Here is a 71,663-nt window from a genome sequence, read left to right as displayed (position 1 = left end):
CATGGGAGATAATTGAAAGAGTGGAATTGACCCCAACCCTGACTGGTAGAGCCCTCACCTAGTTTATTGAAAAACTGATGAAGGATGCCCATGAGGTCACCCAGGGTAAGGCCAAAGTCAGCCACCACTCCCTCAATCTGGTGAAACTCTGCCAAGTGGGTGGCATCCAGAGTTTCATTACGGAATACTCTGTCGATGGAGAAGTACTTGACAGGGGTGAACTTTTCCTGGTAGAAAGAAAGGAACATTTGAAATGGTTACAGAGGAGTTGCTCAATTGCTGCACAGTTAGAATGTAACATCATGCAATTGATTTCTAATTAATTTGAGTAAATACTAAGACAGCATGAACCAATGTAGATAGTGGGTTACCTGCTGAGCGAGTTTATACAGCATGCGAGCGCTGACTGCTGTGGTGTGAGTACGGAGGATGTTCTTCTGAGCCTCCTCAATCTTCCAGTCATACTTGTACCTGTCAAACACAGACATCGTTAAAAATAGAACATGTCGGGCCTCCCGAGTGGCGCAGTGGTCTAAGGCACTAGAGATCCTGGTTCGAGTCCAGGCTCTGTTGCAGCCGGTCACGACCGGGAGACCCATGGGGTGGCGCACAATTAGGGTTAGAGGAGGGTTTGGCCGGCAGGGATATTCTTGTCCCATCATGCACTAGCGACTCCTGTGGCGGGACGGGCACAATGCACGCTGACACGGTCGCCAGGTGTAGTGTTTCCTCCGACACATTGGTGCGGCTGGCTTCCGGATTAAGTGGGCATTGTGTCAAGAATCAGTGCAGCTTGGTTGTGTTTCAGAGGACCCATGGCTCTCGACCTTCACTTCTCCTGAGTCTGTACGGGAGTTGCAGCGATGGGACAACGATGGGATACCACAGAATTGGGGAGAAAGAGGGGGTCATATTTTATTTTAATTAAAATAAAACATGGTTGTGGTCATGGTGAGTGTGTGTAAATCCATGCGTAATGCATTTGTGTGGAAGATTAGCTCTCACCCCTGTGATCCAAAGCCTCCCTCTGAATGGACCTTCCTCACTCTCTCCAGGTAGTCCTGGGGAAACTCATGGGCCTGAGCTGGGTCTGAGACATATAATAATAGGAGGGGACACAGTTACCGGTAAGTTAAACGGAAATAATACTGATGGTACATGATGAAAACAGAGGAGTATATCTAATGGAAATCTAGAGTGTTTTAGCTAGGGAAATCAGATTTCCCTTTCAGCGCATCACCAATAATGCACCATTTTATCCTATCTGGGCATCAAGTCCAGACACACAGAGACACCCAGTCGCTCACCAGACAGGAAGAAGGTGTCGTGTTGGTCCCTGGCTGGGTGCTGCTGGGGCTGAAACAGGGAGTCAAAGTTCCAGAAGGAGCTCTCAATGAAGTTGTTGGTGGGCATCTCAGTGAAGCTGAAGGAGACAGGAGGAGTGAGTACACACAGGTCTTAGAACTTAGTCTTACCATACATTAGTTATATAGGGTATACTGATGGTGTCCTGCAAGGGCAGAATAGAGGATAGGCGACTGACCCCATCTCCAGGAAGATCTGTCTGAACTGCGTGCGGACCTTCATGAGCGGATGCAGGTGGCCACAGTCTGGGGCCACACCCAAGGCCTCAAAGTTATAAGGCTTGAACTTCTTCTCCTTCCAGCTCCCACTGTCACAGACCAGAGATAGGTCAATTTGGAGGAGAACATCAAATATGTTCTAGAGAACATCAAATTAATTTGTGTATATGGCCAAACACAAACAAAGTCTGTGTGCAGATAAAACATGGAGGCAAATAAACAAAAACACTCATTTAATTTTTGGGACACCTGAATACAGTTCTGTGCCAAATCCCCTCATGTGATAATGCAGACCAAGTGCATTTTCATTCATCTATTTTGGACTACGAGAACCAACAAATTGTTTCAGACAATCACATGAAAACCAGGCTTGGTCAAGAGATCACCTGCATTTTCCAGGTAAAGACCAAACTTATTGGATCATGCGCGGTACCTAATGAACACAATGCCAATTTGACTACAACATTCAGTGATATGAATAGAAATGACACAGACATCACTGTGAGAGAATGAACCACTTAATACATTTGCCATAGGATGGGGTCCTCAGCAGCAGCATGCAGGTTAGAGATACAGAATGAGGAATCCTTCATCCATCTTAGCAATCATAGAGCGACCATGTCAAAGTTGACAGTTAAAGCAGAGCAGGATTCACCTAGCGATCATCTCTGGGGTGAGCTCCGTCTCCTGCTTGGTGATGGTGGTGCTGAAACAGCTGCCCTTTGTGATCCAATAGGACTTGACCGTCCTAATATTCACAGAAATAAACACAATCATTCTCATTCAAACTGCATAAATGAAAGTGTTATATCACATGAGTCACAAAGGCCACATCATCTTGGGGAACATTGGAGATTGGGAACATGTGGTGGTGAGTGCCTGGGACACTATTTAGCAAATAGGAAGTAGAAAATTAACAATCTGTTGCTAAATGCGTCTAAACTCTGGACACGTGGAACGTCACAGGGTTGAGTTCTCATACTGCTGTTCATTTATGATATTAAAACCGAACAAAGCCTGGGGCTGGAAGCATGCCATTTACGGCAGACAGAGACAAACGAGAAACAGAGAGAGCTACCTGGGGGAACAATGGCCTGAGCTAGCGACGCAGCCAACATTCTCACCAGGTACAGTATTAACCTCACCACTGGGATCCTGACTGACTGGACCCAGAAAAGTACTTGTGGTCCTTTAGCTGGTGCATTCATTTAGTAATAATGTATATAAACACAATGTTAGGGTATTCATATCATTGGGTGAACTAGACATCTCGACTCAGACAAGGCGACAACATTGACTCACATCTGATCTGGGAATATTATGCAAGTAGGATGTAACTATGATATGACAATTTATATTCTAATCCAAACCTGCATTTCTCAGCTGTTATTCAACGAAAGACTTAGGGGTCAACAAGTCAGAGAACATCATCAGCATGAGACTATGCTGAGGCTAGTTGTGACTGGGGCATCCTGAACATGCCTGGATGCCAGATGATTGAACACTGTTGTACTGCTGAATGGCATCTATTGCCATCTACTGGTAGATATCAGTTAGGCATATACTTAACATTTCACAAACATTTTCACAGTAGTCAAATATTATCAACCGGTCTGATTCTTACACTTCAGAGAGCAGTTTGCGTTTCTTCAGCTCATTCTTCTCCTTCTCCTCCAGTTGAGACGCCTGGCCTTTCTGTACCAGGAGCAACTTGTCCCTCACCAAGTCTTCTAAGCGCTCCACCTGGGTACACACACACAAAATTGATGCTTGTGTGTCATACTTATTTTCCCCATTATAAAAGCAACACTCACACTCAATCACAAAGCACACCAAGTCAGATGTGAAGATGAACTCACAGTCTTGAAGATCCTGGGGCCGCCCTCGTGGCCCTTGTCCAGACGGATCCACTTGTTGGACATGGCCTTGCTGAAACCCACCTTCCCAAAGGCTAGTTTCTACACAGAAATAGAGACAAAACTATCTGTAAACACTGCCCCAATGTCCCAAGTAGGGAGCATATACTGTATATTGCTATGACCCAAAATCACAATGTAAAGACCAACTTTAATTAAATTATTTATTTTTCAGCCAGATGTTTTTCATCCAAATAAACATAACATTACGGTACATATTACTTGTCCAGGCACCCTGCAGGTCCTCTCACCATGAGCTGACTCTGAGGCATCCCTTCCTCTGGGATGGAGCTGACGACTCTGGCCTCATGGCTGCCCTGCTCGGCTATCTCACAGCCTTCCCCAGTCAGCTCCCAGTGCTTTGAGGAGCGCTGCTCAGCTGAGATCACCTGTGCAGGAAAACAAACAACCATGATCAAAATCATAATGGAGGCTTGAGGCAGAGGACCACCAATTTGGTCATCTTCTCAAGGTCTGATTGGTGTACACATCATGAATTAGCTATCACTGCACATTATATGTTTACCATGGGCTCATTTTTAGATCCAGTGACAATAACAGCTCCCAATTTATTGACTCGGTGTAATTTCTCAAAGTTGACGTATTTTCGTATTTTATTAGGATCCCCATTAGCTGTTGCAAAAGCAGCAGTTACTCTTCCTGGGGTCAACACAAAACATGAAACATAATAGAGAATGACATTATACAGAACATCAATAGACAAGAAAAGAACTACATACATTTTTTTAAAGGCACACGTAGCCTACATATCAACGCATACACACAAACTATCTAGGTCAAATAGGGGAGAGGCGTTACTTTATCTGTTTTTTGAAACCAGGTTTGCTGTTTATTTGAGCAATGAGATGGAAGTTCCATGCAATAAGGGCTCTATATAATACTATACGCTTTCTTGAATTTGTTCTGGATTTGGGGACTGTGAAATGACCCTTGGTGGCAAGTCTGGTGATATAAGTGTGTGTGTCAGAGCTGTGTGTAAATTGACTATGCAAACAATTTGGGATTTTCAACACATTCATGTTTTTTATAAAAAGAAGTGATGCAGTCAGTCGCTCCTGAACTCTTAGCCAAGAGAGACTGGCATGCATAGTATTTATATCAGCCCACTGATTACAATTAAGAGCAAAATGTGCCGCTATGTTCTGGGCCAAATGCAGCATAACTTGGCCTTTCCTTACTGCACTGGACCACACAACTGGACAATAATCAAGATTAGACTAAACTAAAGCCTGCAGAACTTGCTTTTTTGGAGTGTGGTGTCAAAAAAGCAGAGCATCTCTTTATTACGTCTAGACTTCTCCCCATCTTTACAACATTGAATCTAGAGGTCGACGAATTAATCGGAATGGCCGATTAATTAGGGCCGATTTCAAGTTTTCATTAACAATCAGAAATCGGTATTTTTGGACACCGTTTTTTTTTACACCTTTATTTAACTAGGCAAGTCAGTTAAGAACACATTCCTATTTTCAATGACGGCCTAGGAACAGTGGGTTAACTGCCTTGTTCAGGGGCAGAACGACAGATTTGTACCTTGTCAGCTCGGGGGATTCAATCTTGCAACCTTACGGTTAACTAGTCCAACACTCTAACCACCTGCCTCATGAGGAGCCTGCCTGTTACACGAATGCAGTAAGAAGCCAAGGTAAGTTGCTAGCTAGCATTAAACTTATCTTATAAAAAACAATCAATCAACAAATCATAATCACTATTTATAACTACACATGGTTGATGATATTACTAGTTTATCTAGCATGTCCTGCGTTGCATATAATCGATGTGGTGCGCATTCGCGAAAAAGGACTGTTGTGTGTACCTAACCATAAACATCAATACCTTTCTTAAAATCAATACACAGAAGTATATATTTTTAAACCTGCATATTTAGCTAAAGGAAATCCAGGTTAGCAGGCAATATTAACCAGGTTAAATTGTGTCACTTCTCTTGCGTTCATTGCATATAGAGTCAGAGTATATGCAACAGTTTGGGCCAACTGGCTCTTTGCGAACTAATTTGCCAGATTTTTACGTAATTATGACGTAACATTGAAAGTTGTGCAATGTAACAGGAATATTTAGACTTATGGATGCCACACGTTAGATGAAATACGGAACGGTTCTGTATTTCACTGAAAGAATAAACGTTTTGTTTTCGAGAAGATAGTTTCCGGATTCGACCATATTAATGACCTAAGGCTCATATTTCTGTGTGTTATTATGTTATAATTAAGTCTATGACTTGATATACAGCACTTTTGTGCGTTTTGCAAGCAGCTCTTTGCAATGCTTCAAGCATTGCGCTGTTTATGACTTCAAGCCTATCAACTCCCAAGATTAGGCTGGTGTAACCGATGTGAAATGGCTAGATAGTTAGCAGGGTGCGTTACTAATAGCGTTTCAAACGTCACTCGCTCTGAGACTTGGAGTAGTTGTTCCCCTTGCTCTGCATGGGTAACACTGCTTCGAGGGTGGCTGTTGTCGATGTGTTCCTGGTTCAAGCCCAGGTATGAGCGATGAGAGGGATGGAAGCTAATCTGTTACACTGGCAATAATAAAGTGCCTATAAGAACATCCAAAAGTCAAAGGTATATGAAATACAAATCATATAGAGATAAATAGTCCTATAATTCCTATAATAACTACAACCTAAAACTTCTTACCTGGGAATATTGAAGACTCATGTTAAAAGGGACCACCAGCTTTCATATGTTTTCATGTTCTGAGCAAGGAACTTAAACGTTAGCTTTCTTACATGACACATATTGCACTTTTACTTTCTTCTCCAACACTTTGTTTTCGCATTATTTAAACCAAATTGAACATGTTTCATTATTTATTTGAGGCTAAATTGATTTTATTGATTTCTTAAGTTTAAAAAAGTGTTCATTCAGTATTGTTGTAATTGTCATTATTACAAATACATGTATTTATTTATATATTTTTTTTAAATCGGCCGATTAAAATCGGTAGCGGCTTTTTTTGTGGGGTCCTCCAATAATCGGTATCGGTTGTTGAAAGATCATAATCGGTCGACCTCTAATTGAATCTACGTGTTTTGACCATGCCAGTTCACAATCTAAGGTAACGCCAAGTAATTTAGTCTCCTCAACTTGTTCAAAAGCCACACCATTCATTAACAGATTCAGCTGAGGTCTAGCACTTAAGGAATGATTTGTACCAAATACAATGCTCTTAGTTTTAGAGATATTCAGGACCAGTTTATTACTGGCCACCCATTCCAAAACAGACTGCAACTCTTTGTTAGGGCTCCAGTGACTTCATTAGCTGTGGTTGCTGATGTGTATATGATTGAATCATCAGCATACATGGACACACATGCTTTGTTTAATGCCAGTGGCAGGTCATTGGCAAAAATAGAAAAGAGAGGGCCTGGAGAGCTGCCCTGCAGTACAACACACTTTACATGTTTGACATTAGAGAAGCTTCCATTAATTACCATCATATACAAGTAGTAGCCAGCTAGGTGTATCAAACGTTGGTAGATTGCCTTAATGACGATTCAATAAAAGCTCATATTGAAAATGTCTAACAGTTTTTAGTCAAATTAGCGGATTAGCAGTGCAGCTGAACATTCAGTCTGAACAGTCACCATTGCCTTGGATTGTAGTCCACACTGCATTGTTGGATTGTTCTGTGTCTTGACAGGGATGCACGTCTGTAATAGCATTGTCACTGTATTCAATAAGAGTAGCTAAATTATGTATTTATTCATGGTCTACAATTATTTAGTCTTCACAATAGAAGGTTGCTCCCTGGTTGGCTAACATGATCCCGTTTACGTCCCTATTGCATCACTTTCCTATCCAATCGCCCATCATCATAGAATGAACAGAAAAATGCACGCTTGACGCCCAAAACGATATTTAATTACATAATTTATTAAAATTAGGTTAGGGTTAAGGTAATGGTCAGTTTTAGGTTTTTCCTAGTCGGTTTAAGCATCAGCTGTGTCCTTAAATTCTCCGCCGAATGAACAAGTGGACGGTCGCTTAACTTCCGCTTCAACACGGGCAGGTAAACTCACATCACCAAGTGCCTGTAGGCTCTTCACAGCCCCGACGATAGCTTGGTGGTCCACACCAAGACTGGTTGCAACATCCTGACTGTCGAGACCACCGTCCACCTTTTCCACCCGCCGAAGAAGCGTTTCTACAAGACCAGTGTCAGCCATGCTTGTCACAGCGAAGCAGAAAAGAGACCGGTAGTGAGCTCAGTATTGAATATGTCGAAGGTACTGGAATACAAGAGCCCGTATTTTGAAATACCGTAAACTCCTCAGAACAAGCGAAAATTAATACCTGAATTGATTTCTTGAATAATTTTTAAAAATCCACTGCACACTTGATTTATCCCTTGCATTGTATGCAATGTACTGACAGTGACTGAATTGCTACTGAGGATGATAATGGATATAGTTGAATGGCTGAACTGATATATCTTGGAAATATTGTGCTTGTTGTAGGTAGGTGAAGTTTAAATGTATGTAAGATCAAACAGTTGCAATTATGTTTTTCTGAATGGCTCTCAACACCAGGATTGTCGCAAGAAAGGGGGGGGGGGCTATGACGTGTTTGCCTATAACTGGAACGAATATTTCAATAGAAATATAATACAATTTTACTTTACACAAAAGCAAATTACTACACATATTCCTTGTTGAGAGATTCAAAAAGGACTAATGGAAACAGACACGGAAATCCAGATGGATAGCTGTACCAAATATAAAATAATGTAAATGTCAATTGTTGGTCCCGTGTTTCATGAGCTGAAATTAAAGTTCCCAGAAATGTTCCATACAGAGAAAAAGCTTATTTCGCTCAAATTTTGTACACAAACTTGTTTACATCCCTGTTAGTGAGCATTTTTCCTTTGCCAAGCTAATCCATTTACCTGACAGGTGTGGCATATCAAGAAGCTGATTAAAATGCATGATCATTACACAGGTGCACCTTGTGCGGGGACAATGATGGGCCACTCTAAGATGTGCAATCTTGTCACACAACATAATGCCACAGATGTCTCAACTTTTGAGGGACCGTGCAATTGGCTTGCCGAGTGCAGGAATGTCCACCAGAGCTGTTAACAGGGTGTTCATTTCTCTACCATAAGCCGCCTCCGTCATTTTGGAAAATTTGGCAGTACGTCCAAACGGCCACACAACTGCAGCCCAACACCTTCCAGCTTCTTCACCTGCAGGATTGTGTGAGACCAGCCACCCGGACAGCTGATGAAACTGTGGGTTTGCGCGACTGATAAGGTAAGCTCATCAGGTAAGCTCATCTGCGTACTCATCATCCTCAACAGGGTCTTGACCTGACTGCAGTTTGGTGTCGTAACTGACTTCAGTGGGCAAATGCTGACCTTCGATGGCCAACTGGCTCTTCACGGATGAATCCCAGTTTCAACTGTACCGGGCAGATAGCAGATAGCGTCATGTGGGCAGGCAGTTTGCTGATGTCAACGTTGTGAACAGAGTGCCCCATGGTCGCAGTGGGGCTATAATATGGGCAGGCATAAGCTATGTAGAATGAACACAATTGATGGCAATTTGAATGCAAAGAGACATCGTGGTGAGATCCCGAGGCCCATTTTCATGCCATTCATCTTCCGCCATCACCTAATGTGTCAGCATGATATTGCACAGCTCCATGTTGCAAGAATCTGTACATAATTCCCGGAAGCTAAAAATGTCCCAGTTCTTCATGGCCTGCACACTCACCAGACACTTTTTCCCATTGAACATGTTTTGGATGCTCTGTTTCGACGTGTAAGACAGCATGTTCCAGTTCCCACCAATATCCAGTAATTTCACACAGCCAGCCATTCAAAAGGAGTGGGACAACATTCCACAGGCCTGATCAACTCTATGTGAAGGAGATGTGTCATACTGTATGAGGCAAATGTTGGTCACAGCAGATACTGAATAGTTTTCTAATCCACGCCCCTACTTTTTCTTTTGTTGGCATCTGTGACCAACAGATGCATATCTTTATTCTCAGTCATGTGAAATCCATATATTTAGGGCCTAATAAATGCATTTCAATTGTCTGAATTCCTTATATGAACTGTAACTCAGTAAAATCTTTGAAATGGTTGCATGTTGCATTTATATTTTTGTTCAGTGTATATTTGGCTCAATTGCCTGTAATACACCTATGCAGAAAGAAAGCTGTGCGTTCATCACTCAAAGCAGTATATACAGTGCAGGTCCTGAGCACTCTGGAGCAGGTTTTCATCAACGCTTTCTCTGTACTTTGCTCCATTCATCTTTGCCTCGTTTCTAACTAGTCTCCCAGTCCCTGCCGTTGAAAAACATCCCCATAGCATTATTCTGCCACCACTATGCTTCACCGTAGGGATGGTGCCAGGTTTCCTCCAGACGTTACACTTGGCATTCAGGCCAAATAGTTCAATCTTAGTTTCGTCAGACCAGAGAATCTTGTTTCTCATGGTCAGAGTCTTTTCGGTGCCTTTTGGCAAACTGTCATGTTCCTTACTGTAAGGCAAACATCTAGCAAACCAAAGGTTCCAAATTAGAATCTTATCACAGAATAACATTAGCATTTGAGCTACTTTGTAACTATTTAGCACGTTAGCTAACCCTTCAACAATAGAAAACATTTGCGAACGCTGTTAGCTTGATGTTGACTGTGAACGTTTGCTAACGTTAGCTAACAGTTTGAAAAGGTATTCTCACGGACTCATCTCCAAGCTCATCAAAAGCAACTGCTAGTAGGGGAAGCAGTGCTTCAATAAGATGGGGACCAAAATACAAAAATCCACAATTGCTCTAGCTGCAGCAAGCACAGCTGCTCTTCTTGCCGCATCCATATCAAACATAGTTAGCCGCGAGGGTTTGCAAACGGAAGCCTTGTTGAATGCACCTCTAGGTTTCCATACCTACAGCTGAGAAGATCGTCCAAAACATGCTCAGGAAGCTAGAACACCTGTTTGGCACTACTAAACTCCTGACTGACAAACTAAGCACAGGTGACACACACCTGCTCAACACCATTACTGCTGAGATCACTGCTAAAGTTAAGAATGTATTTAAGGGTCCCAGCAGTCTCAATGTAACAGTCAGCACTACCCTCACTACCCTGCTGGTTCACTCAGACACTGTGAGGTTCAATGTCTCTCTCTTGCACATTCAGATATACAATGACACCAAAAAAAACAAAATCATAGACTTGCATGATTGGCAGCTCATTGATTGTGTTGTGAGCAAGCTAGATTTATTTTAAGGAGTCACAGTGTTGAAAATGATGGCCAACCTCTGTCTTGAGGGGAAACAGACTAGTCCTTCAATATATGTTTTTAGTGAGTCCAGATATTGGTATTAACTACGAGTTTGTCCTCAAATACATATTCTGCAGATTTTTAGGGAGGATCTACCCTGAAGCACAGATCACAGATCAAAGCTTTTCACTCTGTAACAAGCTGTAGTTGAACACCTGCTTACCTTGGTTCTGGGCTTCGTGTCAAGAGCTCATATGAGCAGAGCATTTGTGAGATCTGACAAAACTGTATCACCAGATTCATTGCACAAATGACAAGAAGCCTGGCATGCTGTACGACAATTATACAAAGTTGTTTCGCCCAGAAAATAGCCCGAAAATTGAGACCTTCATAGCAGACATAGAACAGTGTTTGGTGGTGGCAGACATGATCACCCTGGCTCACCCTGACAGTCCAGCATTTTTTCCAAGCTGCCTCTGACTCCATTGAAAGACATCAAGACTGAGTAGATAATTCCTGATCTGGTGATGGTACCAGAGCCCGTCTCCACTCCACCATCTGTAGGTACAAACACCTAGCTGGCATCCCACTGTAGCTTCTCGAGACTGACAGTCAGTGCTGAAGCAGAACGAGAGGGGCAGAGAGAAACATCCAGATCAGCTCAAATTGGGGTAAGCAGAGTATGCTGACCGCAAATGGAAAGGCCTTTTGGTTAAGCTGTAAATGGTATTAATCAAATCAAACATTTTGACATGTAAAATGCCATTGCTTTTCTGCTTTCAGTAGGCTGTGGCACAAACAAGTTCCACAGACAACTCTAATGAGGAATCAGTTGATAAACTATGTCTTTCCTTTTTGTATCCTACACATTTTAACACTTCATCAAGTACCCGATACATAGATTCATCCAATCTGTTTGACACTTAATGTAATGTCATTTGTAGGAGTTGGTCGCAAACCAAAAATTTGGATCATATGCTGCTGTCCCAGCGTTGTAAGGGCAATGAGCTGTTGTTATCCCGGATTCTGATTAAACTGTCAGAGCATGACACTTCATCACAATTCACCACGTTCACCTCATTCAGCTACATCTGAACAGGGTTGGGGAGTAACGGATTATATGTAATCCTTTATATGTAAGAGATGGTAACAAAAACGGTAACTGTAATCCGTTACGTAACCAGCAAAAATATTAGATACTTTTTAAAAACTAGATGATTACATCGAGGATTACTTTTACATTCAGAAAGGATGCACTTCTCTGTTTTCTCAATGACATTTAAGTCAAATTTAAGTTTGTTTCACCAAAGCGAGTCTGACCACAAATCAGAGAGGACTATGATGACACACTAAATGTGTTTAATGGATTGCGGGAAAAGAGCAGGAATTGGCTTTTGTAGGCTACAGTACAAGCTATGTCTTCCAATGGTGTGACTGCTGTCGGCATCCAAAGATTATCCAATTTGAATAAACGCATGGAGGTAAGGATAACAGCAGTGGTGTAGTCTAGGGGGGTACAGGTATCTACATAGCTCATTGATGTAAATCACACTGCTGCGCTCTCATTTATCTATTTGCGCCTTACGGATTGTGGTTGCTGTGGATGGGTGTTCACAAATGTAAGTGTATTTGAACCCAATAATGGTTGAATTCAAATGGTCAAGCTGCCTATCAATCAAAGCTTTTATTGCTCAATCTAATGCATGCAGATAAAACATATATTTTTTAAATCCATAGGCCTAACGGACATGCTCAAACTTGCCCACTTTTGATAGCCCTTTTTAAGCCTGTCTGTAGTTGCAACATGCATTTCTTATATATGTATATATATAATTTGGTTAATTCTAGACCTGACTGCCCTTGACCAGTGTAACAGTATAATTTTAAACCGTCCCCTCGCCCATACCCGGGCGCGAACCAGGGACCTTCTGCACACATCAACAACAGTCACCCTCGAAGCGTCGTTACCCATCGCTCCACAAAAGCCGCGGCCCTTGCAGAGCAAGGGGAAACACTACTTCAAGGTCTCAGAGCAAGTGACGTAACCGATTGAAACGCTATTTAGCGCACACCGCTAACTAAGCTAGCCGTTTCACATCCGTTACACCAGCACAAAAACACCCCGCGGTGTACTGCATTAGCATCAAATAGCCCCGGTGATATGCAACTTTTCAGGGAAGTTAGGAACCAATATACACAAGCAGTTAGGAAAGCTAAGGCTAGCTTTTTCAAACAGAAATTTGCATTCTGTAGCACAAACTCAAAAGTTCTGGGACACTAAAGTCCATGGAGAATAAGAGCACCTCCTCCCAGCTGGCTATCCCTACCCCGCTCAACTGCCCTGCACCCCCCACAGCAACTCGCCCAAGCCTCCCCATTTCTCCTTCACCCAAATCGATATAGCTGATGTTCTGACAGAGCTGCAGAATCTGGACCCCTACAAATCAGCCGGGCTAGACAATCTGGACCTTCTCTTTCTAAAATGATCTGCCGAAATTGTTGCAACCCCTATTACTAGCCTGTCCAAACTCTCTTTCGTATCGTCTAAGATCCCCAAAGATTGAAAAGCTGCCGCGGTATCTATGCATTTTTAAGGTCTTCGGAAACAAAGTTAACAAACAGATCACCGACCAATTCAAATCGCACCGTACATTCTCTGCTATGCAATCTGGTTCCGAGCTGGTCATGGGTGCACCACAGCCATGCTCAAGGTCCTAAACGATATAATACCTGCCTTCAATAAAAGACAATACTGTGCAGCCGTATTCATCGACTTGGCCAAGGATTTCGACTCTGTCAATCACCGCATTCTTATCAGCAGACTGAACAGCCTTGGTTTCTCAAATGACTGCCTCACCTGGTTCACCAACTACTTCTCTGATAAAGGTCAGTGTGTCAAATCTGAGGGCCTGTTGTCCGGATCTCTATCAGTCTCTATGGGGGTGCCACAGGGTTCAATTCTCGGGACGACTCTTTTCTTTGTATATATCAATGATGTCGCTCTTGCTGCTGGTGATTCTCTGATCCACCTCTACGCAGACGACACCATTCTGTATACTTCTGGCACTTCTTTGGACACTGTCTTAACAAACCTCCAGACAAGCGTCAATGCCATACAGCACTCCTTCCGTGGACTCCAACTGCTCTTAAATGCAAGTAAAACTAAATGCATGCTCTTCTGGACGGTTCTGACCTAGAATATGTGGACAACTACAAATACCTAGGTGTCTGGCTAGACTTTAAACTCTCCTTCCAGACCCACATTAAATATCTCCAATCTAAAATAAAATCTAGAATGGTCTTCCTATTTCACAACAAAGCATCCTTCACTCATGCTGCCAAACATACCCTCGTAAAACTGACTATCCTACCGATCCTCGACTTCGGCGATGCCATCTACAAAATAGCCTTGAACACTCTACTCAGTGCCATCCGTTTTGTCACCAAAGCCCCACATACTACCCACCACTGCGACCTGTACTCTCTCATTGGCTGGCCCTCGCTTCATACTCATCGCCAAACCCACTCGCTCCAGGTCATCAACAAATCTTTTCTCAGTTCACTGGTCACCATAGCAACACGCGCTCCAGCAGGTATATTTCACTGGTCACCCCCAAAGCCAATTCCTACTTTGGCCGCCTTTCCTTCCAGTTCTCTCCTGCCAATGACTGGAACGAACTGCAAAAATCACTGAAGCTGGAGACTCATATCTCCCTCACTAAGCACCAGCTGCCAGAGCAGCTCACAGATCATTGTACCTGTACATAGCCCATCTAACTACCTCATCCCCATATTGTATTTATTTATTTAGCTCCTTTGCACCCCATTATCTCTACTTGCACATTCATCTTCTGCACATATATCACTGTGTTTAATTGCATTTACATTACATTTAATTGCTATATCATAATTACCTTGCCAGTATGGCCTATTTTATTGCCTTATCTCCCTTATCTTAACTCATTTGCACACACTGTATATAGACATTTTCTACTGTATTTATATCATTGATTCTTGAAGAATATAACAAAAGCCTCATGAGCCTAGTTCAACTGTCACACTCCATGAGAAACCAAAATATGCACTTGTTTTTCTCCAGTTTGTAAACATTGTAAATCTGAACAAACACCATGGTTAAAACAATAATTTTGGTATCATGGATGGTCAGTCCTTGCATCAATAGCGGCCTATTAATCTCACTGGTTACATTTCTCCAGGCCCACCCCTCAGCTTTTTACCAAAACAGAGGCGGCGTCTGTATTGTTTTTATCTGTGGATTTGCCCTTTAAACAGCTGCATATTATCAAAATAAAGTGTCACCAACAAAAAGGTAAACAATAGGCCTATAGCATTCATTTTTCACATGTAAATAGTACTTTTCAGTAGTGACCAATGCATGCCACTCCATGAGCTCACCATTTATTCTTTCAATTAGCCCAAACAAAATCATAAACCGAGTAGTCCTGGCTAATACATCCTTAGTTTTGGGTTATGCTCCGGTAAAACAATTTGGCTAATCTATACTTCAATATTTCCAAGTCCTATTCTTGAAGATCAAGGGGTATGACCTTTATTAGAATAACTGGAATTCTGACTTTGGTTTTTAATGTAAGGATATAATCCTATTATATTTAGTAGAAAGTGATGGGTTAGATTAGAAGCATACATAGCCAACCCATAAAGTACAATTGAACATCCATATGGCCAGCTATGTAAATGTAAACTAACATGGATTTATGCTACAATAGATGTGGTTCATTTGGAAACATACATTTGTCTTCCAATACCTTTTATGGGGAAAGGAATCTAAGTACTGAATGTAATCAGAAGAAATTAGAGTTTGGGTAATCCAAAAATTGTTATGGATTATAATTTTGGACAGCTAACTCATTTTGCTGTAGCTAGCAAGGTTTGACAAATACCTTGAAGAATGTATTATGACAGATGTGGCTGTCCCACCTAGTCATTTTAAGATGAATGTAGTAAATCACTCTGGATCGGAGCATCTCCAAAAGGACAAATGTAACATTTCATTGCACAATATTGACTTCAAAATGTATTTTCTGATATCTGGGAGGGACCGTAAGGTTAGTAGAGAGCCTCTCATGAAGTGAAATGCTTGGTCGACACAAGTTGCTTTCCTCCAAAATAAAAGTACTTTATTGATACAAACACCACACTTTCTTATACACGGTTCTGAGAAAAAATAAAATCCCAACCACCAAATCTACTTTGACCAGAAATGTAATTGACATTTAAAAATGTCTTCCTAGTCATTTCCAAAATTATTTGTTGGAGTTAAAACTACAGAAATACATCAACTAAAACATTGAAAAATAAATGTCTAAAATTACAAGCAAATACGTCAACAAGCAAGCAGTTCTCCAGGCCCATTGTATTGTAAAAGGAAAATTTAAAACGAGTCCTCAGTTAACTGTTTGTGTATGAACAGAAATAAAATAATAGCTGGGGTAAAAAAGAAAAGTGGTGTGTCATTCCCTCTTTTTGGGTGGTAGTGGTGGTGATATGGGGAGGGGAAATTGGTGGAGTGCATACAAAGAAAATACAAGCTTGAACACTGACCAACCTGATGAAATAGACCATTTGATACAGCCGTGGGGAGCTGCCAACTAATAAGTCCAGTTTATTACTTTAAATTTAAAAAAAAAAAAAAACAAATGCACATAGCCATGGATCACAGGACAGCCACCATTGCTTCTTTGGAGAACGCTTGTGACAGGGTTGTGGGGCTCAGTTGGGGGTGTGCAGAGGGCGGATTCAGTCTATCTGTACTGGTAGTTCACGGTGGGGTCTCCCCTGCCGTATCCTACTGGGTTGTGGTATGGCGCTGGATTTGCACCATAGCTCTGGTTGGCTCCTGCCTGTGCGTTGTAATTTGACTGATTTCCGTAACCTATGGAAGAGGAAGTTGATTAGTGAAGCTGTTTTATCAAGAGTTTAGGTTACGTTGAACTTGTGATTCCCTGTGCCGAAAATCCATCTTACCGTCGTAACTGTAGTCTTGGCTGGCAACAGTGCTGCCCGTCACCTGGCTGGGGTAGGCAGTGCTGTAAGGATAAACTCCTGCTCCTGCCTGGTTTTGATTGAAGGTCTTATTGCCTTGCCCATAGCCCTGGCCATACTGGTTATAGGCACTCTGGCCAGGGGTGGTCTGGTAGGCCCCTTGGGCCCCCCCACCAACGCCTGGCGGTCCAGGGAAGGTAGACTTGGCCTCCTTTTTGACAGGGGCTTTGGGAGCTGGTGATGGGGTGGAGTAGCCCCCATCATTCTGGTAGTATGAACCATAGGTTCCTGTAGCTGTCACGCCTGTAGTGCTGGCCGCAGCGACTTCAGTAACGGTGCCAGCAGCCGCAGCTCCACCATTTGCTCCACTATTGTAATAATCTAAAAGGAAGAGGCATGAAATTAAGAGGGGGTTTTGTAGAGTTCTACTGTTGTCACACCCATGCTTGTGAAGATTAATACATTACATTTTCAAGAAAGTGAAGCGTTTCACTAAAATTGTAGTACCACATTATTGTATGGGATATCACATTTATTTTTTAAAAACATACAAGACTATTTTTACTTCACAATCAGAATGCAGAATGTCAAAATCAGTCTTGCGTAAGTATCAACAACGCTGTGGTTCTTTCATGCCTAAAGGTGAGGGGCATTGTGAACATTATCATTTTCAAAGTAAGACTAGCATGTAACCACCATGCATCAATAGCCACAATTTAGCAATTCTGACATTTTAATAAAAAGGCTGCTTTGAATATTTGCAGTTTATGTTCTCATAACAAAATGCTAAATAAAATAAAAACATTGACAATGAAGTGATTGATAATACATTTTCAGACAACAAAATGAAATAAGACCGTTCACATCATAAGAAATAACTTGTGTAGACATTCAAGACAGATGGCCACAATGGGATCAATCTCCCCAGTCTGACACACTCCAATGTGCATGTCATCACAGTGGGCCATTATCCATCAGCCAACCATAATGCTCTGGTCTCAATTCCACTAAGGAAGGCAGTCTATTGGGAAAGTGTGCCTGTGGCTTTTGGCATATCCAGGTGTCCAGGTACGTCCCAGGGTTGGCAGAGGGTATGGAAGGTGACCAAAGGCAACAAGCACTCACTGGCCTCCCATCTCTCTAGGCGTTGGGACATGAGTCGTAGCGGTTAAGCAAAGGGAGTTTTTTCCCAGGGGAGTGATTGGAGTTCATGTTGCAGGAACACTATAGTTTGCTCCTCTTTCTCTACATTTTGTTTTGATTTAAAAGATTGGGATGATCTATGTTGCAAACTCGTGGTAGCCATAGCAGTCTGAGACAAAGTCACCTAAAGAATGAGACAGAGCAGAGAAGGAAAAATTGAATTAGATTGGTTTGTTTTTTTTTGCCATAAAAAGTGGCATGTGTCAATGACTTGGTCAAATTGTTTTCAAAACTGCTTTTTGTTTGTTGGGACTTTTAGATTTCTCTGCTCCTGTCACGCTCAAGGTGTTTCCTCAGAACAGGCTGCTGGTAGGAGGGGGGGGGTTGTCAAAGTGATATAGATTGAGTCCTGTGGCTTAACAAAGCAGAGAAATGTAAAATCATAATCGAACCAGAAATAAGCGCACTCAAGTTCCTTCTTTGGTAGTTTGTTTAGATGACATTCAATGGCATACTCTCCAAAACAAAAATATACTTTGATTATAGATTTTTAAATAACATTTCCAGGTCTTGTATTGCTGGAAACCTCCAGATGTATGCCACTAACTCTCCACCAAGATGGCTGAGCATGTTGTGCTCTGATCAAACCACACTGAACTTCTGCTTATCTTACAATGCGAGTAGAGTGAGAAACCCTCTTGTAGTGTCCTCATGATAAAGGTGGACATATCAAAAGAAAACCAGACTGATTCGCAAGACTATTCCAGGGATTGGAAGATGAGGAAAAAGGGAAAATCAATACTCACTATAGCCGCCAGAGTTTCCATTGTTCCCATATCCATAACTTCCATAGCCACCTGAAGAGTTAAGCAAACCAACCATTACATTTCTCAGCTGACGTGAGATGGTGCATACCATTTCATGTGAGATGGTGCCTACCATTTCATGTTGAAAAACAGTATTTACAGCATAAAGTCAATTCAGGGACAGAATACACAATAATTGCATGCAGTGCCTTCAGTAAGTAGTCATACCCCATGACTTACTCCACAGTTTATTGTATTAGAGCCCGAATTAAAAATCTGTTTTTCTGACCCGACAGTCTACACACAATCACCCATAATGACAAAGGAAAAACATGTTCATGGACCCCCCCCCCCCCCAAAAAATATATATATATACCAATTTAAATAAATATTCACACCCCTGGGTCAATACATGTATGAATCACCTTTGGCAGCAATTACAGCTGAGTCTTTCTGGGTAAGTCTAAGAGCTTTTACACACCTGGATTGTACAATATTTGCACATTTAATTGTTTTTTTTTATTCACGCTCCGTCTGTCAAGTTTGTTGTTGGTCATTTGTTAGAAAGCAATTTTCAAATCTTGCCGAAGATTTGCAAGCTGATTTAAGTCAAATCTGTAACTAGGCAACTCCGGAACATTCAATATCTTCTTGATAAGCAACTCCTGTGCTTAACTGGCCTTGTGTTCGGTTATTGTCCTGCTAACACCTCCCACTGCCTGAGGGAAAGAAGTCAACCAGTTCTCTAGGATTTTGTCTGTGCTCAGTTTCTTTTTTATCCTGAAAAACCCAGTTCTTAAAGATTACAAGAATATCCATAACATGATGCAGCCACCACTGCGCTTGAAAATATGGAGTGTTACTCTGTATTGGATTTACCCCAAACATAACACACTGTATTCAGGACAAAGTTAATTGCTTTGCCACATTATTTTGCAGTATTAGTTTAGTGCCTTGTTGCAAACAGGATGCATGTTTTGGAATATTTTTAAACTTTGTACAGGCTTCCTTTTCACTGTCAATTAGGTTAATGTTGTGGAGTAACTACAATGTTGACCCATCCTCAGTTACTCCCATCACAGCCATTAAACTCTACCCATTTTAAAGTTACCATTGGCCTTGGTGAAATCCCTGAGCGGTTTCACTCCTCTCTGGCAACTGAGTTGGGAAGAAACCCTGTATCTTTGTAGTGACTGGGTGTATTGATACGCCATCCAAAGTGTAATTAACAACTTCACCATGCTCAAAGAGATATTCAGTGTCTACTTTTTACAAATACATCTACCAATAGGTGCCCTTCTTTGCGAGTCATTGGAAAACCTCCCTGGTCTTTGTGGTTGAATCTGTGTTTGAAATTCACTGCTATACATAGGAACCTAACAAATAATTGCATGTGCGGGGTAGAGATGGGGTAGTAATTCATTACATTTTTATTTGTATTTTAACATTAGGGCAATGTGTGTTGGCCAATTGACAAAAAAATACATTTAATACATTTTAAATTCAGGCCGTAACAAAACGTGGAGAAAGGAAAGGGGTGTGAATACTTTGAGGGCACTGTAGGTAGCATATAGCTCCGTTTTACCTTGACCATAGCTGCCACCATTATTGAACCCTCGGCCCCTCCCCCTGCCACGCCCTCTACCTCTGCCCCTGGGAGTGGCTGCCGGGTCACCAGTCGGGTCACCCATCGTGCCAAACCCATGCTGTTGGAGAAAACACGAGGACTAAATTGACAGACAGGTCAGCAGCAACCATAATTACTCAGTTAATATATTTTACAAACAATAGCAAGCACATGTATAGAGTAAGGCATGAGGAATCGTACCATTGGGAGTTTCTTCTTCTTGGCTGCCTCAGTCACAGAGCCCTCTGGGAAGAGTTTGTCCAGGGCTGCCAAGGCAGCATAGGCCTTGGCCACCTTCTTATTGGAGCCAGTCCCTTGGAACTTCTGTTCGTCTATCTCCACCTGGAACAGGAGGAAATACAGGTCAATACATAGACTCAGGCAAGAACAGGATAAAGCATGTGACCAAGAATGTGTGTCAAAGCCAAGCTCATGTTGTTATTGTCAATGGTTAAAAAGGTCAAGTTAATTTAAATCTCAAATTTTGTTCAAATAAAGTTGTATGTTGCTATAGTGTCCAGACACTGTTTTGAGAAATGTACCTCACCAATATACTTCCTTGTTGCTCGTTCTGCAGTATGGGAGCCACAGATAAACAAAACTCCAAAAACACCCAAATGTAATGTTAGCAACGACAAAGCTCAGTATAGTGATGCAGGGGTAAATTCTCAAAACCAAGCTAAAAAAAAAAAAAAAAAACCTAAAATTTACATGAAATTGAGATTTTGTGCAAATAAAGTAAACTCCTCCAATCATTGAAGCAGCTGGATATCTACTGTTTGATTCTAAAAGGCATCAGTCTGGTTGCAGGGTGGATGGGCACTTATTCCACTCCTGAGACACTAACCTCCATGACGAAGCGTTTGTCGTGGCTGCCTCCGGTCTCTGAGATGAGCTCATACTTGAGGCCGCGCCGCTTCTCATTTAGCTCCATCACAGGGTTCTTCCCATGTTTGGTCAGGATTGGTCCCTGTTGACGAGCACTCTAAGACAAAGAAAAACATACATTTATCTGTAAACAAGACCAACACAACAAAACTGGAGTCAAAACCGAGCCTAGTGTCCAAAAACATTGTTTTGAGTTCTACACCGAGGACCCATACCTCTGCACCGTCTGTGGCCTCCACGCTGTCCGCCCCTGTGGCTGCAGTGTCCATTGCGATTGGAGTGATGCAGGGTTTCACCTCCTCCACAATGGCCGTTGCCACCTCATTCTTCATTGGCTCAGCAGTCTTCAGCTCCACACCTGTGGGGAGGCCCATATCCTGGAGGACCTATGATTGGGCCGGGCAAAAGATTGGAAAGGAAAATATGTTAAGCGCAGCAGACAATAGTTACAATCTTCTGATTTCACAACACACCAAACGCTTAGAATATCTACACCATTTACCCCATACACCCACTCACCTTGACAGCAACGTGAAGCTTGGCAGTGCGTTTGGATGGGCCTGATGCTTCAAAGCTCTTGCCGTCCACTTCCACAGCCATGGTGAAGACTGGTACGTGCACCGGGCCAGTTTGGGAGAGGAGTTTATACTGCAGGCCAGGCTTCAGCTGGTTCAGCCTCATCAGAGCATTCATGGCCTGGGGGGGCTCCGACTTCTCATCTGGGGCTAGTGAAGATTAGGATTAAAAACACTGCCACTTAATAAATTGTTTTGGTCCAGCCAAGGGGGAAATTAAAAAGAGTAGCCAAATTTGCATGACAACACTGAAGAACTGTGAAGAACAGGAAGAACTAAGCAACACCTACATTTCTTTTGCAGCTTCTTTTTTTTCTTGTTTGGACTTTTGTCCTCCCCTCCTTCCTCCTCCTCGATAGGCCTCTTCATTGGTGGGGCATAGGTTGTACTGGGGGGGATTTGGACTGCAACAAAAACACAGGGACTGCGGAGACTTTCCAAAATATGGACACTAAGTTGTATGCACACGTCTGCAGCCTGGCTTACCTGTATAGTCAATGGGGGTCTCGCTCCTGGGTTTCCGGGGCATTTTGGAAGGAAGGGGGTCCATCCCTAGCACTTTGTGAAGCTGTCCGAAGGCAGACAGCCTTAAGGCATGCTGAAAACAGATGGTGATTTTTTTCCATTCACTATAGCCACCATAATCACACACGTTGGTGTAGAAAAAAAAACAATATTACCCCCCTTTCTCCCCAATTTTGTGGTATTCAATTGGTAGTTAATCTTGTCTCATCGCTGCAACTCCCGGACGGACTCGTCCTCCGAAACGCGACCCAACCAAGCTGCACTGCTTCTTGACACAATGCCTGCTTAACCCGGAAGCAGTGCAGCAATGTGTCGGAGGAAACACAGCACACCTGGCGATGTGCATGTGCACGCCCGGTCTGCCACAGTAGTCGCTAAAGCGTGATGGGACAAGGACATCCCTGCCGGCCAAACCCTCCCCTAACCTGGACTCGAACCAGGATCTCTAGGGGTACAGTTAGCAACTGCGATGCAGTGCCTTAGACCACTGCCCCACTTGGTAGGCCCTGTGGGTGTAGATGTGACTCACCTGGGCACTCTGTGTGAGGTCCTCCCTCTGCTGGAGGTCCAGGTGGCCAATAGCATCTGTCAGCTCCTTCTCACATGGATCACAGATTCCAGCACCATCTAAAAACCAACAGGCAAATTATGACATCTTTTGCCTTGGGATGTGGAATTACGACTATATTAATTAAGCAGAGGTGGGAGGACATGTTCTCTCCGCTCTTTGACACTACTCACCAGCCATGAGGATTCCAGAAGCCAGACACTCCAAAACTCTTCGCAGAGCCTCTCCTGCCCCCATTGGCCGGTTCCCTGTGCCAATTGCCTTCTCACACAGCAGCTCTATTGGCTAGCAGGGGTGAAGAAGAAATGTTAATGTTTGTATTTTGTCCAGATGTTTGGCAAATTGGATAAAAAGGCTGTAAATAAGAAGTTGTTGCAGTTTAATGTACTAAGCCCCCTAACCTCTTCAACCTATGGGGCACTATGTCATTATTGGATAAAAAGACGTGCCCGTTTTAAGCGCAATATTTTGTCACAAAAAGATGCTAGACTATGCATGGAATTGACAGCCTTGGAAAGACAAAACACTGACGTTTCCAAAAACTGCAAAGATATCTGTGAGTGCCCCAGAACTAAAGATACAGGCAAAACCAAGATGAAGTTTCATACAGCTCTGGATAAGAGCGTCTGCTAAATGACTTAAATGTAAATGTAATACAGGAAATGTCCCAGATTCTGAAGGCGCTGTGTTCCAATGTCTCCTTATATGGCTGTCAATGCGCCAGGAATGAGCCTGTCCTTTGTGTCGTTTCTCCAAGGTGTCTGTAGCATTGTGACGTGTTTGTAGGCATATCATTGGAAGATTGACCATAGACTACATTTACCTGGTGTCCCGCCCGGTGTCCTGTGTCGAAATTATTGCGTAATCTGTAGGTCCATGCGCGTTCCATTTCTTCAGAAGAGAAAGTCAACTGCCACGAAGGATTTTATCGTCGATAGATATGTGAAAAACACCTTGAGGATTGATTCTAAACATCGGTTTGCCATGTTTCTGTTGATATTATAGAGTTAATTTGGAAAAAGGTTCGCGTTTTAATGACTTAATTTTTGTTTTTTCCCTTACCCAAACGTGATGAAGAATGAAGAAAACGGACCGATTTGTCAACACAAATAATATTTTTTGTAAAAACGGAACATTTGCTATCTAACAAAGTCTCCTCATTGAAAACATCTGAAGTTCTTCAAAGGGAAATGATTTTATTTCAATCCTTTTCTGGTTTTTGTGAAAATGTTGCATGCTGAAAGCCAGGCATAAATCCTATGCTAGGCTATCAATACTGTTACACAAATGCTTGTTTAGCTATGGTTCAAAAGCATATTTTGAAAATCTGAGATGACAGTGTTGTTAACAAAAGGCTAAGCTTGAGAGCAAATAGATTAATTTCATTTGCGATTTTCATGAATAGTTAACATTGCGTTATGGTAATGAGCTTGAGGCTGTAGTCACGATACCGGATCCGGGATGGCTCGACGCAAGAAGTTAAATAAATTACCATCTTACACATCAAACCTGACCACTGTAATTCGAATGACATTTCTCAAACCAAATGTCAGGAGTCAGGGGGCGTTAGACGAACCAGCTGGCAGAAAATGCTGTTGGTGACTCACCCATCCATGCAGTGGGGCCCAAGTGGGGACGCGGGAGCACAGGTCCCTCAGGATGCGGATGACGATGACGCAGGACCTCAGCCCGTTGGCCCTGGCCTGGAGACACAAGCAGGGAGGGGGAGGAGGGAGAGGGAGTCTTAGTCAAACAAGAACTCACAAAAACAAGAAAGCAGCAGCTACATCAAAAAGCCACACAGACGAACGGCTCTGCTTTGTCATTATTGTGGTACAGTATGGGAAAAGTGCAGCATGAATGTGATATTTGTTCTGTCTGCAGATGTGGTTATTGAATTTAATAGACAACTCCATTTGTTTGAAATAAAAAGCAGATTTGATCAGTGGTGCTGTAATACGTATGACAGGGTGGTGATTGTTGAGTAATTGTGCTTCTTGCAGCTCCGTATCAAATGTGTCAACTTGTGATTCTGTTAAATGATTAGAGGGAGAAGGGGAGTCCATGTAAAGCCAAATGCTGACATGGAGAAATGTAGGACAATGACAGTATTTATAATGTGCTTAATTTAATGAGTGGCGATACCTTACAGTAGCTCTAAAGGTTATTGCATGGGGTATATACCAGGGGCCTCATTTATAACCATTGTGTGAATTTAACAGTAAATATTAGCACCATTTCTGAAAAGACTACGCACGGACAAAAATAGCTTTATATAAACTTGGCACATGTCAAACATATGCATTTTCCCCATTAGAAATCAGACCAGTCATACAAATGTAAACAAGTGTGCGCGTTAACGAGGAGGATAAGTCCACCTGAAAAACACCCATATTTCACATTTTATGGTGACAATAATGCACTTATTTGCTGTATACTAGAATTGGAAATAGGCAAAGACAGTATCTAAATAGCAATAGCGAACTTGATCGGATGTCGTGTGTTGGCAGAATGTTTTCTTTTGCAGTATCTGAGTGACAAAATCAACTGCAAATTGTTGTGGACCTGTAAACAGATCGTTGAATGCAATAATGTTTTGCATTGACTCTCTCCCCACAAACCTAAATATGTAGCCATGTCCACAAGTTCTGAAACAATACCTAATCTCTAATAAATAAAATAATGACCGTAGGCCTACACATTTCAGTAGATCAACTGTCTGTTAATCTGTTACATTCTCCTGTTGGATGCAGACTAAAAACATGACATTATAAATAGCACATTAATTGGCCCAATTAAATGAGATGTGACATGGTAATTTGTTATATGGCTACTTCAGGAATATGAACTCAACCATCTTAACATGGCCAGAAATGTTGAGGAATGTATTATGCAATGGTTGTTGTATGTATTTTGCTTCTAAATGAAATGTCTGAATACGGTAATGTCAAATTTCTCCAGTAGACATAGGCCTAGCCTACAAACGTCAATGAAAAGGTGAACAGCCTGTTCTACTGTTAAACAGCATTTTGGAATGGATCACATAGCAAAATACTTGAAATAGCTTATTTACTACTGTGACATAAGTCAAATGAAATGAGCGATGGGAAGAATGGTAGCCAATGGTAACTTGTAGGCATATAGACCATTTCGCAAGTAGCCTATGAAATCAGGAGTCAGAAAATGTGAAGAATTTACTCTGCAATGATCATGTAAGTGAAATAGGATTTTATTTTAGAATGCAAAGAAAATAAAAAGATTTTGCTCTTCTCGCTAACGGCAGATTTTGGCATTATTCATGACTGATTAAGAGTCATATTCCCCATTAGCACAAGGCTACCACTTTCAACTTGCAATGTAATACTTCAACCACTAGAAACTGTGCAATGTCCACAAGTCTGAAGTTCGTGGGAAGAGAGTATTTTTAATTAATGCCAACTTTGGTGCACACATGTTTTGGGTCATATTTTGTCATAAGCAACGTTTATAAATGAGGCCCCAGAAGACGGAATAGGGAATGTACATTTTTTAACTAAGGTGCAATATTCCTTTTTTTGTGGCACACAGAAAGCTGAAACAGCCAGAGCATGGGGGATTGGAGCCTACACACTCTACAAGAACAGGCTGCAGAGATGGAGCGCTTACAGTTAAGAGCGAGAGATGACAGTTCACTATGATGACTAAGAATCAACATAGTCCACAACGAGGAATCAACCTCAACACAATATGATAGTACAGAAAAGGGTTGTCGATTGATAGATTGATATTATTTGAGAAATATTGCACCTGAGTGTAGCAAGTTAGTTCCACATATCTGATCAAAATTAAGCAGTGGTTTAATACAACGGTTGCTTTGAGGGGATTGTTGAACGTCCTTTCTAAAAGCAGCATTGAACATTTTCAATGACACTGCAATCAAACCTGTTAAGTCAGCAGAGCATCTCTACAAGGTAATGACAAAGGTTTCCTTGGAAACACTATAAAACCAGAGTAAGAAGTCTACTACAGGTGATAGATACACTTCGAAAGGACATTTAAAAATAAAAACAGAAAAAACGACCAAAGAAAGAAACTGCATCAAATGTAGAAAAAAACTGAACTACTTTAAGACAAATAAAGACAAGATGCAAACCTGGAACCACTTGGCGTGGCGAAGAGACGCCAAGGCAGTAAGGCATTTCTGCCTGTCCAGAACATCCGGTGGATCGTTGACTGATAGCGTTTCTATTGGCGGGTGGAATAAGAAGACAAGGTACAGTTTGACCAAGGGGGGTTCTGTCACACGGCCAGGGGGAGTAGGCAGCTTTCCCAAACCACAGGCAGGACAGGGAAGGGGAGGGGGGACACCCCCACACCTGGAGAACTTGATGGTCTGAACCTCTCAGTGAAACTGCAATTACACTAAAGATATCCCACTTCAGAAACTGCTGTTAAGTGGGTGATTTCTTAAGATCACTCCAAGTAGGCCTATATGGAGAAAAATGTGTATGGATGTAAAATTACAGTGGGAGTGAATTATCAAAAGGGAAGTAGTCTCCATTATGTTGTTAACTCAATGTCAACTCGTATGCCTCAGCCCAGTTATGAAGTCTGAGTGCTTTGCTATAACAATGAGAGGTAGAGCCCCTCCCCTTCACCCCTATACTGGGTGTACTGCTTAGCCCCTTCCGAGACAGAGAGCGTCCAGTTGGTCAAAGGTCCAGCGTCCCTAAAAATTGACAAACTAGAAGGCTTGACAGAGAGAATCAGATGCACAAAATTATCAAAACAAGTCCACACTGCAGCAAAACTGATGGCCTTCAAGAGCCAAACCGGGCTTCAATGTTGACACAGTTATAGATAAGGCTAGGTTGATGCCTGGTGGGTACATCCAACTTCCTGTTCAGAACGTCTGAGGGAACATGGGCCGCCACCGACTAGTACCCTTTCTCATAATATACAGTGCCCCCTAATTGGGAAAGTGAAGCATTTAGTCTTCTTTTGACTCTATACTCCAAAACATGTGGATTTGAAATCCAACAATGACTACGAGGTTAAAGAGCAGACCATCAGCTTGTCTTTGAGGGTATCTATACCGGGTGAACCGTATAGAAATTACAGCACTTTTAGTATAAAAGTAGTTCAAAGTTTAGTATTTGGTCCCATAGTCATAGCAAGCAATGACTACATAAAGCTTGTGACTCAACATTTGTTGGATGCATTTGTTAGTTTTGGTTGCGTTTCAGATTATTTTGGTGCAATAGAAATTTATGTTAATAATGTGTCATTTCGGAGTAAACTTTATTATAAATAAGAATACATTTTTAAACACTACATGAATATGGATGCTTCCATAATTATGGATAATCCTGAATGAATAGTGAATGATGAGTGAGAAAGTTAAACGCACAAATATATCCCCAAGATATGCAAACCCCTCCCAATTACACTAACAGGGGAGGTTAGTATTTTGGAGTGGTATGATATGTGCATCTAACTTCCTCAAATAATTCGAGCCAAAAATAAAAATATGCTTCACTGTGCCAATAATTACAGGGGCAATGTAGGTATTTCTTGTATTTATTATTGAACTTATGACTCCCTCTGCTTCAGACATAACCCCATGGATTGGATTTACATAGACTGATCACAGTTGTCCCCTGATTTTGACTGTGACTGGGAGAAGTGACATTCAGCCATGCAGAGTCAAAGAGCCCCTGGCGTTATCTGTAACCCGTGTCCTCCCTGCTGATGAACATCAGTCAATAGCCCACTGCTGGGTCTAGTAACCAGAACACTTGACAACACTTTGCAACTCATTTTTGCTGCAATGCAAACCGTTCAGTGTTCAGTATAAAACATGCAAACAAAGTGGTGTTTGTTTTTTTGTTATTCTCAGTAAGCCTTCATATAGTTAATGTCTGGACTCCATAGGGAATAGAAAACCCTTTTCAGTCAGTAACTAGCCTTTCTATACTGTGTATTGGGCCATCAAAAATGTACATCACATTACATGGAACTACGAGAGTCTAAAGAGCTATAAACATAGCACGGTTTCATTAGATGACAGTTCCCACATATCCCCTAGCTCCATTGAAGGCCCAATAAACAATATCTGTCTAGACTGGCTGCCTGCCTGTTTAGTCTCCCTACCTAAGGGGGCGCTAGTGAACCATCTGCCCCTGTGTGGCAGCCTACCTCCGGCAGCCTGTTTCTCCACCTCCTCGCGGACCAGGGGGGACGTCATGTTGATAGTCAGGGTCAGGGGAGGCTCCTTGGTGCTCTTGATTACGATGGTGGCTTCACGGATGACCTGAGTGACCTCATACTTGTCCTCTGTGATGGTCTGACAGGTAGAACAGGAGGAATTGTTAATACAATAGCCATGTAGTGGCTATCCCACCAAGCAGTCAAGGTCATGTACCCCCAAGCATTAAAAAAACCCGATTTGCTACTGAATTCAGTTGTGACCATTCCTCTCAAATGAATGAATCACCCCACAACTGAAATGATGCAGGAGAGTATATTCTCAAAAGAACAAATTCAACTTCACAAAGCCAACTCTGAATATGAAGACACAGAAAACACTAGAGGGTGAATGAACTCACCTTGAGTTGCACAGCCAGGTTATCTGCCACGTTCTTCAGCAGGGTGATTGTGGGTTTGTCCTTACACAGAAGGACCAGCTCTAGGTCCAGGTCCCCTTTCAGCAGCAAGCCCTTGGCCACCAGGCCCACCCGCATCACCCCACGCAGGGACCGTGTGGCCTGTTCCGACACCTTGGGCTCACTGGCAGAGGAGACATGGGTACCCAGGTCAATTACTTTTGAAATTCAAAGCTGAAAGTGATGCTGCCTTCACCAACACTCCAGCCTTGATGGTGCAAAACGTATTTCTACGCAACTGACATTTTGTACCCCATGCACCATTTTGAATACAATTTCCCACTCCCTTACCCTTCTTTATCGGATTCGGTTACGTCTGGTGCAGACTTGACCACCTTTTCCTGCTCGTCCAGCCAGTCAGAGACAGCCTTGAGGGCACGCTCCGTGTGGGACACCATGTTCTGCACACCCTCCAGCTCCTCCTGTGTGGGGTACACAGCGGAGTGCTTGGCCATCACATGGCGGTCATCGTTCATGAAGATACGCATGGAGCGGTGGCGCAGGGGAGGAGGCTGGACCGGAATAGAGGAGTTATTTTAAGGAATTGACTTCAGCAGGTCACAATTGTAGTCACTAAGTGGCTTTGATAGGAAGAAACCGTCATATTGTGATAACCTTCACCCCACTGTAATCCTCAAAATACAGTAATTTTACTTCAGTCAGCTTTCACTGTCCTTACATAATCATCCATGGACTACTGCTGGGTGAGAGTCATGTACAATTAGAGGAGTGCAATCAAATGCAAGCAGGAGCATGTGTTTGAAATGCCCAGGGCAGTTTTGACTGGCAGCAACCTGAATTACTCTTACAATGGACATTTGATGGAATACATTTTCTTTTTAGGTCTACCTGTATGCTGCGTCCTTGTTAACTTACAAATAATCTTCTCAATCAATTATGTCAGACAAATACAGTTGATTGCTTGCAGAGGCAAATTATTATAGTGGTGAGGCTAGTAAAATTAAAGTGCTCCATGTTCACTACCAAATAGAAAGTGTTTACACAAAATAGCCTTCCTAAAAATGAGTGTATAAGAAAAGCGGTACCATAGTTGCTTTAGAGTCTTCGATCCTGTGTATATGGCAGTGATACAAGAACAGGTCCTTCCTCAGAGAACACCAACACTGCTGCTTGGTTCTGCTGAGAACAAAAGGGACATGCTTAAAATGAGCAAAGCAATAAAAGGATGCCAGATTCCCCTAGAGTAGGAGATGGCATTTTTTTTGCTAAAATAAAAACATGTTATTTAAGGGTAACAGAACATAGGGATTTCTTTGAACAGACCTAAGGACGCACCTCCCTAAAGTGGAGGGTGGCTTTGCATGACAAGGGAAATTCCATGCTAAAGGAATTACACAAACTCCAATTTTTCACCTTAAAATGTATATCAAACAAACCATTAATTTCTAAGTTTAACAAAACAACAACTATACACATTGACTGCTTTAAACAATTTACAGTCTCAGCATAATTCAGATACCACGGAATTACCCATAGGTTAAGTGTGCTGAAACAGCAGTAACAAGGGTGTCCCTATTGTAGCCTGTTGCAAACCTGGGTTGTGTTCAGTAGGCACGGAATGGGGGAGGGGAAAAATAGGACTCAATGAGCACTGGACAAGGTTGCACTAAAATGTTTCTCCTGTTTTGAGCCTCACTGTATAAAACCCAGCGCCAAAGGTGGTCTGAGATCACCATTGTTGATTTTTTTTAAATGGGCAGCTCCATCATTGTAGGCCTACAGATGAGCAGGACACCGGTCGCATTCTTCCTCCCAAAAATAAAAGATGGGAGAAGTTGGACCAGGGCTGAAGCAGTGCCAGGACACAACTGTAGCACAACCCTTAGGGGCACCAACAGCATCTACTTTCAAAAGATTCAATCAGTTTGATTCAATCAGTTTGATTATGAATCAGTGCTGCAGGAGCAGATGCCAGATATGTTAGTGACTAAAATGTAGCTCTACCAAGGAAGATAAATTGGGCTACTGCCCCTGTATCCCAGTATGACTCAGAGAGCAATAATGACCTAAAAAAAAATGGTTCTTCAGTTAGCCGCGAGTTTGAAATTAACATTTCAGAGCCAGTGTACAGTTCGGAATGATGAGGCAAAGGGTATCAGTTACCAGACAGACCTGCAGTACATGCAGTCCTAAAGCCAAAATGTATTTAACACATGAGCGCACTGCAGTTAAAAATCTACAAACGGTTCATTGCAGTTGACATCAATTAGAAACTGGCAGTACCCCACGTCTTGAGTCGCTCAGTTCTGACAGTAAACCTGGCTGAGAAGTCATCCAAGGTACACAACCAAACTGATCATTTCTATCATGTGTCAAATCCCTCTATTCAGGAAACTAGCATTGTAATGGTGGCTATATGTGAATGCTTCCATACAGTAGTTACGCCTTAGCTAGTGTAAAACGGCAGGAGCAATTTGTCAACATGCCCAATTCACCAAAGTCTTCTCCAAAACCATCGCTACTTGCGGAAGAAACATTTTAATTTAGAAAATGTGCCGATTTGAAATGACATACTAAACATTGTTCTACCTCTGAGCAAGAATGTATATGCCACCATCTTAAGAGTATTTTTGTCTCTCATTGTTCAAGGCGGGTGGGTGTCCAAAGTTCTGCATGTCGTGAGCAAAGCAGAAATAAAGCGTCACTTTGAATGACACTCGCCTGTTTTGCTCAATGAGAGAAGACAAAGATACTCTAACATGGCGGCGTATACATGGTTGGATTATCTCACGGAGCAACAATAGATTTAAAGGAGCATTCTCCAAATTTAAACGTTCCACCTACAACTAGCAATGGAAGTAGACTATAAGAGGTCAACCGATTATTTGGAATGGCCGATTTCAAGTTCATAACAATCGGAAATCTGTATTTTTGGACAACGGTGTTGCTGATTTTTTTAAATTACACCTTTATTTAATATTTATTTAACTAGGCAAGTCAGTTTAGAACACATTCTTATTTTCAATGACGGTATAGGAACGGTGGGTTAAGGCAGAGCAAGGGGAACAACTACACAAAGGCTTAGAGCGAGTGACGTTTTCACCGTGTCAGCTCGGGGGATCCAATCTTGCAACCTTACGGTTAACTTGTCCAAAGCAATAACGACCTGCCTCTTTCTCGTTGCACTCCACAAGGAAACTGCCTGTTACGCGAATGCAGTAAGCCAAGGCAAGTTGTTAGCTAGTTAAACTTATAAAAAATAATCATAATCACTAGTTAACTACACATGGTTGATGATATTGCTAGATATTTATTATCTAGCGTGTCCTGCGCTGTATATAATCTGACTGAGCATACAGGTATCTAAGTATCTGGCTGAGTGGTGGGAGGCAGAAGCAAGCGCGTAAACATTAATTCAAACAGCACTTTTCTGCGTTTTACCAGCAGCCCTTCGCTGTGCGCCAAGCATTGCGCTGTTTATGACTTCCTATCAACTCCCGAGATGAGGCTGGTGTAACCAAAGTGAAATGGCTAGCTAGTTAACGCGCGCTAATAGCGTTTCAAATGTCACTCGCTCTAAGCCTTGGTGTAGTTGTTCCCCTTGCTCTGCATAGGAATATTGAAGACTCCTGTTAAAAGGAACCACCAGCTTTCATATGTTCTCATGTTCTGCACAAGGAACTTTAAACCTTAGCAAAAGTGCAATGTGCTTTCTTCTCCAATACTTTGTTTTTGCATTATTTAAACCAAATTGAACACGTTTCATTATTTATTTGAGGCCAAATAGATTTTATTGAGGTATTATATTAAGCTAAAATAAGTGTTCATTCACTATTGTTGTCATTGTCATTACAAATATAAAATTGACCGATAAAAATCGGCAGCGGATTTTTGTTGGTCATCCAATAATCAGTATCGGAGTTAAAATCATAATCGGTCGACCTCTAGTAGACGACAACAATACTGAGAAGTGACTGGTTTGGATTTCTCCCTGACCAAAATGGCTGCCATCACCGGTACTATTCTGTTACTTTGAAGGTTTATGACAGATACTATTACATTACTAGAGGGGCTATGGCAGAAAGAGACTGGCACCCAGGCCCGATAGCTAGCTAACTACATGACTAGCTGTGAAAAAACCATTGCCGTGGCTCTACCAACCCAGGGCCCAGCCAAGTACCATCACTTCATGAGGATGGAAAACAAGCCACACCTTTTTGGAGTTTTTGTTTTTTTAAAGATCAGAATCAAAACAATATTCACTCAAAGGGTGATTGTTTTCCATCATCCCCTGATTCAGCATGTACCCTTTTCATGGCACGCTTGGTTCAATATCTACTGATGCAGTCAAATGAGAAAGGACTTCATTTAAGTACTTTTCCAAGCACTAATATTAATTTTCAATTACCATCAATTTGAAATAGTTCATATTAGGCAATCATTCCTCATCACCACCAGATAGCGGTGTATCGCCACAACCTCATGAAAAAAAAGAAACAGCTGACTATTCACCACTACCTTACAAGTTCTACTGTGTTGTTTCACTACATACATGGTGGTAAGTGAGTACTGATGTAACTTGAGTAGTGATGAGCAGGGTTTGACATGCCTACTGACAACTTACCCCACAATTCCAGCTTAATGACTATTATATTATTATTGGGCATCTACTTAATAGCCAAGGAAGTGTCTTGCTTCTGACTGGCTGCTTTAGTGTCGCTATTTGGAATTGCTGTGTGAGGAAATGTGAACGGCAGGAGCCTGTGAATGAGGCGATTGGCAACAAAGGTCTGGAGGTTGTTGCAGAGGAAAATGTCAATGTCGAACTGCAGCCAGCGAAGGATGCAGAGCTGTGTCTTTACCCCTTCATATAGCTCTTCAGGACTGATTCACAAATGCTCGCAATGTCAGTCTGATGTATTTGTTGCACTTTACACAGTGTGGGTTGGTTGGGTCCAGTGATGTGGATATAAAAACAAACAAGGTGGGTAATATATAATGACCAAAAATATAAAAATGCAAATGTAAATCGTGGGTCCCATGTTTCATGAGCTGAAATAAAAGACACCCCAAAAAATTCTGCTAAGCACAAAAGGCAGGATTAGATCTAAATTTACTTGCCATTTGGTACTTCATAAACATGAGCATTTTCTGTTATTTCAATTCATTAAAGTACTTTTACGAGTACCAACCTGAGAAAACATCTAATTTTGAAGGTATTCCAGTATTTTTCAGAGTACCAAATTCAAGTAATTAAGGCACCTTGTGCTTGGTTAACTTCTTGATGACAGGGGGGCAGTATTGAGTAGCTTGGATGAATAAGGTGCCCAGAGTAAACTGCCTGCTACTCTGTCCCAGATGCTAATATATGCATATTATTAGTAGTATTGGATAGAAAACACTGAAGATTCTAAAACTGTTTGAATGTTGTATGTGAGTATAACAGAACTAAAAAAAAAACAGAAAAATCCAACCAGGAAGTGGGAAATCTGAGGTTTGTAGATTTTCAACTATTTGCCATTCCAATATACAGTGTAAATGGGGTCATATTGCACTTCCTAAGGCTTCCACTAGATGTCAACAGTATTTAGAACTTTGAGGCTTCTACTGTGAAGTGGTGGCGAATGAGAGGGGATTGAGCCAGGTGTCTGGCAGAGTGCCACAGGGTTTGACACATGGTCACGAGAGAGTTAGCTCTCGTTCAATTGCTTTTCTACAGACATAAGAATTCTACGGTTGGAACATTATTGAACATTTATGATAAAAAAACATCCTAAAGAATGATTCTATACTTGGTTTGACAAGTTTCTACGAGCTGTAACATAACTTTTTGAACTTTTCGTCCAACATTCGGCTGGATCTGAACGTGCATTTGGATTTGTTTACCAAACGCCCTAATAAAAGAAGCTATTTGGACAAATTATGAACTTTATTGAACAAATCAAACATTTGTGGAATTGGGATTCCTGGGAGTGCATTCCGATGAAGATCAAAGTGAATATGTATAACGTTATTTCTGACGAATGTTGACTACACAATGTGGCGGATATCTTATTGGCTGCTTTGTTGTCTGAACGCTGTATTCAGATTATTGCATAGTTTGATTTTTCCATAAAAAATATGACAGTGGTTGCATTAAGGAGAAGTATCTCTCTACTTCCATGTATAATACTTGTATTTTCATCTAAATTTATGATGAGTATTTCTGTATATTGATGTGGCTCTCTGCAAAATCACTGCATGTTTTAGAACTACTGAACGTAATGAGTAAATGTAAATGAGATTTTTTTAATATATAAATATGCACTTTATCGAACAAAACATACATGTATTGTGTAACAGTCCTATGAGTGTCACCTGATGAAGATCAAATAGTGTTTATTTTTCTCTTTGTGCTTTTCATGACTACTCTTTGGCTGGAAAAATGGCTGTGTTTTTCTGTGAGTTGGTGGTGACCTAACAATCGTTTGTGGAGCTTTCGCTGTAAAGCATTTTTTAAATCAGACAATGGCCAGATTAACGAGAATTTTATCTTTAAAATTGTGTAACGCTTGTATGCTTGAGGAATTTTAATTATGAGATTGTTGTTTTGAATTTGGCACCCTGCACTTTCACTGGCTGACGGTGAGGTGGGACGCTATCATCCAGAGAGTTTAAACACACCTCAATCCTGGGAAGATAACTTGTTGTACACCAAATTGTCCCATTATCCCAACTGTTACACAAAGACTGAATGACTGCTTGATTTTAAGTAAACTGATGTCTGTCTTCATGCTAGTTGGCAGTAGCCATTATGGAATGGCATGTCACTTGAACGACAAATGAGCCAATTGGCTCACACTGATATTCCAAAATGGCTGCTGTAGTTTATGCTTCCTGAGGAGGAAAGGGAGTTTTCCTGAAAAACTACCAGTTGATCAATGTGACAATTCAGCATATAGAGCAATATTTGGCACGGGCTCTGTGGTGTCTATCTACACAGGAACGCCGTCAGACCCTAGTCAGTGTTGCTGTAAGCAAGTGGGTAGGATCTGCTGGCTAAGAGAATCCTCCCAGACGCCATTTTAATTTCAAGCCTTAATTCAGTGCGCCAGTCTGGAATATGCCCCCTGCACTAGTCACACCACGATTAGACTGCTAACTATGTGGGTATATATAGATAGTTAAATATAAAATGCCATATGTGATCGCCATGATATTGTGATAACATTTAATGAGCGTCACGTTAGCTAGCGTGGCTAGCCCAAGATGGTCGTGTCCTCGCATTGTTGCCAACGTTGACTAGCCATAGCTATATAGGCAATCATACATAACGATAGACAAAATCCTGCATTTGCTTTCTATTCCTATCCGCGTAAAAAAAGATACATAATATAACGTTAGGTAGCTAGCATGGTGCCTTACGACGTGCTGCCTTGCTTGTGGTTCGAGCTGAGGGAGCGTTCTGAACAAAGAGGGCTGCTGCTAGGCTAACGTTAGCTTGCGAGACGTAATTCGTACAATGGCAAATGAGTGTCACCGATAATATAGTTGCTTAATTCATGTTCATAGGGAAGGTTGTAATCATTTAATCAATCTGAATATAATGTGCATCGTTATAAAACACTCAAAATAAAACATCCTTCTAGACTTACCAATTCAGCGACGCTTCGCTCCAACTCTCCTCGCTGAGGAGCAGAAATGACTACACACACACACACACCTGAATAGCACTTTCTGAAAGCTAATTGGGCGAAAGTAGCATGTGACCAAAGAAGTAGCCAATCCCGTTTCACCTTTCGATGTCTAGTCTGAAACGTAAAGTACTAGCTAGCTAGATCACGAGTCAATAACGTACTGTGGGATAATCACCAGCCAATTTCCCAAAATTACATAGCTACTATAAATCATTATTTAATTATTAACTCTATACACCATGCCCTGTTTATCCAGGATATAAAATAGTTATAATTTGATATCTGGGGATTCCATTAAAGTATGTGACCAAACACACACATTTCAGACATAAAATGTGGTGTATTTAAGCAATAAGGCCCGATGAGGTGTGGTATATGGCCAATATACCATGGCTAAGGGCTGTGTCAGGCACTCCGCAATGAGTCGTAGTAAGATCAGCCCTTAGCCATGGTATATTGGCCATATATCACAAACCCCAGAGGTGCCTTATTGTTATTATAAACTGGTTACCAATGTAATTGGAGCAGTAAAAATACATGTTTTGTCATACCCATGGTCTGATATACAATGGCTATCAGCCAATCAGTATTCAGGGCTCGAACCACCTAGTTTAAAATACCTGTTAAAAATATGAGGCAATGTTTATATAACCACCTTTCAAATGGCCCTCTTATTTACCATCTTCTTGCAGGGCCCTTTATACATATCAGTGGGTAATTGGCAAATTTGGAGGGGAAGGGGGGTTTAAACCATGGGGACTGTTAGCATTTCAAATGAAAGAGGTGTTTAAAAAATCGAAGTGTTAATGAATTTCCCTGCACAAGAGCGGCAAATCATTCACTCAGACCCAGGGTCTGTGAAAATGCAGGAGTCATGACAAGATTTTTAGGTGTGTTTTAATTTATCATGTTTTAATCTGCACTCCATTAAGGTGACTCAAAGTTACCTGAACAAAAATATGAATGCAACATACAACAATTTAAAATATTGTACTGAGTTATAGTTCATATAAGGAAATCAGTCAATTTAAATAAATTAATTAGGCTTTTCACATGACTGGGAAAACTTTTTTGGTCACAGATGTTTCAGTATGACACCTTGAAAAAAAGGGTAGGGCGTGGATCAGAAAACCATTCAGTATCTGGTGTGACCACCAATTGGCTCATGCATAGAGTTGACCAGGCTGTTGATTGTGGCCTGTGGAATGTTGTCCCTCTCCTCTTCAATGGCTGTGAGAAGTTGCTGGATATTGGCGGGAACTGGAATACGCTGTAGTACACGTCAATCCAGAGCATCTTTTAACATGCTCAATGTCTGGTGAGTATGCAGGCCATGGAAGAACTGGGAAATGTGCAGCTTCCAGGAATTGTGTACAGATCCTTCCGACATGGGGCTGTGCATTATCTTGTTGAAACATGAGCTGATGGCTTTGGACGAATGGCACAAAAAACTGCTTTAATGTTTACGTACTGCTTTACTCATTTCATATGTATATACTGTATTCTATTCTAACGTATTTTAGGTAATACCACTCCAACATTGCTAGTCCTAATATTTATATATTTCTTAACTCCATTGTTTTACTTTAGATTTGTGTGTATTGTTGTGAATTGTTAGATATTACTGCACTGTTGGAGCTAGGAACACAAGCATTTCGCTACACCCGCAATAACATCTATTGGTCTGTATGTGACCAATGCAATTTGATTTGAAGACTATGAACCTCAGGATCTTGTCACGGTATCTCTGTATAAATTGCCATCGATAAAATGTAATTGTGTTGGTTGTCCGAAGCTTATGCCTGCCCATACTATAACGCCACCGCCAACATGGGGCACTCAGTTCACAACATTGACATAATCAAACCGCTCGCCCACACAATGCCATACACGTGGTCTGCGGTTGTGAGGCCAGTTGGACATACTGCCAAATTCTCTAAAATGAAGTTGGAGGCGGCTGGCTATGGTAGAGAAATAAACATGACATTTTTTGGCAACAGTTCTGGTGGACTTTCCTGCAGTCAGCATGCCAACTGCATGCTCCCTCAAAATTTGAGATATCTGTGGCATTGTGTTTTGTTACAAAACTGCACATTTTAGAGTGGCCTTTTATTGTCCCAAGCACAAGGTGCCCATGTGTAATGATCATACTATTTAATCAGCTTCTTGATTTTCCAGACCTGTCAGGTGGATGTATTATCTTGGTGAAAGAGAAACACTCACTAACAGGTATGTAAACAAATTTGTGCACAAAACTTGAGAGAAATAAGCCTTTTGTGCATATGGAACATTTCTGTGATCTTTTATTTCCGCTTATGAAACATGGGACCAACATTTTACATGTTGCGTTTATATTTTTGTTCATTATATTTGTGTTTCTAAAATATTTACTGTTTATGTTTGATTGCAGTGGATAAGTGTTCTATCTTTTTTTCATGAAGAAGCATTGTTTGTAATAGTTTTTTGTCTGTTTTGTGTAACTGTTGGCAACATATCTAATCCTGTGAAAGCACTGTTGCACTTTAGACATGAGCAAAGATCTAACACGGAACCCAAACCGGGCTGCGCGCGTGCGCCATCATGCATAAATGTATTTTGTCCCCCTACACCAAACGCGATCACGACACGCAGGTTAAAATATCAAAACAAACTCTGAACCAATGACATGAATTTGGGGACAGATCGAAAAACATGAAACATTTATGGCAATTTAGCTTGCACTTGCTAGCTAATTTGTCCTATTTAGCTAGCTTGCTGTTGCTAGCTAATTTGTCCTGGGATATAAACATTGAGTTGTTATTTTACCTAAATGCACAAGGTCCTCTACTCGACAATTAATCCACACATAAAAACGTTCAACCGAATCGTTTCTAGTCATCTCTCCTCCTTCCAGGCTTTTTCATTGTTTAACTTATATAGTGATTGGCATCTAAACTTTCATAGTATTACCACGACAACCGGCAACATTTCGTCTGTCAATCACCCACGTGGGTATAACCAATGAGGAGATGACACGCAGACGCTTGTGAGAGGTCTGGGTGCAATAATTGAATAACATAGATTCCTAAATGTATTTTGCAACGCACGCGACGCGAGCGGTGTAGTCAGGGTATAAGACTCCATTTGTGTACTTGTGTCATTGTCTTTTGTACTGTTACCTACTACTATACAAGTAAACCTAAATTCTTAGAATTCTATGAATTCATAGAATTCCATAACCTTCGGAGAAAATGTATGTAATTGTAAGGCGTTGTGTGTATTGCAGGAAATGATTTGTGGTAGTTCATCAATATGAGCCATTACAGACCACTTTACTCAGTAATAATTAACATTCGTTACAACCATTGCAATTGATGGAGTAATGAAAACTTTTATCAATTCATACCTATACTGAGATCATTTCTGTTCTACTTCCCCTGTCAGAGGACATTTTGTCATGTTTTGTCATTTATTATCATGTCTTGTCCCTGTGCTTCCCATTCTATTCGTTTCCCTCTGCTGGGCTTATTAGGTTCTTTCCCTCTTTCTATCCCTCTCTCTCCCCCTCCCTCTCTCACTCTCTCGCTCTCTCTTCTCTCTATCGTTCCGTTCCTGCTCCCAGCTGTTCCTATTCCCCTAATCATCATTTAGTCTTCCCACACCTGTTCCCGATCCTTTTCCCTGATTAGAGTCCCTATTTCTCTCCTTGTTTCCCGTACCTGCCCTGTCGGATCCTCATATATAATTCACCGTGCTGTGTCTATGTTTTGCCCTGTCGTGTCGTGTTTCCCTCAGATGCTGCGTGGTGAGCAGGTGTCTGAGTCTGCTAGGTTCAAGTGCCTTCCCGAGGCAACCTGCAGTTCTCGATCAAGTCTCCAGTCTGTTCTCGTCTTTACGTGTAGTATTATGCTTTTTGTTTTGTAAAGTTTATTCTGGATTAAATACTCTGTTTTCGCCAAGTCGCTTTTGGGTCCTCATTCACCTGCATGACAGAAGGATCCGACCGAGGAATGGACCCAGCGACTACAGACGCTCGTAACACTGCCGTCGAGATCCAAGGAGCCATGCTCGGCAGACACGAGCAGGAATTGTCTGCTGCTCGCCATGCCGTGGAGAGCCTGGCCGCTCAGGTTTCCGACCTCTCTGGACAGTTCCAGAGTCTTCGTCTCGTGCCACCTGTTACTTCCTGGCCTGCCGAGTCTCCAGAACCTAGGGTTAATAACCCACCTTGCTACTCCGGGCAGCCCACTGAGTGCCGCTCCTTTCTCACCCAGTGTGAGATTGTGTTCTCTCTCCAACCCAACACATACTCTAGAGAGAGAGCTCGGGTTGCTTACGTCATTTCACTCCTTACTGGCCGGGCCCGAGAGTGGGGCACAGCTATCTGGGAGGCAAGGGCTGATTGTTCTAACAATTACCAGAACTTTAAAGAGGAGATGATTCGGGTTTTTGACCGTTCAGTTTTTGGTGGGGAGGCTTCTAGGGTCCTGGCTTCCCTATGCCAAGGTGATCGATCCATAACGGATTACTCTATAGAGTTTCGTACTCTTGCTGCCTCTAGTGACTGGAACGAGCCGGCGCTGCTCGCTCGTTTTCTGGAGGGACTCCACACAGTGGTCAAAGATGAGATTCTCTCTCGGGAGGTTCCTTCCAGTGTGGACTCTTTGATTGCTCTCGCCATCCGCATAGAACGACGGGTAGATCTTCGTCACCAGGCTCGTGGAAGAGAGCTCGCATCAACGGTGTTTCCCTGCTCCGCATCGCAACCATCTCCCTCCTCTGGCTCTGAGACTGAGCCCATGCAGCTGGGAGGGATTCGCATCTCGACTAAGGAGAGGGAACGGAGGATCACCAACCGCCTGTGCCTCTATTGCGGATTTGATGGACATTTTGTTAATTCATGTCCAGTAAGAGGCCAGAGCCCATCAGTAAGCGGAGGGCTACTGGTGAGCGCTACTACTCAGGTCTCTTCATCTAGATCTTGTACTACTATGTCGGTCCATCTACGCTGGACCGGTTCGGGTGCTACATGCAGTGCCTTGATTGACTCTGGGGCTGAGGGTTGTTTCATGGACGAAGCATGGGTTCGGAAACATAACATTCCTTTCAGACAGTTAGACAAGCCTACGCCCATGTTTGCCTTAGATGGTAGTCATCTTCCCAGTATCAGATTTGAGACACTACCTTTAACTCTCACAGTATCTGGTAACCACAGTGAGACTATTTTTTTTTTGATTTTTCGTTCACCTTTCACACCTGTTGTTTTGGGTCATCCCTGGCTAGTATGTCATAATCCTTCTATTAATTGGTCTTGTAATTCTATCCTATCCTGGAACGTATCTTGTCATGTGAAGTGCTTAATGTCTGCCATCCCTCCCATTTCTTCTGTCCCCACTTCTCAGGAGGAACCTGGCGATTTGACAGGAGTGCCGGAGGAATATCATGATCTGCGCACGGTCTTCAGTCGGTCCCGAGCCAACTCCCTTCCTCCTCACCGGTCGTATGATTGTAGTATTGATCTCCTTCCGGGGACCACTCCTCCTCGGGGTAGACTATACTCTCTGTCGGCTCCCGAACGTAAGGCTCTCGAGGATTATTTATCTGTGTCTCTTGACGCCGGTACCATAGTGCCTTCTTCCTCTCCGGCCAGGGCGGGGTTCTTTTTGTTAAGAAGAAGGACGGTACTCTGCGCCCCTGCGTGGATTATCGAGGGCTGAATGACATAACGGTTAAGAATCGTTATCCGCTTCCCCTTATGTCATCAGCCTTCGAGATTCTGCAGGGAGCCAGGTGCTTTACTAAGTTGGACCTTCGTAACGCTTACCATCTCGTGCGCATCAGAGAGGGGGACGAGTGGAAAACGGCGTTTAACACTCCGTTAGGGCATTTTGAGTACCGGGTTCTGCCGTTTGGTCTCGCCAATGCGCCAGCTGTTTTTCAGGCATTAGTTAATGATGTTCTGAGAGACATGCTGAACATCTTTGTTTTTGTCTATCTTGACGATATCCTGATTTTTTCACCGTCACTCGAGATTCATGTTCAGCACGTTCGACGTGTTCTACAGCGCCTTTTAGAGAATTGTCTCTACGTAAAGGCTGAGAAGTGCTCTTTTCATGTCTCCTCCGTTACTTTTCTCGGTTCCGTTATTTCCGCTGAAGGCATTCAGATGGATTCCGCTAAGGTCCAAGCTGTCAGTGATTGGCCCGTTCCAAGGTCACGTGTCGAGTTGCAGCGCTTTTTAGGTTTCGCTAATTTCTATCGGCGTTTCATTCGTAATTTCGGTCAAGTTGCTGCCCCTCTCACAGCTCTTACTTCTGTCAAGACGTGTTTTAAGTGGTCCGGTTCCGCCCAGGGAGCTTTTGATCTTCTAAAAGAACGTTTTACGTCCGCTCCTATCCTCGTTACTCCTGACGTCACTAGACAATTCATTGTCGAGGTTGACGCTTCAGAGGTAGGCGTGGGAGCCATTCTATCCCAGCGCTTCCAGTCTGACGATAAGGTTCATCCTTGCGCTTATTTTTCTCATCGCCTGTCGCCATCTGAGCGCAACTATGATGTGGGTAACCGTGAACTGCTCGCCATCCGCTTAGCCCTAGGCGAATGGCGACAGTGGTTGGAGGGGGCGACCGTTCCTTTTGTCGTTTGGACAGACCATAAGAACCTTGAGTACATCCGTTCTGCCAAACGACTTAATGCCCGTCAAGCTCGTTGGGCGTTGTTTTTCGCTCGTTTCGAGTTTGTGATTTCTTACCGTCCGGGTAGCAAGAACACCAAGCCTGATGCCTTATCCCGTCTGTTTAGTTCTTCTGTGGCTTCTACTGATCCCGAGGGGATTCTTCCTTATGGGCGTGTTGTCGGGTTGACAGTCTGGGGAATTGAAAGACAGGTTAAGCAAGCACTCACGCACACTGCGTCGCCGCGCGCTTGTCCTAGTAACCTCCTTTTCGTTCCTGTTTCCACTCGTCTGGCTGTTCTTCAGTGGGCTCACTCTGCCAAGTTAGCTGGTCATCCCGGTGTTCGAGGCACTCTTGCGTCTATTCGCCAGCGATTTTGGTGGCCGACTCAGGAGCGTGACACGCGCCGTTTCGTGGCTGCTTGTTCGGACTGCGCGCAGACTAAGTCGGGTAACTCTCCTCCTGCCGGTCGTCTCAGACCGCTCCCCATTCCTTCTCGACCATGGTCTCACATCGCCCTAGACTTCATTACCGGTCTGCCTTTGTCTGCGGGGAAGACTGTGATTCTTACGGTTGTCGATAGGTTCTCTAAGGCGGCACATTTCATTCCCCTCGCTAAACTTCCTTCCGCTAAGGAGACGGCACAAATCATTATCGAGAATGTGTTCAGAATTCATGGCCTCCCGTTAGACGCCGTTTCAGACAGAGGCCCGCAATTCACGTCACAGTTTTGGAGGGAGTTCTGTCGTTTGATTGGTGCGTCCGTCAGTCTCTCTTCCGGGTTTCATCCCCAGTCTAACGGTCAAGCAGAGAGGGCCAATCAGACGATTGGTCGCATACTACGCAGCCTTTCTTTCAGAAACCCTGCGTCTTGGGCAGAACAGCTCCCCTGGGCAGAATACGCTCACAACTCGCTTCCTTCGTCTGCTACCGGGTTATCTCCGTTTCAGAGTAGTCTGGGTTACCAGCCTCCTCTATTCTCTTCCCAGCTTGCCGAGTCCAGCGTTCCCTCCGCTCAAGCGTTTGTCCAACGTTGTGAGCGCACCTGGAGGAGGGTGAGGTCTGCACTTTGCCGCTACAGGGCACAGACTGTGAGAGCCGCCAATAAACGCAGGATTAAGAGTCCTAGGTATTGTTGCGGCCAGAGAGTGTGGCTTTCCACTCGCAACCTTCCTCTTACGACAGCTTCTCGTAAGTTGACTCCGCGGTTCATTGGTCCGTTCCGTGTCTCCCAGGTCGTCAATCCTGTCGCTGTGCGACTGCTTCTTCCGCGACATCTTCGTCGCGTCCATCCTGTCTTCCATGTCTCCTGTGTTAAGCCCTTTCTTCGCACCCCCGTTCGTCTTCCCTCCCCCTCCCGTCCTTGTCGAGAGCGCACCTATTTACAAGGTACATAAGATCATGGACATGCGTTCTCGGGGACGGGGTCACCAATACTTAGTGGATTGGGAGGGTTACGGTCCTGAGGAGAGGAGTTGGGTTCCGTCTCGGGACGTGCTGGACCGTTCACTCATTGATGATTTCCTCCGTTGCCGCCAGGATTCCTCCTCGAGTGCGCCAGGAGGCGCTCGGTGAGTGGGGGTACTGTCATGTTTTGTCATTTATTATCATGTCTTGTCCCTGTGCTTCCCATTCTATTCGTTTCCCTCTGCTGGGCTTATTAGGTTCTTTCCCTCTTTCTATCCCTCTCTCTCCCCCTCCCTCTCACTCTCTCGCTCTCTCTTCTCTCTATCGTTCCGTTCCTGCTCCCAGCTGTTCCTATTCCCCTAATCATCATTTAGTCTTCCCACACCTGTTCCCGATCCTTTTCCCTGATTAGAGTCCCTATTTCTCTCCTTGTTTCCCGTACCTGCCCTGTCGGATCCTCATATATAATTCACCGTGCTGTGTCTATGTTTTGCCCTGTCGTGTCGTGTTTCCCTCAGATGCTGCGTGGTGAGCAGGTGTCTGAGTCTGCTAGGTTCAAGTGCCTTCCCGAGGCAACCTGCAGTTCTCGATCAAGTCTCCAGTCTGTTCTCGTCTTTACGTGTAGTATTATGCTTTTTGTTTTGTAAAGTTTATTCTGGATTAAATACTCTGTTTTCGCCAAGTCGCTTTTGGGTCCTCATTCACCTGCATGACACATTTTCCACACCTCTGTTCTCTCCTGGGATGAGCACCATGGTGCTATGACCCTGACAGGCCATTTTGTGGTTTATTTCATTTTATTTTAATTGAAACTTTATTTAGCTATGCAAGTCAGTTAAGAAAAAAATATTATTTACAATGACGGCCTATGGAAAGGCAAAATACCTCCTGCGGGGACGGGGGCTGGGATACATTTTCTTTTAAAGAAAAAAAAAATCATATATGTTTTTCAGTAAAGAAGGATAACCGGCAACTTAAACTTTATTAGACAACATTCAATTATATAGCTTTTGCAACACTTAGCTTCATTTAGGTCCCCAGACAATTGGGGAAACAATATAAGCAATAAATACGCACACACACAATTCACACGTCAATAGCATTACAAGTTTGACACATACTGTATGTCTTTCACATCTTCAAGCACAGGTAAAAGCACAGCCTTTACTTTGCTTTGGCATAGTGCCACTGACTTCATGATGTGTCAAAGTGCACTTTGACATTTCCACAAACAAACAAAGCATGAACTCCAAAAAACACTGACAGTAACACACACAAACACGTATATATAATTTGAGATGTTTGTTGTTGATATCTTATAGGCAGCTTAATTTCATGTACAGTTATGTACACAGAGAAAGACTCATGTTGCGTGACCTACCAGACACTTTTACAACAAACCCTTCTCCTTGGGCAGATTTATCTGTGCTATGTCTCCAGTGTCCAGGTGAGGCATACTGTCCTTACTTGGTCAGAATGTTTTGTTATAAATCCATTTATGACATTTCATTTGTTTGAGTATAGTCTGGCTTGGCTGTTTCCCATAAAACGATGAGACTTCTCCACACCACAGTCAGTCAAAAGCAGGTTTTACTGGCCAATCAAATAAATCTGAAAGAGATCCAAGATCTGGAGGATGATGATTTCAATCCCAAACCCCATAGACTTTCACAGTCAGGCAGACCCACACAGTTCTCAATAAAGGAATATAGGTCTTATAGGCATTAGGTATTTACTTTTGTGTAAAACACCAACACTGCTGTTAGATCCTACTGCTGGATGTTCAGTCTTCTCCTCAATCCAGCATGTTGAGTTGGGTGGCAAATAAAGCCCAAAGAACAACAAAGGACCATGATAAGATGCCAGTCTCTTTCTGTCTGTGTGTTTTCTTCTCCCTCAGATCCTGTTGACAGTGTTTATTTTCTCAGAGTTCTGGAAGGAGCTGATGTCCCAATGGCGGAAGGTGCTGTTCTTGAAGCTGGCCCGGCTCTTGGTGATGCGATAGATCTTCCTCAGCACGGCCCGGCGCAGCAAAATGTAGACCCAGGGGTCCAGGATCTGGTTCCAGGAGGCCAGCCGGACGCCCATCACCATCAACCTCCTGTATGTGTCCTGGTCATTGCCTATGGAACCGCTATAGGACCATGTGACTGACATCAGGCCAAAGATCTGCAAGTAACACAGATACCTAGGTTAGTTTTACAGTGGTTGTGCAGGATATAGATATGTTCAGCTGGTGTATATATATTTGCATCAATCTGCATACACTGCTAGTAATTTATAAACATTACCTGACACTGTAGATTGCCACATGTTAGCAGTCAAAATGCATCTTCACAACGTGTTCCTATGAATAGCTTTACTGATGTTAGAAACTACAGGCTCAAAATTGTAGCCTTATAAATCTTATTTACAATTTTTATAACAATTGGCCACAGCTTATTAAGAGATTTTAAGCACAAACAATGACTCTGTAATGGTTCTTACATCTCCCCAACAGTAAAAATGTATGCTAAGCTGTTCCTATTTAGTTCACACATCAGTAATTATATTTGGGCCCAACTTTTGTGCAGTATTGTGCAAATCAACAGGTCAACTACTGACATTAATGGCCGTAATGTCTTCCAGGTGAGAAATCCATTAATAGACACTTTTAACGCACATAACATGCTTCTACACCTGCATTGCTTGCTGTTTGGGGTTTTAGGCTGGGTTTCTGTACAGCACTTTGAGATATCAACTGATGTAAGAAGGGCTTTATAAATTTGATTTGACAATGTTCTAAATAAAGAACAATGCATACTTTTTGGGAGAAGGAACAAGAGGGGGAGGTGGGGGGTGCTCAAGGCTACTCTAAGTTTTAACAGACCCAGTAATGACAAGTAACAGGCTGCCATAATTTGAAGCATGGTTTATAGTCTGTCCTCTTTCACTTCTCACAGTTTATGTGTCAAAATGAATGGTTACTTTTAAATTGGACCTGAATGTAGATTGCTTTGTATGTTTCTATTCTTGTTTGGTCAGGGTGTGATTTGGGTGGGCATTCTATGTTTGTATGTCTAGGTTTTTGTATTTCTAGATTTTGACCTGGTATGGTTCTCAATCAGGGACAGCTGTCTATCGTTGTCTCTGATTGGGAATCATAGGTAGTTGTATTTCTGTTTAGTGTTTGTGTCACCTTGCAGGAGTGTTTCGGGTCTTCCTTTTGTTCTTTTTTGTATTCAGTTCCTTAAAATAAAGATGAACACGTTTCCCGCTGCATTTTGTTTCTGACGATTCCTCTTCTTCCGATGAAAGCCGTTACAACATATTAACAGTTTATACAAAATTCTTAGTATTGGAATTGTAAAAAAAAAATATCCTTGATTAAAAAATCATCAAACCATCACCATGATTTTGTATGAAATTATTTCAGTTGGCTAATATTCCTCTTTCCCAATCTGAAATCTGTTATTCAAGCCCTTCATAATGGCATTACCTTAAATAATTTATTCCATCTAGTCAATGCAAGAGCCCACCATGACTATTCATTTATACCCTTGGTGCAGTACACACCATGTCTATCCATCTGTTTTAGGTGCAGTATTCTGAATCATAGTGTTTATGACTGGGAACTGGAAAGTGTCTATTTCAGAAGGTGTACAAAAAGAGGATGAAATAGTACTGGATTGTTAGCAGAGATTTTCTATATTATTTCAGGCCTTTAAGTTTATGGGGCAGAATATCTTGGAGATTTACCGAGAGGATGAATTACTTTTGTTAGCTGAACATTTTTACAATATTATTTTATGCTTTTACCACCCTGCATCTCACTACTGGTTTGTCTCTGAAGCTTAACAGGGTGGGTCAGTCCTGGTTGGCCCTGGATGGGCGACCAGATGCTGCTGGAAGTGATGTTGGAGGGCCAGTAAGAGGCACTCTTTCCTCTAGTCAAAAACAAAAAGATCCCAGGGCAGTGATTGGGGACATTTCCCTGTGCAGGGTGCCGACTTTTGGGTGAGACAGTAAACAGGTGTCCAGACTCTCTGTGGTCACTAAAGATCTCAATGCACTTATCTTAAGAGTTGGGGTGTTCTCAGTGTCCTGGCTTCATCTCCATTCTGGCCCTCATACCATTATGGCCAAGTAATCATCCCCAGCTTCCAATTGGCTCATTCATCCCCCCTCTTCTCCCCTGTAACTTTTCCCACAGGCCCTATTCAATCTGTATTGCTGAAGCGCAATAGAAATGTAAATGTAACCCACATGAAAAATTACTACAGTTTACTATAGAATTCTATAGTAAACTTTAGTATACTGTAAAATACTATACTACACATGGTAGTATCCCTCAATCATGTGTAGTACTTACTATAGAATGTTGTAGAATACTACAGTTGATATTACAGTATGATCCGCAAAAGAACATTGTAGTAAATACTACAGGAATGTCCGCACAAACACAAACCTTTTTTACTATAGTAAAGACGACAGTATTTAATTTGCATATACCCTGCCCATTCCCCTCCCCATATCCCAATTTGTGCCACCCATAAGTGAGAAACCTACATGCCAAGTATAGAATATATTATGTAATAGAAAATAGCAGAAGTGTTGAATTATTTGGTAAGATTTCAGGCTGGCTGATTGACTTACAGGTTATGGAATTCGTGCTCATTTAGTAGGTTTCATGAAGGAGAAAACCTCTACTTCTAAGTAAAAAATAATAAAACTAAAACAACATAGTAAGTACTACATTAATATATTGCAAATGCACTACAGTGAATACTGTAGTATTTAAACCAGGGCTCTCCAACCCTGCTCCTGGAGAGCGACACTCCCGTAGGTTTTCACTCCAACCCCAGTTGTAACTAACCTGATTCAATTTATCAACCAGATACTTATTAGAATCAGGTGCGCTAGATTGGGATTTGAGCAAAAACCTACAAGAAGGCAGCTTTCCAGGAACAGCATTGGAGATCCCTGATTTATCCCATAGTATACTAGTCTTTTTTTCATGTGGGATTTCCCGATTGAGCAGACATACGAAGTGTTTACCGTGGATGCAGTAGCCGCTAACGTGGGAGCATTGCCTTTCAATTATGCTGTAGCGCTGAATTTCCATCATAAGGACTGAAAAGAGACCTTAATTCCCAAATGGAACACAATAAAGATAGTTTTGACCCCTACCCTGATTCATGCAGAATTGTGAACTTCAGTGAACTGAACTTTTCCAACTCACCAGCAGGGGGCTCCAGCAGATGCAAGAAGTGATCATAATGCCCACCAGCTGGGCCACCATCTCAATGTCATGGGACTTGGCTGAGCGACGGTAGCAGGTCTTACACTTCTTACGCAGTCTGGCAAGCACCAGCGTGACCCCACTGATGGTATTACACACCAGGGCCACAGTCAGAGAGGTCAGGCCCAGTCCAGAGAACAGCATGACAAAGGCGACGTCCGTCTCCTGAGTCTCTCCCAGGACACTGATGAAGCACCAGGTCCCGGGGTACTGGTAGGTGTAGGCCCCCAGCCTGAAGAAGGGAAGGAAGGCCACACACAGAGCCAGCAGCCAGATGAGAGCTAGTGCCATCTTGGTGCGAGCCGTGGTGACCAGTGAGGCATGGAGCAGGGGCTGTGTGACACCCAGGCAGCGCTCAGCAGCCATGGCACAGCCCAGGAACAATGGGCACAAGCCGAAGAACACCATGCTACCCCCTAGGAACTGGCAGGGGGCATCGGTGGCAGCGAGACCTAAGGGCCCAGTCGCAGCCCCAGCTGAGTACAGCCTCAACACCAGTGCACCGGGGATGACGTGGCCGGCAAAGTCTGTGGCTACCAGGGAACTGGCGAAGAGCAGGAAGGTGGCCTTGGAGCGGCGGCGCAGACGGGCATAGGCTTTCGCCAGGATGACCAGGGCCACGATGTTGGACAGGATGCCCAGGGTCATGGAGAGGCCAGCTGCAGTGGGGTTACTGGGGGGAGACATGGGCCTCTCTGTGGTGATGTTTGCCCTCCAGGCCATGGCCGGCACACCCTCCACCCCCCAGGTCTGGTTGGGGAGGAGATTGGGGGCAGCCAGGCCTGAGGAGTTGTAGTGCTGCATGGCCAACATCACTGGCCTCAGGTAGCCATCGGGGTCCTCAGAGTGAAAAGGCACTGAAAATAGGAAAGGTGTTATGATTAATATACTGACCAGTTGACCTGGAAGAACTCCTAACCTCACTAATATATAGTACTACCATAACCAAACTTAACCAATAGCCTATTATACATAGCATAAATACAAAGTTTACTGGGGAAACGAAAACTCATTCAGTATTCTGTTATAACCTAAAAACAATAAATATTATCCTGCATTATGTAAAGATTTTTTTCTGTCATAAACCAGGTCTCCATCCAACCTTATTATGCGAGGAAAGTACAGTGCATTCTGAAAATATTCAGACCCCTTTTTGTTACGTTACAGCCTTATTCTAAAATTGATTAAATAAAACATTTTCCACATCAATCTATTAACAATACCTCATAATGACAAAGACATTTTTGCTAATTTATTAAAAACAAAAAACAGAAATACCTTATTTACCTAAGTATTCAGACCCTTTGCTATGAGACTCAAAATTGAGCTCAGGTGCACCCTGTTTTCATTGATCATCCTTGAGATGTTTCTACAACTTCATTGGACATGATTTGGAAACATCCTGTCAGAGAAAAAAAACAAGCCATGAGGTCGAAGAAATTGTCCGTAGAGCTCTGAGACAGGATTGTGCCGAGGCACAACCAAAAAACATATGTCTGTATTATTGAAGGTCCCCAAGAATACAGTGGTGTCGTGTCTTTACTATCATTAAATTGAAGACTTAGTTTTTATCAAAGATTTTCTGTAATTAGTATTACGCGATCAAACTGATTAATCATGTAACTGTAATTAACTAGGAAGTCGGTGCACCAAGGAAAATATTCAGATTACAAAATTATAATTTCCCAATATAACCTTTAAGATATTTTCATATATGATCAATAGTCTTCTGATTAATTAATTATTTACTTTACCTCACGTTAGTCTCATTCCAAACATAGTAAATTGTTGGTTATCTGCACGAACCCAGTCTTCACTATGAGTCATCCCATACATCAATTGTCTTAAATCATTTATTTATTACTAAACAATTCACAGAAATGCATAAACAAACAGTAGATAGTTGTTGTTCAGAGTGACATTCATTCATTCGTTATAGGGGGCGGCAGGGTAGCCTAGTGGTTAGAGTGTTGGACTAGTAACCGGAAGGTCATTGAAAATAAGAATTTGTTCTTAACTGACTTGCCTAGTTAAATAAAGGTAAAAAATGTAATTAAATTAAAAAATAGAAGGGATGTTTCAGCGGTTGTCATTCTTCGCGTTCAATGATACCGAATTCCGAGTTGCAGACTAGTAATTAATATCAAAGACTTGTTCTTATTCTGTCGGTATCGATAGTCTAAGAGTTTAACCACGTGGAATGGTTAAAAGATTCAGCAATGGTCTGCAACCTTTGTCCTCCTGTGATTGAGAGAAACATGGTCTACTTGAGGAATTCTCAAGATTGGGGTTTTATTCGGAATTTCAGAAAAGGGGATGTCCCAGGATGCCTGACCCTAACTGGGCTCATGGGCGGTCCTCTTTAGTTCAACTCAAAAGGGAATTGGAGTTTCCTTCATTAAACATTCCAAAATCACATTACACAATTTTACAAACAGTATCATACTCACTCATTCATCTTATACAAAAATGAGATGTAAACCTCATATCTGAGGCAATTATATAAACAGCGTTACGGTAATGTTGCCGCACCATCTCCCATGAGCTTCCCCAAGTTGTAACAAACGGACCAGTTCGTAGCTAGATTCTTCACCGATCTTTTATACCTTCTCCGGGAACGTAAACGTTGTTCGGACCTCAAGTTCTGTGAGGTGGAAGAAATTCCTTTGTTATCTATGAAACTTCACTCTATCTCTATACTGTGTGGCCATGTGGCAGGGTCTTCCCTAGGAATATACGACCTCACTGACCACAGCAGCCTGGTTGAAGGAGCAGAGAGCGGGTGATGGTGCTCGCTGTACCCAAAGACGGCAACGTCATGACAGTGGCCTCCATCATTGTAAAATGAAAGAAGCTTGGAACCACCAAGACTATTCCTAGAGCTGGCGCCCAAATCAAATCAAATCAAATGTATTTATATAGCCCTTCGTACATCAGCTGATATCTCAAAGTGCTGTACAGAAACCCAGCCTAAAACCCCAAACAGCAAGCAATGCAGGTGTAGAAGCACGGTGGCTAGGAAAAACTCCCTAGAAAGGCCAAAACCTAGGAAGAAACCTAGAGAGGAACCAGGCTATGTGGGGTGGCCAGTCCTCTTCTGGCTGTTTCCCGGGTGGAGATTATAACAGAACATGGCCAAGATGTTCAAATGTTCATAAATGACCGGCATGGTCGAATAATAATAAGGCAGAACAGTTGAAACTGGAGCAGCAGCACAGTCAGGTGGACTGGGGACAGCACGGAGTCATCATGTCAGAACAAGCATCTCTGTTTTGTCCGAGTTTAATAGTATAAAGTTTGCAGCCTTCCACTTCCTTATGTCTGAAACACATGCTTCTAGCGAGGGCAATTTTGGGGCTTCACCATGTTTCATTGAAATGTACAGCTGTGTGTCATCCGCATAGCAGTGAAAGTTAACATTATGTTTTCGAATAACATCCCCAAGAGGTAAAATGTATAGTGAAAACAATAGTGGTCCTAAAACAGAACCTTGAGGAACACCGAAATTTACAGTTGATTTGTCAGAGGACAAACCATTCACAGAGACAAACTGATATCTTTCCGACAGATAAGATCTAAACCAGGCCAGAACATGTCCGTGTAGACCAATTTGGGTTTCCAATCTCTCCAAAAGAATGCAGATGCAGAGCCTCGGTCCGATGCCATTAAAGTGTAATTTACCACCTTCACAAGTGCCGTCTCAGTGCTATGATGGGGTCTAAAACCAGACTGAAGCATTTGGTATACATTTTTTGTCTTCAGGAAGGCAGTCAGTTGCTGCGCCACAGCCTTCTCTAAAAATTTTGCGAGGAATGGAAGATTCGATATAGGCCGAAGGTTTGGCTTTTTCAAGAGAGGCTTTATTACTGCCACTTTTAGTGAGTTTGGTACACATCCAGTGGATAGAGAGCCATTTATTATGTTCAACATAGGAGGGCCAAGCACAGGAAGCAGCTCTTTCAGTAGTTTAGTTGGAATAGGGTCCAGTATGCAGCTTGAAGGTTGAGAGCCCATGATTATTTTCATCATTGTGTCAAGAGATATAGTACTAAAACACTTGAGCATCTCTCTTGATCCTAGGTCCTGGCAGAGTTGTGCAGACTCAGGACAACTGAGTTTTGGAGGAATACGCAGGTTTAAAGAGGAGTCCGTAATTTGCTTTCTAATAATCATAATCTTTTCCTCAAAGAAGTTCATGAATTTATCACTGCTAAAGTGAAAGTCATCCTCTATTGGGGAATGCTGCTTTTTAGTTAGCTTTGCAACAGTATCAAAAAGGAATTTCGGATTGTTCTTATTTTCCTCAATTAAGTTAGAAAAATAGGATGATCGAGCAGCAGTAAGGGCTCTTCGGTACTGCACGGTACTGTCTTTCCAAGCTAGTCGGAAGACTTCCAGTTTGGTGTGGCGCCATTTCCGTTCCAATTTTCTGGAAGCTTGCTTCAGAGCTCTGGTATTTTCTGTGTACCAGGGAGCTAGTTCCTTATGAGAAATGTTTTTAGTTTTTAGGGGTGCAACTGCATCTAGGGTATTGCGCAAGGTTAAATCGAGATCCTCAGTTAGGTGGTTAACTGATTTTTGTCCTCTGGCGTCCTTGGGTAGGCAGAGGGAGTCTGGAAGGGCATCAAGGAATCTTTGTGTTGTCTGTGAATTTATAGCACGACTTTTGATGGTCCTTGATTGGGGTCTGAGCAGATTATTTGTTGCAATTGCAAACGTAATAAAATGGTGGTCCAATTAAGATCCACAACATTTATTCCATGGGACAAAACTAGGTCCAGCGTATGACTGTGACAGTGAGTGGGTCCAGAGACATGTTGGACAAAACCCACTGAGTCGATGATGGCTCCGAAAGCCTTTTGGAGTGGGTCTGTGGACTTTTCCATGTGAATATTAAAGTCACCAAAGATTAGAATATTATCTGCTATGACTAAAGGGTCCGATAGGAATTCAGGGAACTCAGTGAGAAACGCTGTATATGGCCCAGGAGGCCTGTAAACAGTAGCTATAAAAAGTGATTGAGTAGGCTGCATAGATTTCATGACTAGAAGCTCAAAAGACGAAAACGTCATTTTTTTTTTTGTAAATTGAAATTTGCTATCGTAAATGTTAGCAACACCTCCGCCTTTGCGGGATGCACGGGGGATATGGTCACTAGTGTAGCCAGGAGGTGAGGCCTCATTTAAAACAGTAAATTCATCAGGCTTAAGCCATGTTTCAGTCAGGCCAATCACATCAAGATTATGATCAGTGATTAGTTCATTGACTATAATTGCCTTTGAAGTAAGGGATCTAACATTAAGTAGCCCTATTTTGAGTTGTGAGGTATCATGATCTCTTTCAGTAATGACAGGAATGGAGGTGGTCTTTATCCTAGTGAGATTGCTAAGGCGAACACCGCCATGTTTAGTTTTGCCCAACCTAGGTCGAGGCACAGACACGGTCTCAATTGTGATAGCTGAGCTGACTACACTGACTGTGCTATTGGCAGACTCCGCTATGCTGGCAGGCTGGCTAACAGCCTGCTGCCTGGCCTGCACCCTATTTCATTGTGGAGCTTGAGGAGTTAGAGCCCTGTCTATGTTGGTAGATAAGATGAGAGCACCCCTCCAGCTAGGATGGAGTCCGTCACTCCTCAGCAGGTCAGGCTTGGTCCTGTTTGTGGGCGAGTCCCAGAAAGAGGGCCAGATCTACAAATTATATCTTTTGGGAGGGGCAGAAAACAGTTTTCAACCAGCGATTGAGTTGTGAGACTCTGCTGTAGAGCTCATCACTCCCCCTAACTGGAAGGGGGCCAGAGACAATTACTCGATGCTGACACATCTTTCTAGCTGATATGCACGCAGAAGCTATGTTGCGCTTGGTGATCTCTGACTGTTTCATCCTAACATCGTTGGTGCCGACGTGGATAACAATATCTCTATACTCTCTACACTCGCCAGTTTTAGCTTTAGCCAGCACCATTTTCAGATTAGCCTTAACGTCGGTAGCCCTGCCCCCTGGTAAACAGTGTATGATCGCTGGATGATTCGTTTTAAGTCTAATACTGCGGGTAATGGAGTCGCCAATGACTAGAGTTTTCAATTTGTCAGAGCTAATGGTGGGAAGCTTCGGCGTCTCAGACCCCGTAACGGGAGGAGTAGAGACCAGAGGAGACTCGGCCTCTGACTCCGACCCGCTGCTTAATGGGGAAAACCGGTTGAAAGTTTCTGTTGGCTGAATGAGCGACACCGGTTGAGCTTTCCTACAGCATTTCCTTCCAGAAACCGTGAGAAAGTTGTCCGGCTGCGGGGACTGTGCCAGGGGATTTATACTACTATCTGTACTTACTGGTGGCACAGACGCTGTTTCATCCTTTCCTACACTGAAATTACCCTTGCCTAACGATTGCGTCTGAAGCTGGGCTTGTAGCACAGCTATCCTCGCCGTAAGGCGAGTACAGCGACTACAATTAGAAGGCATCATGCCCAGCCAAACTGAGCAATAGAGGGAGAAGAGCTTGGTCAGGGAGGTGACCAAGAACTTGATGGTCACTCTGACAGAGCTCCAGAGTTCCTCTCTGGAGATGGGAGAACCTTCCAGAAGGAAAACCATCACTGCAGCACTCCACCAATCTGTCCTTTATGGTAGAGTGGCCAGACTGAAGTCACTCCTGAGTAAAAGGCACATGACAGCCTGCTTGGAGACCATGATAAACAATATTATCTGGTCTGGTGTAACCAAGATTGAATACCAAGCGTCTGGAGGAAACCTGGCACCAGCCCTACGGAGAAGCATGGTGCTGGCAGCATCATGATGTGGGGATTCTTTTCAGTGGCAGGGACTGGGAGACTAGTCAGGATCAAGGTAAAGATGAACGGAGGAAAGTACAGAGAGATCCTTGATGAAAACCTGCTTCAGAGCGCTTAGGACCTCAGACTGGGGTGAAGGTTCACCTTCCAGCAGGATAATGACCCTAAGCACACAGCTAAGACAATGCAGAAGTCGCTTCGGGACAAGTCTCTGAATGTCATTGAGGGTCTTAACTAGAGGTCGACCGATTAATCGGAATGGACGATTAATTTAGGGCCGATTTCAAGTTTTCATTACAATCGGAAATCGGTATTTTGGGGCGCCGATTTGCCAATTTTTTTATTTTTTATTAGATTTTTTATACCTTTATTTAGCTAGTCAAGTCAGTTAAGAACACATTCTTATTTTCAATGACGGCCTAGGAACGGTGGGTTAACTGCCTTGTTCAGGAGCAAAACGACAGATTTTCACCTTGTTAGCTTGGGGGAACCAATCTTGCAACCTTACAGTTAACTAGTCCAACGCAATAACGACCTGCCTCTCTCTCCCTCTCTCTCATTGCTCTCCACAAGGAGACTGCCTGTTACGCGAATGCAGTAAGCCAAGGTAAGTTGCTAGCTAGCATTAAACTTATCTTATAAAAAACAATCAATCATAATCACTAGTTAACTACACATGGTTGATGATATTACTAGATATTATTTAGCGTGTCCTGCATTGCATATAATCTGACTGAGCATACAAGCATACAAGTATCTAAGTATCTGACTGAGCGGTGGAAGGCCGATGCAGGTGCGTAAACATTCATTCAAACAGCACTTTCGTGTGTTTTGCCTGCAGCTCTTCGTTGTGCGTCAAGCATTGCGCTGTTTATGACTTCAAGCCTATCAACTCCCGAGATTAGGCTGGTGTAACCGACGTGATATGGCCAGCTAGTTAGCGAGCGCTAATAGCGTTTCAAACATCACTCGCTCTGAGCCTTCTAGTAGTTGTTCCCCTTGCTCTGCATGGGTAACGCTGCTTCGATGGTGGCTGTTGTCGTTGTGTTGCTGGTTCGAGCCCAGGGAGGAACGAGGAGAGGGACAGAAGCTATACTGTTACACTGGCAATACTAAAGTGCCAATAAGAACATCCAATAGTCAAAGGTTAATGAAATGGTATAGAGAGAAATAGTCCTATAATTCCTATAATAACTACAACCTAAAACTTCTTACCTGGGAATATTGAAGACTCATGTTAAAAGGAACCACCAGCTTTCATATGTTCTCATGTTCTGAGCAAGGAACTGAAAGGTTAGCTTTCTTGCATAGCACATATTGCACTTTTACTTTCTTCTCCAACACTTGGTTTTTCCATTATTTAAACCAAATTTAACATGTTTCATTATTTACTTGAGGCTAAATTGATTTTATTTATGTATTATATTAAGTTACAATAGGTGTTCATTCAATATTGTTGTAATTGTCATTATTACAAATAAATGGTTTTTTTTATTATTAAATCGGCCGATTAATCGGCATCGGCTTTTTTGGTCCTCCAATAATCGGTATCGGTATCAACGTTGAAAAATCATCGGTCAATCTCTAGTCTTAACTTCTTCGGAATAGGAGGCAGCATTCGGAGGTGCCCAAATTAAACTACCTGTTACTCAGGCCCAGAAGCTAGGATATGCATATATTGGTAGTATTGTATAGAAAACACTCTGAAGTTTCTAAAACTGATACAATAATGTCTGTGAGTATTTCTTTTCACCTTTATTTAACCAGGTAAGCTAGTTGAGAACAAGTTTTCATTTGCAACTTCGACCTGGCCAAGATAAAGCATAGCAGTTCGACACATACAACAACACAGAGTTACAAATGGAAAGAACAAAACACAGTCAAAAATACAGTAAAAAATAAGACAAAGTCTATATACAGTGAGTGCAAATAAGGTCAAATAAGGGAGTTAAGGCAATAAATAGGCCATGGTGGCGAAGTAATTACAATATGGCAATTAAACACTGGAATGGTAGATGTGCAAAAGATGGATGTGCAAGTAGAGATATACTGTGGTGCAAATAAATACAGTATGGGAATGAGGTAGATAGATAGGCTGTATACAGATGGGCTATGAACAGGTGCAGTGATCTGTGAGCTGCTCTGACAGATGGTTCTTAAAGCAAGTGAGGGAGATGGGAATCTCCAGCTTCAGTGATTTTTGCAGTTCGTTCCAGTCAGTGGCAGCAGAGAACTGGAAGGAAAGGCGACCAAATGAGTTATTGGCTTTGGGGGTGACCAATGAGATATACCAGCTGGATCGGGTGCTACGAGTGGGTGCTGCTATGGTGACCAGCGAGATGAGTATGAAGCGAAGGCCAGCCAACGAGAGCGTATAGGTCACAGTGGTGGTTAGTATATGGGGCTTTGGTGACAAAACGGATGGCACTGTGATAGACTACAATCAGTTTGCTGAGTAGAGTGTTGCAGGCTATTTTATAGATTACATCGCCGAAGTCAAGGATCGGTAGGATGGTCAGTTTTACGAGGGTATGTTTGGCAGCATGATTGGAGATGCTTAGTGTGAGTCTGGAAAGAGAGTTTACAGTCTAGCCAGACACCTAGGTATTTGTAGTTATCCACGTATTCTAAGTCAGAGCCGTCCAGAGTAGTGATGCTGGATGGGCGGGCAGGTGCGGGCAATGATCGGTTGAATAGCATGCATTTAGTTTAATTTGCGTTTAAGAGCAGTTGGAGGCCACGGAAGGAGAGTTGAATGGCATTGAAGCTCGTCTGGAGATTAGTTAACACAGTGTCCAAAGAAGGGCCAGAAGTATACAGAATGGTGTCGTCTGCGTAGAGGTGGATTAGAGAATCACCAGCAGCAAGAGCGAAATCATTCATGTATACAGAGAAGAGAGTTGACCCGAAAAAAATTGAACCCTGTGGCACCCCCATAGAGACTGCCAGAGGTCCGGACAACAGGCCCTCCGATTTGACACACTGAGCTCTATCAGAGAAGGAGTTGGTTAACCAAGCGAGGCAATAATTTGAGAAACCAAGGCTGTTGAGTCTGCCAATAAGAATGTGGTGATTGACAAGAGTCGAAAGCCTTGGCCAGGTCGATAAATACAGCTGCACAGTAATGTCTCTTATCGATGGCGGTTATGATATCATTAAGGACCTTGAGCATGGCTGAGGTGCACCCATGACCAGCTCGGAAACCAGATTGCATAGCGGGGAAGTTACGATGTGATTGAAAATGGTCAGTAATCTGTTTGTTAACTTGGCTTTCGAAGACCTTAGAGATGCAGGGTAGGATAGATATAGGTCTGTAGCAGTTTGTGTCTAGAGTGTCTCCCCCTTTGAAGAGGGGGATGACCGCGGCAGCTTTCCAATCTTTGGGAATCTCAGACGATACAAAAGAGAGGTTGAACAGGCTAGTAACAGGGGTTGCAATAATTTCGGCAGATAATTTAAGAAAGAGAGGCTCCAGATTATCTAGCCCGGCTGATTTGTAGGGGTCCAGATTTTGCAGCTCTTTCAGAACATCAGTTATCTGGATATGGGTGAAGGAGAAATGGTGGGGGCTTGGGCGGGTTGCTGTGGAGGGTGCCGGGCAGTTGACCTGGGTAGGGGTAGCCAGGTGGAAAGCATGGCCAGCCGTAGAGAAATGCTTATTGAAATTCTCAATTAAAGTGGATTTGTCGGTTGTAACAGTGTTTCCTAGCCTCAGAGTAGTGTGTAGCTGGGACGAGGTGCTCTTATTCTCCATGGACTTTACAGTGTCCCAGAACTTTTTTGAGTTTGTACTGCAGGATGCAAATTTTTGTTTAAAAAAGCTAGCCTTAGCTTTCCTAACTGCCTGTGCATATTGGTTCCTAACTTCCCTGAAAAGTTGCATTTCACGGGGCTATTTGATGCTAATGCAGAGCGCCACAGGATGTTTTTGTGCTGGTCAAGGGCAGTCAGGTCTGGAGTGAACCAAGGGCTATATCTATTCCTGATTCTACATTTTTTGAATGGGGCGTGCCTATTTAAGATGGTGAGGAAGGCGCTTTTAAAGAATAACCAGGCATCCTCTACTGTCGGGATGAGGTCAATGTCGTTCCAGGATACCCCGGCCAGGTCGATTAGAGAGGCCTGCTCGCAGAAGTGTTTTAGGGAGTGTTTGACAGTGATGATGGGTGGTCATTTGCTCACAGACCCATTACGGGTGCAGGCAACGAGGCAGTGATCGCTGAGATCTTGGTTGAAAACAGCAGAGGTGTATTTGGAGGGTGAGTTAGTTAGGATGATATCTAGGAGGGTGCCCATGTTTACAGATTTGGGGTTATATCTGGTAGGTTAATTGATAAATTGTGTGAGATTGAGGGCATCAAGCTTAGATTGTAGGATGCCCGGGGTGTTAAGCATGTCCCAGTTTAGGTCACCTAGCAGCACGAGCTCAGAAGATAGATGGGGGGCAATCAAATCACATATGGTGTCGAGGGCACAGCTGGGGGCAGAGGGTGGTCAATAGCAAGCAGCAACGGTGAGAGACTTGTTTCTGGAAAGGTTAATTTTTAGAAGTAGAAGCTCAAATTGTTTCAGTACAGACCTAAATAGTAAGACAGAACTCTGCAGGTTATCTTTGCAGTAAATTGCAACACCGCCCCCTTTGGCAGTTCTATCTTGTCGGAAAATGTTATATAGTTAGGAATGGAAATTTCAAGGTTTTTGATGGTCTTCCTAAGCCAGGATTCAGACACGGCTAGGACATCCGGATTGGTGGAGTGTGCTAGGGCAGTGAATAAAACAAACTTAGGGAGGAGGCTTCTAATGTTATCATGCATGAAACCAATGCTTTTACGGTTGCAGAAGTCAACAAATGAGAGAGCCTGGGGGATGGGAGTGGAGGTAGACACTGCAGGGCCTGGATTAACCTCTACATCACTGGAGGAACAGAGGAGGAGTAGGATAAGGGTTTGGCTAAAGGCTAACAGAACTGGACACCTAGTACGTTCAGAACAGAGAGTAAAAGGAGCAGATTTCTGGGCACGGTAGAATATATTCAAGGCATAATGTACAGACAAAGGTATAGTAGGATGTGAATACATGGGGGGGTAAACCTGTGCATATAGTGATAATAAAATAGATATTGTCTCTAGAAATAGCATTTAAACCAGGTGATGTCACTGCGTGTGTGGGGGGTGGAACTAAATTGTTAGCCGAGGCGTGTTGAGCAGTGCTAGAGGCTCTACAGTGAAATAAAACAATAGTTACAAACCAGAAAAGCAATCATGGTGACGTTTGGGAAAGGCATGCGTTGCCGGGTGATCATAAAAGTCCAGTGCGTGGTTTCAAGCAGCTAGCGACACGGGGCTAGCAGGCTAACAGAAAGGTCTTAGAGGGATAACGCGACGGAGGGAAGTCTGTTGTGCCCCCCTCGTGCAGTTACATCAGCGGACGGATCAGCAGGGTTCCGTGTGGTAAACCAGGCCAATTGGCAAAATATGTATAGTGGCTAAAGAAATATGTCCGAAGGGCCTCTTAAGTCAGCAGTCCAATGTGCTTAAAATAGCTAGCAGGCCGCAGATTAGAGGCTGTACGTTCAGGGGTTGTTAGCTGCTATAATTCCAGGTGGAAAAATATATATATAAAAAATATCATAATAAAAATGTTTAAAAATTAAATGAAAAAAATAAAAAATAGTTTCAGATCTTGCGGTAGGAATCTGGAGATATCGAGAAGAATAAATCTAACTAGCTCTGGTTTGAGTCACGCTGTACAGAGTGGCGAGAGTTGTCTGGGATAAAGGTAGCTGATGACCGCTAGCAAAGGATAGCTGACTGCTAGCTAGTGGCTTCGGAATGTATTCGCTGGGCCTCGTAAGCCAACAGTCCGTTGTGCTCTAGACAGCTAGCATTCAGGGGACGTTAGCTGCGAAGGTTGGAAGGTGAAAGGGTTCAGAGCTTGCGATAGGAATCCGGGGATATGGAGAGAAAAAAATAGGTCCGGTATGCTCTGGTTGAATCGCGTTGTACAAACTGGCGAGAGCTTTCCGAGCTAAGGTTAGCTGATGACCGATTAGCTGGCTAGTTAGCTGGCTAGTTTATGTTGGAGAGGTTCCAGTAAGTGTAAGAAAAATATGTTAGAGAAAAGCAGGTCCACACCACATTGGGTGACGCGGGTTGCAGGAGAGTATCTTGAAATAAGGGTTTAGAAAAATATAAAAAGATATGCGAAGAAAAATATATAAAAATATACATGGGACACGACAAGACGAAGGACAAGTATGCCTGACTGCTACGCCATCTTGGAAGCAGTATAACCGAACAGATATGGCAGGTGGAAATCAGAGGAGAATCCATACAGATTTTTCATTTTGTTGAGATCACAGCCCATTCAAATCCTTGTTTATGGGAGATTCAAAGGAATACCTCCCAGATTGCAGTTCCTATGGCTTCCACTAGATGTCATAAGTCTTTAGAAAGGGTTTCAGGCTTGTTTTTTGAAAAATTAGCTAGAATTTGTAGTTTTTCTAGGTGGCTCTCATTTTGACTGTAGTGTTCTGTCGCGCGCACTTCGTTATTTATCTCCAGTATTGAACACACTATTCTACGTCTTAAATTTGATCGTTTATTTACATATTAGGGTACCTGAGGATTGATTAGAAACGTTGTTTGACTTGTTTGGACAAAGTTTATTGGTAACTTTTGGGATTCCTTTGTATGCATCTTGAACGAGGGGAACAGGTGGATTACTGAATTAAGCCCGCCAACTAAAATAACTTTTTGGGGATATAAAGAAGGACTTTATCGAACAAAACAAGCATTTGTTTTGTAGCTGGGACCCTAGGGATTGCAAACAGAGGAAGATCTTCAAAGGTAAATTATTTATTTTATCGCAATTTCTGACTTTCGTGACCCCTCTGCTGGTTTGGAAAATGTTTTTAATGCTTTTGTACACGGAGCACTGTCCTCAGATAATCGCATGGTATGCTTTCTTCGTAAAGCCTTTTTGAAATCTGACAAAGAGGCTGGATTAACAAGAAGTTAAGCTTTTAAATGATGTATGATACTTGTATTTTCATTCATGTTTAATATTATGGTTTTTGCATTTCTAATTTCGCGCTCTGCAATTTCAAGGGATGTTGTCGAGGTGGGGCGCTACCGGCATGTCTAGCCCAAAGAGGTTTTAATACTTATGTAAATGTGAAATTTCCCCTTTCGCATTTTTTTCTTATTTTCTTATAAATTTGCAACAATTTCTAAAACTTGTTTTTGCTTTGTCTCTATGTGGTATTGTGTCACGCCCTGACCTTAGTTATCTTTGTTTTCTTTATTATTTTGGTTAGGTCAGGGTGTGACGAGGGTGGTATGTGTGTTTTTGTTCTGTCTAGGTTTTTTTGTATATCTATGGGGTTTTGGTATGTCTTGGTAAATGTAGGTCTATGGTGGCCTGAATTGGTTCCCAATCAGAGGGAGCTGTTTATCGTTGTCTATTGTCTATGTGTAGTTGCATGTCAGCATTCGGTTTATCATAGCGTCACGGTTGTTTTGTTAGTTTGTTTAAGTGTTCTTCGTTAATTAAAGAGGAATGTGTTCATATCACGCTGCGCCTTGGTCTCATCGTTATGACGAACATGACAGAATAACCCACCAAACCAGGATCAAGCAGCGTGAAAAGGAGGAACAGCGCTTAATGAGGAAATGGACCTGGGAGGAGATATTAGATGGAGCAGGACCCTGGACACAGCCGGGGGAGTATTCGCCATCATAAGGAGGAGTTAGAGGCAGCGAAAGCGGAACAGCGATACTACGACGATAAATACCGGAGAATAGAGGAACAGCGATGATATGAAGGTACACGGCTAGCACGGAAGCCCGAGAGGCAGCCCCAATAACCTTTGGTGGGGGGACACAAGGAGATTGCATGAGTCAGGTCAGAGACCTGAGCCTACTCCTCGTGCTTACTGTGGGGTGCGTGTTACTGGTCAGGCACCATGTTATGCGGTGGAGCGCACAGTGTCTCCAGTGCGCTATTCTAGCCCGGTGTGATCTATTCCAGCTCCTCGCATTGGCCGGGCTAGAATGGGCATCTAGCCAGGAAGGAGGGTGCCGGCTCAGCGCTCCTGGTCTCAGTATACCTCTTTGGACCAGGATATCCTGCGCCGGCTCTACGTACTGTGTCTCCGGTGGGTCTGCACAAGCTCAGTGCGTCCTGTGCCAGCGCCCTGCATTTGCAGCAGGCCTCCAGTGCGCCTCCAGGGTCCAGTACGCCCTGTTCCTACTCCCCGCACTCGCCCTGAGGTGCGTGTCCCCAGCCCGGTGCCACCAGTGCCGGCACCACGCACCAGGCCTATAGTGAGCCTCGGCAGTCCAGAGCGTCCGGCGACAGTACCCAGTCCAGAGCGTCCGGCGACAGTTCACAGACCGGAACCTCCAACGACGGGCCACAGACCGGAACCTCCAATGATGGGCCACAGACCGGAACCTCCAAGGGCGGGCCACAGTCCGGTCCCCAGTCCGGGGTCTCCAGCGACGGTCCCCAGCCCGGGGCCTACGGCGAGGATCCGCAGTCCAGAGCCTCCGACGATGATCCACGGGTCAGTGCTACAAGAGCGGACTCAGTGTAAAGAAGGGGGGCGGCGTCCAGAACCAGAGCCGCCACCGAGGTTAGATGCCCACCCAGACCCTCCCATATAGGTTTAAGTTTGCGGCCGGGAGTCCGCACCTTTGGGGGGGGGGGAATACTGTCATGCCCTGACCGTAGCTATCTTTGTTTTCTTTATTATTTTGGTTAGGTCAGGGTGTGACGAGGGTGGTATGTGTGTTTTTGACCTGTCCAGGATTTTTTTTTGTATATCTATGGGGTTTTGGTATGTCTAGGTAAATGTAGGTCTATGGTGGCCTGAATTGGTTCCCAATCAGAGGCAGCTGTTTTTTGTTGTCTCTGATTGGGGATCCTATTTAGGTTGCCATTTTCCATGTTGGTTTTGTGGGTTATTGTCTATGTGTCGTTGCATGTCAGCACTCGGTTTATCATAGCGGCACGTTTTGTTTGTGTTCTTCGTTAATTAAAGAGGAATGTGTTTATATCACGCTGCGCCTTGGTCTTATCACTATGACGAACGTGACGTATTGTGTGTAGATTGATGAGGGGGGAAAACGATTTAATCCATTTTAGAATAAGGCTGTAATGAAACAAAATGTGAAAGTCAAGGGGTCTGTCTGAATACTTTCCGAATGCACCGTATATGTTGGATAAAAAATGTCATGACAGGCCGGATGGCTTAAAATGTGTCATAAAATGTCCAAATGTGGACAAAACAAGCTAGATAAATTGATAACTTTTTGAGTTGGTGAAGTTAAGTCGCTCTGGATAAGAGCGTCTGCTAAATGACTTAAATGTAAATGTAAATTATGCAAGAAATGGCTGTGGAAACGCTTTTATGCGCAAATTGTTATGCAGGTGAATGAGGACCCAAAAGCGACTTGGCGAAAACAGAGTCTTTAATCCAGTTTAAGGAAATAGCAATACTCCTAGACAAATCGGAGCGGTAAATAAAGCATAAGACACAATTTCACTCGTAATCACGAGAACTGACTGGAGACTCGATAATGAACTGCAGGTTGCCTCGGGAAGGCACTTGACCGTAGCAGACTCAGACACCTGCTCACCACGCAGCATCTGAGGGAAACACGACACGACAGGGCGATACAAAGACACAGCACGGTGAACAGTATACAAGGATCCGACAGGTCAGAAACGGAAAACAAGGGGAGAAATAGGGACTCTAATCAGGGGAAAAGATAGGGAACAGGTGTGGGAAGACTAAATGATTGATTAGGGGAATAGGAACAGCTGGGAGCAGGAACGGAACGATAGAGAGAAGAGAGAGAGAGAGGGAGAGAGAAAAAAGGGAATGAACCTAAAAAGACCAGCAGGGGGAAAACGAACAGAAGGAAAAGCAAAATGACAAGACAATATAAGACAAAACATGACACAAATATTGATAAAATGTCATCATCATATCGAAACTTGGGAGTCATGCGATGATATGGTGGGATGTCTTTCCACTAGGAATTGGGTCGGGAAAGCATGCAGTTTATTAGGCTACAGATGATGAACTTCACATGGTGGTGGAAGGTGATGAGTTTGATGTTCCTTTCCAATAAATATCGATAGTCTTATTCTGCTGACATGATGATCGTGCTTGGCTATCATTTGACAAGTAAAAATAATTTCGCTCTTCTCCATAAATAATTGCATCATGTAGGTAGTCTACCCGGACTGTAGGCCTATCCGGGAGCTGTTCGCTAGAGCGCACATACCAAGACAAGAGTGTGCACATTCGCTATATAATATATTTTAAAAAATTGTTTGGGGGGGGGGCAAAACCATCAGAGTTGAAAATGCGATGGAAACCCATTTATCTTGTATTTTTTATTTTGGTAAATGGGTGTTTAACCGCAAAAGTTGTTTTAATTTGCACTACGTCATCGTGCACAGCTGTTTTTCCCGCAACAAATTAATTTTATGGAAACATCTCTGGTGGGAAAATGTACATAGACTATTGTTTTTATTCTGATTTTAGAATATTCTGTTGCCAATTGTCGTGAACTGAATGGAAACCTAGCTAGTGTCCTATAAAAAAGCCTATTGTAGACAAATGCCACACACTTCCCCCTCATTGTACTCCGCAACCTGAGAATGCGGGACAAGTCAAGACAGTTCTTGTGAAAGGTGTTCCTTCAAGTCTTGACCGTGTCTGACAGTAACATAGCACACGTTCTGTGAAAGGTGCTCTATCATGATAGCAGACCCATAGGCGTAGTCTACACGATGCCAATGAAATCACCCTTTTCCTTCTTCTTCAAAACCTTCAATGCAGAAAATTAGGTATACATAAAATCCTATACTGTGCCTAGTTTGTATAATATGTTTTCTCATGAGTTACTCGATCTAGCAATGATTTCGGATTGATTTGTAGCAGAGATACCTTACCATTGTTAATGAGAAACACACACACACAAAGGGTATGTCCCTGCCTTGCCAAACATGACATAGGCTACTACAGTTTTGTAGGGTGCATTTGCAGTCCTTGTTCCGTTGGCATTTCTAATCTAAAACAAAAATGTCTAACAAAGGGTGCGTTTGTAAATTCACTCTATCTACTCCGATTTTAGAGCCTTCTCGTCTGTGTGCCAGAGCACAGAATAACTCATTAATTTACAAACTTGCAACACCCGTTGAATATGACCGGTGTCAGTAAACGTCGGAGGAAAAAAATACGTTATTAAATGTTGCAAGCAGCACTGTTACAGTCACTAACGCTCTAGATAACATGAAAACAGGTTAATAATCAACTCTGCTAGGGCGAGTAAAATGGTCAGAGTGAGGTGTTCACTCATTTTGTCTGGAAGTAGCAAGTAAGCTAGCCAACTTTATCCAGTTAGCTTTGGTGCTTGACTGCTGTCGTGAGGTCAGAACGCTCGGATCAACCCTACTCCTCGGCCAGAGCGACCAGTGTGCGCTCTGAACACTCCGAGAGCGAAGCCTCTGAATTTATGAACTGACAATCTGACAACCTCTGAATTACAATCGACACATAGCCACTGACACACTGGAGGCAATTTACGATCGCACCCAAAGACATTGATGAATGAGAGAGTTGAAAACAATTTCAGGTTTTAAATCGAAATGAAATCATACTAATTCAGCCCAATACATGTGCACTCATTATTGGTAAAACAAAAAACACGTATGGTTCTTCTAAAAAGCCTTATTAAGATGAGCAGTGTATGTAACGACTAATTACATGGAGTGTAACGTTTGACCAGGCAAGCAATTATTTCCCCCTACTTTCACCCATTTTATAAAAAAAATACTAATAGTTGTTAATTGTAAATTTCCTGAATGATTTACAATGTCCAAATTAAAAGGGATCTGTGTGCATTGTCAAAACGGTTATTATTTATGTGCATAGCTAGTTCAGCATCATAGGCTACAAGAAGATAATTAATGGTGTGAAACAAGTAATAATGATATTACCTGACCAAACAGTGAATCCATAGAAACAAATGAAGATTTATTCCTTTGGTTTTCAGATGTTAAATCATTACACTGTGAACCATGACATTCAAAAGTTCCTTAAACTCAGGGATTCATCCACGAGAATGTTACTTATTATCAACAATGATAACCTGAGCTGATAGTGAAGTCATGTATCCCGAAGAGTGCCTCATTCTCTCCTAAAGAAAACAAAACGAGCAACCGCACGAGAAGTCCGTCACCAAGATCAAGACCCAGTCTCCAAAAGGTTGCACAGCCAACCATTTACTATTCAACGTTTGTTTCGTTGCTCAGCCCTCTTTATAGACTTGTACCGCGTCGACGCAGCCCCGGGGCGTCTTGAGTCTGCGAGAGGAATGCATGTATCCATATTACAGCATTTCAGTGAAAGGGAACTGGGAGTGCTACCCAATAACTTATTGGAAACGAAACAGATATTCTATTAATGCAGCCATTTTATTTAACAACCAACTTTACACGTTGACATGTAACTATAACATCCTAAGATCAAGTAATGTCAAAGTACAGTATCTTACAGTGTTCAAACAAAACAGCTGGCAGGAGTTTGACAAATGTTTTGTTGTAACAGCGTTATTAAAGGGCAATTCCGACACTTTTCAACCTAATATTCATAATCTCCAGCATCAAACCAGTGTCTACATATGTGAAAACAGTGGGTTTCTATGATCTATGGTTAAAAAGATAGGAAGAAAAGTCTTTAAAAATGTTTTCTCTTTGACATCACAGGGTAGCATTAAAAGTAAAAAACGGTGAATTTCAAAACCTGCAACTAGTTTATATTTTCTTGCTCCCCATGAAACAGATGTGAAATTGGCTAGCTAGTTAGCGGGGTGCGCGCTAATAGCGTTTCAATTGGTGACATGTCTGGCTCTGAGACCTTGAAGTAGTTGTTCCCCTTGCTCTGCAAGGGCCGCAGCATTTGTGGAGCGATTGGTAACGATGCTTCAAGGGTGGCTGTTGTCAATGTGTGCAGACGGTCCCTGGTTCGAGCCCAGGTAGGGGCGAGGAGAGGGATGGAAGCAATACTGTTACACCCGCATCACTGCAGATCTCATAGTGTTTGAAAATCCCAGTTTTAAAATGTTGAAAGTTTTGATGATATCATTGGGCAGAATTATTCACATACACATACATACAAAAGTATGTGGGCACCCCTTCAAATGAGTGGATTCAGCTATTTCAACCACACCCGTTGCTGACAGCTGTATAAAATTGCACACAAGCATAAGATCACCATCACAATGCCAAGTGTCGGCTGAAGTGGTGTAAAACTCGCCGCCATTGGACTCTGGAGCAGTGGAAACGCGTTCTCTGGAGTGATGAATCACGCTTCACCATCTGGCAGACGGACGAATCTCGGTTTGGCGGATGACAGGAAAAAGCTACTTGTCTGAATGCATAGTGCCAACTGTAAAGTTTGGTGGAAGAGGAGTAATGGTCCCGGACTGTTTTTATGGTTCGGGCTAGAAACCCTTACGTCCAGTGAAGGGAAATCTTAACACTGCACCATACAATGGCATTCTAGACTATTCTGTGCTTCCAACTTTGTTGCAACAGTTTGGGGAAGGTCATTTCCTGTTTCAGCATGACAATGACCCTGTGCACAAAATTGTTTGTCGAGATTGGTGTGGAAGAACTTGACTGGCCTGCACAGAGCCCTGACCTCACGGCTTTCACAGCAGTGATAAATTCATGAACTTCTTTGAGGAAAAGATCATGATCATTAGAAAGCAAATTACGGACCCCTCTTTAAATCTGCATATTCCTCCAAAGCTCAGTTGTCCTGAGTATACACAACTATGCCAGGACTTAGGATCAAGGAAGTTTTTTATTACTATATCTCTTGACACATTGATGAAAATAATCATGGCCTCTAAACCCTCAAGCTGCATACTGGACCCTATTCCAACTAAACTATTGAAAGAGCTGCTTCCTGTGCTTTGCCCTCCTATGTTGAACATAATAAACGGCTCTCTATCCACCGGATGTGTACCAAACTCACTAAAAGTGGCAGTAATAAAGCTTCTCTTGAAAAAGCCAAACCTTAACCCAGAAAATATAAAAACTATCGGCCTATATCGAATCTCCCATTCCTCTCAAACATTTTAGAAAAAGCTGTTGTGCAGCAACTCACTGCCTTCCTGAAGACAAACAATGTATACAAAACGATTCAGTCTGGTTTTAGACCCTATCATAGCACTGAGACTGCACTTGTGAGGGTGGTAAATGACCTTTTAATGGCGTCAGACCGAGG

General features: G+C 42.8%; 3 protein-coding genes and 1 long non-coding RNA gene across 6 annotated transcripts in view; 1 reads left to right on the top strand and 3 right to left on the bottom strand.

The window, feature by feature from the left end:
• The window catches only part of LOC124000295 (phenylalanine--tRNA ligase alpha subunit), an 11,036-nt gene extending 3,288 nt beyond the window's left edge, over positions 1–7,748 (bottom strand). Inside the window, exons 1-10 of the mRNA XM_046306565.1 lie at positions 7,566–7,748; positions 3,751–3,888; positions 3,443–3,541; positions 3,208–3,326; positions 2,239–2,331; positions 1,544–1,672; positions 1,308–1,423; positions 1,006–1,090; positions 372–471; positions 59–227 (exon numbers count right to left, since the gene is read on the bottom strand). Coding sequence (XP_046162521.1) covers positions 59–227; positions 372–471; positions 1,006–1,090; positions 1,308–1,423; positions 1,544–1,672; positions 2,239–2,331; positions 3,208–3,326; positions 3,443–3,541; positions 3,751–3,888; positions 7,566–7,712 — 1,195 coding nt within the window. The 5' untranslated portion in view covers positions 7,713–7,748. The remainder of the gene's footprint in view (positions 1–58; positions 228–371; positions 472–1,005; positions 1,091–1,307; positions 1,424–1,543; positions 1,673–2,238; positions 2,332–3,207; positions 3,327–3,442; positions 3,542–3,750; positions 3,889–7,565) is intronic.
• An 8,165-nt stretch (positions 7,749–15,913) lies between these two features.
• On the bottom strand, positions 15,914–37,277 carry LOC123998659 (interleukin enhancer-binding factor 3 homolog). Of its 3 annotated transcripts, none has more exons than XM_046303742.1 (19): positions 37,176–37,277; positions 30,627–30,720; positions 29,872–30,092; positions 29,524–29,704; positions 29,114–29,261; positions 27,069–27,160; positions 24,544–24,639; positions 23,110–23,221; positions 22,898–22,995; positions 22,330–22,441; positions 22,134–22,247; positions 21,788–21,993; positions 21,484–21,654; positions 21,228–21,365; positions 20,582–20,722; positions 20,339–20,459; positions 18,754–18,804; positions 16,787–17,185; positions 15,914–16,694 (listed from the first exon to the last, which is right to left on the bottom strand). In XM_046303742.1, the coding sequence occupies exons 2-19, from the start codon at positions 30,627–30,629 to the stop codon at positions 16,564–16,566; spliced, it is 2,535 nt and encodes an 844-aa protein (XP_046159698.1). In that variant the 5' UTR covers positions 30,630–30,720; positions 37,176–37,277; the 3' UTR covers positions 15,914–16,563. The 3 variants fall into 3 exon arrangements, with proteins under 3 accessions (XP_046159698.1, XP_046159699.1, XP_046159700.1); XM_046303743.1 differs by having other exon boundaries at positions 30,627–30,717; positions 37,176–37,257; XM_046303744.1 differs by lacking the exons at positions 15,914–16,694; positions 16,787–17,185 and adding an exon at positions 17,319–18,131 and having other exon boundaries at positions 37,176–37,275.
• A 1,199-nt stretch (positions 37,278–38,476) lies between these two features.
• Positions 38,477–48,538, top strand: LOC124000138. The gene is made up of 3 exons (XR_006832548.1): positions 38,477–38,535; positions 39,396–39,446; positions 47,206–48,538. It is a non-coding gene; the product is annotated as an uncharacterized LOC124000138 (long non-coding RNA).
• LOC124000137 (prostaglandin E2 receptor EP1 subtype-like) lies at positions 46,251–69,641 on the bottom strand. The gene is made up of 3 exons (XM_046306313.1): positions 69,368–69,641; positions 50,499–51,415; positions 46,251–47,446 (listed from the first exon to the last, which is right to left on the bottom strand). The coding sequence occupies exons 2-3, from the start codon at positions 51,369–51,371 to the stop codon at positions 47,174–47,176; spliced, it is 1,146 nt and encodes a 381-aa protein (XP_046162269.1). The 5' UTR covers positions 51,372–51,415; positions 69,368–69,641; the 3' UTR covers positions 46,251–47,173.
• Between the last annotated feature and the right edge of the window lie 2,022 nt (positions 69,642–71,663).

The sequence above is a fragment of the Oncorhynchus gorbuscha genome, linkage group LG16 (genome assembly GCF_021184085.1).
Source record: "Oncorhynchus gorbuscha isolate QuinsamMale2020 ecotype Even-year linkage group LG16, OgorEven_v1.0, whole genome shotgun sequence".
Taxonomy (NCBI): Eukaryota; Metazoa; Chordata; class Actinopteri; order Salmoniformes; family Salmonidae; genus Oncorhynchus; species Oncorhynchus gorbuscha.
The sequence above is the reverse complement of the archived record's forward strand: the minus strand, read 5'-3'. Positions and strand labels throughout refer to the sequence as shown.

Coding starts and splice junctions, on each gene's coding strand:
- LOC123998659 (XM_046303742.1), bottom strand. Junction 21,366..21,483: donor AGGCCACAGACGGTGCAGAG/GTATGGGTCCTC, acceptor TCTTTGTCTTAG/AGTGCTCGTCAACAGGGACC. Junction 16,695..16,786: donor CCAAGACTACAGTTACGACG/GTAAGATGGATT, acceptor CCTCTTCCATAG/GTTACGGAAATCAGTCAAAT.
- LOC124000137 (XM_046306313.1), bottom strand. CDS start 51,371: ATGTTGGCCATGCAGCACTACAACTCCTCAGGCCTGGCTGCCCCCAAT. Junction 47,447..50,498: donor TCTGCTGGAGCCCCCTGCTG/GTGAGTTGGAAA, acceptor TGTTACTTGCAG/ATCTTTGGCCTGATGTCAGT.